Genomic DNA, 55,647 nt, shown 5'->3' with positions numbered 1-55,647 from the left:
AGAAGAGAGATTCTCAGACCCCGGCTCGACCGCGGTCTCGGGGACTACACCCAGTGGGTGCACTGTGTGTGCCCCCACTGGTCTGGATCCCACTCGGTTCAATCTTTTCCGCCGAGTGAAAGAACTATGAAGAGACATTCGACAAAGACCCCGCCGAATCAAACATCCGACGGCGGTCTTGGGGACTACCCCAGTGGGTGCACTTTGTGTGCCCCCACTGGTTCAGATATACACTCGACTCAACTTGGTCGACTCAAGTGGAAGAACTATTCAGCAAAAAGTTAAAACACCCAGTGAGTGAATGGATGTAAAGTGCAGACTGATGATAGATGCACGTAAAATGTTCCAAAACACTCATCCATGGACATCTTACGGATAATGAATCAGCAACTTACAACTACCATATTGTAGCAGGGCAAAAATCAAACTGAAAGATCAGTCGGAAATCAACTAACCTTGACATTAATTTGCAGAGTAGAGCTGCCATTATAGGCAGCCTTGCTAGCCTCGTGCACCACCTTCATCTGCTCCATCATAAAGCCTTCTTGGAGTATGGCTCCTTGGCAGCACCCACCGGGTCATCTGGGGTACGATGAGTAGCAAAGAGCAGCGTTGGTAGAGCAGTCAGAGAAATCACAGGATCTAAGGCATGGAGTTGCGCAGACGAAGCAGAGACTTGAGCAATCGACGCCTAAGGACAGTCAGTCGACACAGGATTGGCAAAAGAAACAGAGCCCCGAATCGGATCTCCGGATCGCTGGACCACTGTTTCCGGCGCTGATGTCGACTGAGGCACCTGGCTGACAGGCGTTCTCCTGCTTGAAGTCCTGCCCCTCCTTCCCGTATTCTTCTAAGGCACTTCTTTGTCGTCATCTGGAAGTTCAATGACGTCTTGTGGGGCTGCTCAAAATTCAACCATAAGAGCTCAGTCGACCGACAGTCCAACCGACAAAATAAGCACAAGATTGCAGAATCATACCCACTTTGGAAGTAGCCGCGTCTTCAGTTTCTTCATCATCCTGAGCCTTGTCAATGTCCATGGAGGTCCCAAAAGTTGCAGCACTAAAAGATTCAAAACTCACTCGGTCAAGCAGAAGTATGAGTCGATAGTAAAATACAGAAAGACAGAACACTTACGCAGAAGCGACGGGAGCGTCCATCTTGATCTTGGGCAAGGTCTTCCGAGGCTTTGAAGGGACAACCTTGGGCTGCTTGGCGACCTTTTCAGACGGCTCCGGAGTCGAAGTCCGAGTGCGTTTATGCACTTGTGTGCTTGGAGGAGCCGCCTTGTTGCGCCCACCTGCAGGATTGTGAGACCGTTTGGATCGGCGCTCTGTGCGGGGTCGTGAGTCGACCTCTTCTTCATGATCCGACTCATCACTCTCTTCCTCGCCGTCATCATCAGGGGATTGCTAGTCGGTACTCTCGTTCGCGCTCTCCGCTCCCTCCTGGGCTCGCTCCCCATTCGGCATCGAGTACATCTCAGTATAAATCTGCAAAGCAAGAAGTTAAACAAACATCAGTCGGATTCAAAGACGGTTGCAAGTCAGAATGAAAAGACACTCGGTATTAAGGATCGGACCTTGTCCGGCTGACTTTCGGCGTCAAATGGGACAACTCTTCTGGACCCCCTGGGGTTGTCTTTGTTTCCAGTAATGCCCTTCAGCCACTGGGCCACCGTCTCATCAGCGACCTCCTCTGGGTGGACCCGAGCGGTGTCATTGGAGCCCGAATACATCCACATTGGATGATCGCGAGCTTGGAGTGGCTGGATGCGTCGACTGAGAAACACTTCCAGTAAATCCATGCTAGTCACGCCCTCACGGACCAATTGGACTACCAACTCGACTAGCATGCTCACCTCTACTTTCTCCGCTGTAGACACGATCAATGAAGAAGGTTGCTGGACTCGATCTAGGTTGAAGGGAGGAAGACCCGTCGACTGACCGGGGGTCGGAATATCTTGGCAGTAGAACTAGGTCTACTATCATCCCCTAACCGACTCGGGAAGCGTCATAGGGGGAAAAGTACTCCTAATCCTCATTTGAATCCCTAAACCCCCGCACATTTGAATCCCGTGCGTCCTCTCGTCAGTCGGATTCGCCATCTTCATAGATTGGGAACGGCAAGTAAAGATATGTTTGAATAGACCCTAGTGCGGTCTACAACCCAAGAAGTTTTCGCATAGAGAAACATATGCAGCAAGGTATGTGATAGTGTTGGGAGAGAAATGGTGAAGTTGGGCACTGAAAATGTTCAGGAAATCCCGGAAGAAAGGATGCGGAGGCAGAGATAAACCACGGTCGACGTGGGTTGCGAGGAGGACGCACTCACCCTCCCATGGCTGAGGCTCGATCTCGTCCCCCGGCAGCCTCCAAGACCCGTCGGTGATCAAGCCCGCAGCGGCCAGATCCTCCAGATCTTCTTTCCGAAGCGTGGACCGAATCTAGTCCCCCTCGATCCAGCCAGGCGGCAATCCGGACCTCGAAGATGACCCCCGACTCGTCTTCTTGCCCTTCGCCGTCGCCGTCGCCTTCTTCGCGCGCTCCAGAGCCGCCGTCTTGTCCTTGACCATTGCGGCAGGCAGCGCATGGGCGGGGCGGTGGCGTCGAGAGTGGAGGAGGACGCGGTGGAGAAGCAGAGGAAGAGGAAGGGGAATGGGGCACACTGTGCAAATGCATCAGCCTCGACGCCTTTTATGAGCCTGCTTCCAAGTGGCTGATGCGTGGGCCCGAGCAATCCTGTCAAATCCCGCAACAGTCGCGCACCCGATATGTGGCGAAAAAGGTGGCGCGAGACTCGAGGCTCCCCTGTCTATCCGTCCTGTTTACTGCGGCGCGCTCCGTCTCACGCGCCTCCCCGAAGTTTCGAATCCCGTGAGACCCGGGAACCGCAGAAACCAACCGCGCCTAAGATTTTGCACCATATCAACACTCGAGGACTGCCAGTATAAGTTCACTCGATGACCTCTGAATCGATCAAGGCGACAGACATAAGGTCGACGTTTCAGCATGATTCTCGAACTCAGTAAGAATGCCTATGAAGCATAAGAGTCAGGACAGGATCAACTTCAACTCTCTTTTCACTCGGACCTCAATCCATTCGGGGGCTAATGACGATGCTATGGACCTAGGGTAGGGTCATAGGCCTGACCTATACGCCCTACCCAAGGTCACTACCCTAGAATCAAGGACATTCAAAGTATAGCAAGAGATACCGGCTGAAGTAACCATGAAGTGCAATCCACTCGACCAGTTACCCCACTCGGATACCCCCAATTTCACTCGACCAAGATGAAGTCATTCGACCATACAAGAAACCACTCGGAGTACAGAAGACCTAGAGTCACTCAGGATGGCAACGGTCAGGCGTTCACTCCGTAGTCTTAAAGATCATTAATAGCACTTTACAGCTGGCGTTACCAGTAACGCCCTGTCTTAACGTACATTGAACCCTGTAACGGGGGACGGCTGGGGTCCTGGCGCACTCTATATAAGCCACCCCCTCCTCTGGGACAAGGGTTCGCATGCCCTGTAACACACACCCATATTCCAGTCGACCGCCTCAGGGCACCGAGACGTAGGGCTTTTACCTCCTCCGAGAGGGGCCTGAACTCGTAAACTCGTGTGTACAACCTTGCCGTAGCTAGGGCCTTGCCTCCTCATACGTACCCCCTACTCTTACTGTCAGACTTAGTACCACGACAGTTATCTCGAAGGCCACAATCGAGCGGCTACGGACCTCAAGAGCCAACGGCTGTCGTATGTGGTAGGGCAATGTCGGCATACGACGAAGTGGTGGAAACGTTGGTCGGTAGAGCTTGGTTAGGGGAGATTGCGAACGGAGCCAATTCATGGCCGAGAAAGGTTTGACTATGCAAGCTAGTGGCATGGAAACATTGGCCGGGGACAGGAGCCCCGACGGACAGGGGTCACGACGGTGCAGGTCCATGGGGCAGAAATCCCCTATTTCCTTTTGAAACCAAAAATGTGGGGGCTTGAGTAGGGGCTTGCATATGCTCTAAGATACCCATTTGTGGGGATTTTCCTTGCGAAAAGTCAATAAGCATGGATAAATATTGACCATTATAGTTCATCAAGTGTAACACAAGATGTTTATTTTTTAGTAGCTTTTCAACTGGCTGATGTTTTCCTCTGCCTTACTGGACTCCATCATTGACCCATACACTAGTGAATTACACTCTTTCTTATGAATTTATTAGACACAAGAAAATTTAATGCTAATGGTATAATAAACTAAATAATTTGTGGCCCTATATGTTTTTCCTGGTAATGTTGTTAATAATTCCATGTCCAAAGAAACCTACATTTTAAAGATTACATCAGAAATGTCCTAGATCAACAACGCTTAGCTCGATGTGATGAGCTTTGAAATCGTAACAAGTGCCTTTTCAACAAGAAATTATGGGGAATGTGAAAGTGTCTTTGCGACATGTATTCTTTAGTTTACTTCGTGTCAGTTTTGTGAATATTGGTAAAATGTTGATCCGGGTTTCTTGAAAGTCCTACTAGTTTCGGTTAAATTTGGCTATTAATTATTTTGTAAGGAACACAAATGGTATTTTTTTTCATCTTGTTTCATGCTTGCTCTATCATTGGTCATTGGGTAGGCTTACAAAGGGACACAATGAAAGATGCTCTCATTGAAGCCTCCCGACAATTGTGAGTTACGAATGTGGCCTTCAACTGTGAGTATGATGTGGGCGCCCGCCATTATGTTTTCGAGGAATGTGTGAAATGTTCAAGGCATGAATCCTAGTTATGTTGAAGTCCATTTTTTTTTTCTCAAAAGGAGCCTCCCGTCCGGATTTCACTTTCATGAACCCAGAGGATCACAAATATAACACAAATTCTTAATTCTATCGGCACAACACGCCTAGAACTCAAACCACACACTCCTAAGCTACATAGACCAAGCAAACTATATCATGACTTAGCATAGAAAAGGAGGGGAATTTCACTGAACGAAAGCAGCAAGCACGGCATGATACATGGTGGTTTCTTTTTTCTTCGAATGCAGAGGTTAAATAGGAGGACTTCAACAATCCACACAATCAGCTCTACGGCAGCAACAACTAGATGAGGGCAGAGTTGGAAATCTTTGCTAAATAAAGGAAACTCATATAGTAAATAGAGTAACAAGAGAGAAGGTTATACACAAACTAATGTGAACCAGAGGGAGTAAGCCGTTAGTTGCTACACCCAAAACAAGGCCTTCGAGTTGTCCCTTTCTGTAGCAACACCCACATACATCTCTACTACTATTAAACAATCGAGTTGTGGCAGAAACATTACATCTCAGCCACACATCCGCCATCTCTCAATGGACCAGATTGCCTCAATGTTGTATCACATCATTTACCATATTCAATTAGCAATAATTATCATGATCTACGCCATCATAATTACGCAATAATTACCACGATCTCGCTCCAACCTGGGCCTATTTTAATCATATCAATTAGCAAGAATTACCATGATCTATGCCATCATTTTTTTAAACTCTGGCTTGGGTGCTGCGTACATAGAAGGACAATATCAATTAGCAATAATTATCATGATCTACGCCATCATATTTTTTTGAAACCCAGCCTTGTGTACTGCATACATAGTCTCTATCTCTACTACTATTAAACAATCGAGTTGTGGCAGAAACATTACATCTCAGCCACACATCCGCCATCTCTCAATGGACTAGATTGCCTCAATGTTGTATCACATCATTTACCATATTCAATTAGCAATAATTACCATGATCTACGCCATCATAATTACGCAATAATTACCTACTGAAGCAATGAGTGAAGAAAAGAGAGCCGAATACCTACTGAAGCAGCGACAGGCACGTCAAAGAAAACGAGACGCTGCTAACTCGGAAAACAATGACTCGGCCGCAGCGCTTGTAACACCTGGTATCACCCGCAACTCTATATTGTTGTATAGCTATAAATATATATAATTCTTCTTGTTCAAATTAAATGTATATTCAGCAAAATCGGTGGTGAGACCACATGTTGCCAACCAAAAATCTCAACCTATAGCATGCATCCAATGCACTTTATCAGATGTTACAAATGCAAGCTTGCAGCAGTCAGGTTTGACGCAAGGTGCACACATTACTATTCTTGTGTTATCAAACATGTACTAAAAATTGAATAATGCTAGAGATTTTGCCACTTGCAGATGTTAATGCAACATGTTTGAAAGATGTCACACTTCATTGTTCTCCGGTCATTCCTGACACTATATGTATCAATACCAACTCCACCCCGAGTGCAATTCAAAGTGATAATTTTGTACAAACCTTCCATACAGGCTTTGAAACTGGATGTGGCAGCGTAGGTAAAGACTTCTATGCGTGCTCATAACTATATTCTTCTTTTAGTCCATAATTTGTATTCTTATGTTCAATTTTCTGATCATATCAAAGATCATCCGGGAGCCTTTTAGTTCCATCGTCTCTCAAGCAAAGTGCAGCAGAAAAAAAAGGTTGTGTGAGAGAGTCCGATACAATTCAATGAGTCCCGAACAAATGTCTTCTCTCTTGCAGAAGAAACGTGACTACAGCAAAATGAGGAGCAAAGTTGTAGCATCAAACTTCAACTCTGATATGTCCCCAGGTACATGTCGCATAATATTATTTCACAGATTGTAACAATATAGTGATTAAAGAGCATCTATGTTGTACGTGTAGGGGAGCCTGCCCATGGATGTACCTCGCAGATAAATGTGAATATCAATACGAGCGAAGATTCTGATTGGCTGCACAGAAATGATATGTACGAGATGCAGCAAATTAAGAGACAAAAAAGACCTGTCAATATGTCCAGTGCTACCGATCCGCGTGAAGCTCTTGCGGGTAAATATTTTAGTATTTAATAGCTGGATGTTTTCCATAAAGTACTATCTTCAATAATGAATTCTTACCAAGTATTCGCCAGGAGACAAGCACCAGACTGAAGATCCCTACGGAATACTTGAGCCCCGCGGGGAAACATCCAACTTTCAGGGTATGTATATTGTTGCGTGTATTTTTTCATGCCCTTTGGCCAAACACGTAAAAGTGTGTAATTTACATTCTCTTGGTCATGGAATGACTATCTTTCCCACTAGAATGCTTGGAGGCCATACACCATGGAGAACACACACAAGATGAGCTTGACGATGAAGCAAGGATGTTCTCTGAACAATGTATGCATCTCTAAAACTATCTTGATTTACCAACAAAAGAGTCTACCATTTCAAACATGTAAATTAATTAAATGTCCATATCCAGATGCCCAATTTGAATCATACCAAGTAGCTGCTAATGGCATACCCCTTTATGTCGATGATAACCAAGCCTACCATAACCTGCCAAAGAAGCATCATGTTTTGAAGAAAGTTAAAGATTGCAGCTATTGCGGAGCAATGCGATTTCAATACGAGGGGCCGGCATTTTGTTGTAGAAAAGGAAAAGTTAGCATATCTATTCCAGATGTGCCTGCTGAGTTGAAACGATTGTTTACAAGTCAGGATGATGATGATGCTAAATATTTCAGAGATAACATAAGGTATTTCAACTCACACTTCTCATTCACGAGTCTTGGAGTGACACTCGACCAGCGAGTCAGCACTACAGCAGGCACTGGGATATATACATTCCGTGCACATGGACAACTGTACCACCGTTTGGATCATTTGGTTCATGGTGAACATGGTCCGCGACATTTGCAACAATATATTTATGATACGGATGACAACTTGGCGCACCGGGTCCTGAGGTCACCGGATCTTAATATTGATCTCATTCGAAAAATTCTATGTATACTACAACACAACCCTTACGTGCAGACTTTTCAGCATGTTGGTTCTTCAGCAAGCCTTGATGAATATAGAATTGAAATAAACACAAATATAACCCTGGATCAGCGATGGTACAATGCCTCGACAACTTCCCAGGTTGCAGCGATATGGGTTGAAGGGGGTGACACATAGAACTGCTTTGATCGACATGTTGTCGTGCATGGATCAGGAGAGCGTCCCTTGTATAGAGCATACTATGGTTGTTATGACCCTTTGGCGTATCCATTATTCTTTCCTGGTGGGGAGACTGGTTGGAATCGATGGTTGCCGTATGTTCCTACAGAAGAAGATGAAGGCCATGAGTCTAACACGGGTATGATTTTATAGTTTTAGATTTGCAACATGGTCAATTAAAACAACAACAAAAACTAATATTTTGAACTTCTTGTGTTTAAAAGGTCCAGCTGGTAGTTCGGAACAAGTTCAAGACCGGTCTACTGACTTGCCTACAAGTGTTAATTTAACAGAAATAGATGATGACACAATGCAGACTACATTTGATAATTCTGAACAATTTGATGAACACATGGCTGATTTGCCCGCAGGTAAGTTTCATCACTTGTACACGTCTATTTTAAGGGTCTCCAATTTGTTTAATGTTATGAATCTTCATTCAAACGATAACGAGGACAACCAGGATGAGGAGGACGAACCTGTTCAATCAAGAAAATATGTATCTGCAATGGAGTATTACTGCTTCAAGCTGATGATCAGGAAGAAGCTTTTTAACATCGTCCTGTTTGGGGGGCGCCTTTTCCAACAATGGTCCGTTGATATGTACATTAAGATCGAGACAATGAGGCTGGATTGGTACTCCAAGCCAGAAAATCAGAAGATTATACGCGCGGACCTCTACCAGGTACCATTCTTGGGGTTGTTTTTATATGACATTAGCGACCTCACTTTTAATATATAGTTCGGTATTCTTAATGCACGCATTATGTATCTTCTATGTAGGGTCTTGTAGACACGATCGCTGCTGGTGAGTCATGTGGTGATCGGATTGGTAAAAGGATTGTGCTCCCAAGGACATTTCCTGGTGGTGATAGAGATATGCAGAGAAGGCTCCTAGATGCAATTGCCATAGTGCAGCGATGGGGTAAACCAGATTACTTCATCACAATGACATGCAACCCATACTGGGAGGACATAACAACAGAGTTGATGCCCGGACAGCTACCACAGGATCGACCAGACCTGGTTGCAAGAGTGCACAAAGCAAAGCAGCGAGATTTGGTGGACTTACTCATCAAGAAGAAGCATTTTGGCGAGGTTGCGGCCTATGTTCATGTGACCGAGTTTCAGAAAAGAGGGCTCCCACACGAACATATCCTTCTAATCATGAAGGCAGGTAGCAAGTTAAAGACTCCAGATGACCATGACAGAGTCATATCAGCAGACATACCTGATAAAAATAAATACCCTGTCCTGCATGCTCTGGTCATAAAACACATGTTGCACGGGCCATGTGGTGTCCTCAATAAAAAATGTGCTTGCATGATTGAGGAGCAGTGTCGTTTTCACTATCCTCGGGAGTTTTGCCCCGCTACACAACAGGGAAAGGACTCATATCCCATATATAGGAGGCGGGATGACGGACGTCGAGTAAAAGTGAGAGGAGCAGAGTTGGACAATAGGTGGGTGGTGCCTCACAACCCTTTTCTTCTCATGAAGTACAACTGCCACATCAATGTAGAAGCTTGCTCGAGCATCAAGGCAGTGAAGTATTTGTTCAAGTACATTTACAAGGGACATGACCGAACATCATTTTCATTCGAGTAGGATATCATCAACAATGGGGGGGGGTCATTAATGAGATCCGCTAATACCGAGATGCACGATATGTATCACCTCCAGAGGCTATCAACAGGATTTTACGCTTTAAAATGTTTGGAATTAGTCCTTCAGTCTTGCAGTTGCAACTTCATTTGCCAGGCATGCACATGGTCGCATTTAAAGCCGATGATAATCTGAAAGATGTTGTTGATAAGCCATCTTCTTCGAGAACCATGCTTACTGACTACTTCGAAATGAATCGGAAGAATCATTATGCACGACAATGGCTGTACAGAGATTATCCGGAACACTTTAGATGGGATGCATCAAAGAAGAGATGGTATAAACGAAAACAAAGGCCACAAATTGGTAGAATTGTGTATGCACACCCTGCTGAGGAGGAGAGGTACTATTTGCGGGTGCTCTTGAATCATGTCCGAGGTGCGACATCATATGATGATTTGAAAAAGGTGCGAGGCATTGCGTGCTCTACTTTCAAAGAGGCGTGTGAACAATTAGGATTAATTGAGCACGACAAATCACTTGATCACTGCCTGACTGAAGCTGCCACATTTCAGATGCCTTGTGCTCTTAGACGCTTGTTTGCCACTATCTTAGTATTTTGTGAGGTTACAAAAATCCGAAAGTTGTGGGACAAACACCTAGAGTCGATGTCGGAGGATTACCAATGTTCCCAGCCCAACGAGGCAATACCTGAGCAGATGGTCCTTAGAGACATCAGGGATTTGTTGCATTCCATGGGGAAGGATATTAAAACCTATGGACTTCTGGAGCTGGTTGATACAAATGCTTTTCTAGGCGATGAGTGCATGGAGGTTAGAGAGGAGAGGGAGGTCGGTGTGGACCAAGAATATATTGATCTTATAAACTCTTTAAACAGTGAGCAACTAGCTGGGTTCAATGACATAATGGACCATATCATGAACAAAAGAAGCCAAGTCTTCTTTCTCGATGCTCCAGGAGGCACTGGGAAGACATACTTGTTCAAGGCGTTGCTTGCTAAGGTGCGTTCGATGGGTGAGATAGCCATTGCCACTGCTACATCAGGTATAGCAGCCTCGATATTACCTGGAGGGCGTACTGCACACTCTAGGTTCAAAATACCCATTAAACTCACCAACAACAGCGTGTGTGGTTTCACAAAGCAAAGTGGTACGGCGGAATTGTTGAAAGAGGCGGCCTTGATAATTTGGGATGAAGTTGCCATGACAAAGCGTCAAGCCGTGGAGGCGCTTGATAGGTCACTCCAAGACATAATGGGATGTGCTTTGCCATTTGGGGGGAAGATTGTCGTTTTTGGTGGAGATTTTAGGCTGGTCCTTCCAGTGGTTCCAAAAGGGACAAGTGCACAGATCACCGATGCTACAATATAGAGATCCTATATATGGCAGAAGATTCATAAGATACACCTTACACGTAACATCAGATCACAAGCTGACTCTTTGTTCTCTGAGTATCTCTTAAGGATTGGCAATGGAACCTAAGAAACGATAGGTGATGACTATGTGCGTCTCCCTGAGGACATTGTGATCGGTCATACTGATGATGAAACCGCAATCAATAGGCTAATCAAAGAAGTTTTCCCCTCTCTTAGTGACAATGCTAAATCGGGAGAGTACATGAGCTCGTGTGCTATTCTTTCCATGAAGAATGACTATGTTGATGAGCTGAATTCCAAGATGATTGACATGTTTCCTGGCCAAGAGAAGGTATACCATAGCTTCGACTCTATTGAGGATGAATACTCGAACAATTACCCGATTGACTTTGTGAATTCGCTCACCCCAAATGGATTGCCACCACATGTGTTGAAAGTGAAGGTCAATTGCCCCGTCATTCTTCTACGGAACCTCGATCCTCACAATGGCCTCTCCAATGGAACAAGGCTAACGATTAGAGCCTTCCAAGATAATGCAATTGATGCAGAGATTGTTGGTGGGCAACATGTTGGGAAGAGGGTCTTTATACCGAGGATCCCTTTGTCACCATCGGAGGACATCTCACTTTCCTTCAAGCTTAAGAGGAAACAATTCCCCATCCGCCTAAGTTTTGCGATGACCATTAACAAGGCGCAGGGCCAGACCATCCCAAATGTTGGCATTTATCTTCCCGAGCCAGTGTTTTCCCATGGTCAGTTGTATGTTGCCTTGTCAAGGGGTGTATCAAGGCGGACGACACGAATTTTGGCCAAGCCGAATAAACAGATTGATAAATCAGGAAAAAGCACCAAGAATATTGTCTATAGAGACGTTTTAGAGGGTTGATGCCGGTTCGTTCTTCTTTGATTGATATTTATTCAAGCTATTTTGTAGTCAACCATACTTTGTTAGCTTTTTTTATTTTTATTTGAGTCATCACTTTTTTAATCCATATATGGGCACGCCAACAAATTCTAAAATGTTTTTAGATGGTTTTTGATTTACGAAATGTGTTTACAAGTCTGAAATCGTTTCATGTTGTGAATTATGAAGTAGTTACCTATCGCTTATGGAGATATGACCTTCCTAACTACTGATTAGCCACATACATGACTTTCCTAACTTGCTACTGATATTAATCAATTTATATTCCAAAAATAATTTGTGGGCTCAGGTATGTCTTTCACTCCTAAATAATATCAATGTTTTCCTAAGAAATAAATTTGGATTCTATAGTTAATGGCTTGGTAGAACTCTTGCTAAATTACATATAAATACTGCAATCTGATCCAACTTTACACAATGCAGATATGAAAGGGAAAATCCAAATTGATGTGATATGGGATTCACACTGATGTTTCATGACCTTTGGTCGTTGTAATACTGGAAGCAATCCAATCGCTTGGTCAGGTGTCAAATAAGAAGATGTGCATGTTTCCAACACTTATCTTCAGGAGTGAAATTGTTTTGCCACTGAAAAGGAGCATGTGTCATTTGTCTTCCCTGTCATGTAAACAATATGTTTATTTCCCTTAAATTAGAGTGAAAAACAGGGTAGGTTGTTGGTTAATGTGATATTCTATTTTTGTCGGATGGCTTGAAATTTCTTTAACATTACTTTTAATGTTAATGTCATGTACCATCATATTTATTTCCAAACTGTGGCGTGAGGTTATATTGCCAGTTTATGTCATGTTCGGTTCACAAATATATATTGCCAGTCCGTGCCTTTGAGCTTTTTTGGTAGATTCAGTCATTTACAGTATATAAAATATATTTCTACTTTTAGTGTAAAATTGACTTGTACACACTTTGATATTTTAAGACATTGTGCTTGCTTTTTCGCTATATTTATTATAGATGGTGTTCTGACAGATTTTATAAAGTATGTCGATAGTTGGATCATGTATCCTTGATTTGATAGACAAGTTCAAAGATTTACATTCTTCAGAGTGCATAACTGACACGCTAGATCCTAACTTCGACTGCTTGCATAACCAACATTCACTTCAAGGAAGCTTCAGGTCTTACCTTGAAAATTTCTTTTACCTCTTCCATGCAGCACGGGCATGTTGTCCAATTATTGATTACTAATTTTACACAAAAAAAAGTTCCCAATAATCTTTTCCACAATAGTCCAACATAATCAAAGAAGTCACTAAAATTAGCTTGGAAATACCAAGAAAACCTGCAGGCATGGTCGCCGCAATAATCAATCCTCCTCCCTCGACACTTATGCCACCGCTCCCCTTCATGCGATCCAATTTTCTCTCTATTTCATAACTATATGATACGTGCGTTGCACGTGCATACTTACTAGTCAATGAAACGACAAACAAGGTAGGCAACACTAGCTGGATATCCACCAAGCGGCTAGCTTGATAAGCTACCAACAAAAACTTTCAAACACTAGCTGGATATCCAGAATGAACATATTGAAAAACAGTTTTATTGTGTTTGTAAATTGCAAAAAAAAAGATCTCCTATCATGATAAATTGCCTAGCTCGACCAGAAAATGTAACTGTCCATTTTTTTGGAACATACCTAACATTTTTTTTGATGTCTCCAGCATACCCAAAGCAACTCCAGCAATATTCCTAATATAATTAGCCAGTGGACACACAAAGAAAATGTGCCCCGTTGTTTCGTGATCGACAGAAAACTCACACAAATCTCCATACCATCTCTTTTTAATAAAGTGTGTCTAGTACTCCCTCTGTCCCAAAATTTTTGTCTTAGATTTGTCTAAATACAGATGTATATAGTTACGTTTTAGTGTTAGATATATCAGTATCTAGACAAATCTAAGACAAGAATTTTGGGATGGAGGGAGTATGTTTTTTCTGTGAGGAAAACTTCTTATCTATTCATCAACTGTCAAGGTAGTACAAAGAATACCAGAAGTAAAAAAATACATACAGGTATGTAGACCACCTAGCGACGATTACAAGCACTGGAGCGAGCCGAAGGCGCGCCGTCATCATTGCCCCTCCCTTATCGGAGCCGGGCAAACCTTGTTGTAATAGACAGTCAGGAAGATGTTGTGCTAAGGCTCCATAGGACCAGCGTACCAGAACAGCAATCGCCACCGATGAAGAGGAGCGTAGATCGGAATGATCCAACTTGTACACACATGGACACAGACAAACGAAGACCGGATCCACGTGGATCCACCAAAGACCAACGCCGACCGAATCCCGCAAGATTCACCGGAGACAAACCTCCACACGTCTAAATCCTATTATTCACTGAATGAGCGTAGATTAGTGGTAGTTTCAGCTTTTCAAAATAGTCTTTCATCCTGCTTTATAAATAATAAAGCCACTGCAATCTCAGCTTCTACAACTGCATATAATGAAAGTTAGTAACTCTCTTCGAATTCCAGAAGATGTTCTTAGTAAATACACCATGTTTACTTAAAATCCACTCCACTTTGTCAGGCGCATCTGATAGGACACAGATCTTGATTACGCTAATCTTAAGGGCTTTCATTGAATATAATGTTTTCTTGCGAGGGAATCTACTAAAGATTTGTCAGAGTCATGTGCTAATTATTTTATGGAAGTCATGTGTCAATTCCCCCCCAAAAATAGAAAAGAATCCCACAAAAGAAGAACATACAATAATATTAGCAATAAAGAATCACATACCCATTTCCACTTGTGATTTGGAGTATATGTATAACATCAATCGCGTTCTCTTGAAAAAGCAGAGAGGAGACATGAAAGCAGAAATGTTCCATCGACAACAATATATGCCCATTTCCACCAAAGCAATCCTTTCTTTTTCTGAAACAGAATACTTCAATATACTGTACAAATCCTAGTGCACCGGTATCACCATGCCATCATTATTTGATCCAGGCGCTATATAAAGGGCAGGAGGAGCCAGGGGCTGAGGCAGTGCAAGCAAGCAAGCAGCGCTCACCCAGTAAGCTAACGAACCCGACCACCCCCCGGTAGCTCGGCAGCCATGAACTGCGGAAGGGGTCCCGCTCCGGCGACGATGGTGCGCTGCAGGCAGTGCAGCGCCAGCGTCGCCGCGCCTGCCGGCGCCCGTGCCGTCCAGTGCGCGCAGTGCTGCTGCGTGACCCGCGTGAGCGGGGCTGGCCGACAGCTCAGTGTGATGCGCCCCATCCCGAACTTTGGCGGTGGCCGCGGCAAGAAGCGCGCCGTGCTCGTCGGTATCAAGTACACCAAGACGCGTGCCTGCGAGCTGAGGGGCCCCATCAACGACGTCAAGTGCATGAGGTACCTCCTCACCGAGCGCTTCGGCTTCGCCAACGACTGCGTCCTCATCCTCACCGGTACCAATCCAACATCTTTTCTTGTTTGAGGTGAGCAGATGATTTCTTTTGCTTAGACGTACGTGCTTGTTGGTGTAGATGAGGAGAGGGACCCGTGCAGGCAGCCGACCAAGGCCAACATCCGCATGGCCATGCACTGGCTGATGCAGGGGTGCAGCTCCGGCGACTCCCTCGTGTTCCAGTTCTCTGGCGCCGGCGCGCAGGTCCCTGACTGCGACGGCGACGAGCGGGACGGCATGGACGAGGCCATCTGTCCCGTGGACTCGTTCCAGCAGGGCCCCATCCTGGACGACGAGATCAACCAGGCCATCGTCCGCCCCCTCGTGCACGGCGCCAAGCTCCACGCCATCGTCGACGCTTGCCACAGTGCCACCGTCCTCGATCTCCCATACCGGTGCACCTTCTCCAAGCAGTGAGTAACTCACTAACTAAGGGCATCTCTAGCAGATCTCCTAAAATTCAAGTTTGAGAAGCAAAAGTGACTTTTGAGTAGAAAAAAAAAGAGCCAACTAGCAGATCCCCTAAACCCAAATTTTATTCAAATTTGAGCTAAAAAAATGACCAAATTTAGTAAAGTAGGATAGAGAGCATTTTTCGCACATTAAGTATAGATGCCCTAACCTCCATCCCTCCCATATATATCTCCATGCATCTACTTAGTTACACTGCACAGGTAGTCTGTCTACTTATACAAACTTAATAAACCATCCGCTAGTTGTTTCATGCCTTCATCAGGTTTTCAGTTTCAGTGAGATGTCAATGAAATCCACTGAATTTCAAAAAATTTAGTGGAAACCAAAATGTTTACCTCTTGATCAAAATATGTTTAGACTTTCAGTTGTACAAAAGAAATCAAACAAAATTTTAAAATATTTGGTTAAATTTGAAGTGAACATTTCAGTCCTTTGACCAACTCGTAGTGGCTGAAGTATTTCTGCAACGGAAATTCGAATTAATTCAGGTACGGGTGCTTGAGGTGGATGGACGAGCGCCCTCTGAATGGTGCCTGCAAAGGCACCAGCGGAGGCAAGGCCGTGCTCATCAGTGGCAGCAGCAACGGGAAGACCCAGATGAGCGTGGTCGGCATCCATGCATAATCCCTAGTTGCTTTTTTTTTCTTTTCAATATGCATATATTTATGTAGCTAATTCGTGCGTGCGAGCGTGCAGCTGCCTGAGCCCAATGCCACGATCGGTGCCCTGACGCACAGCTTCATCAAAGCACTCGAGTGCGAGCCCCGTACCACCTATGGCCACCTGCTCACCTCCATGAGGACCACTATGCGTGCCGGCGCCGGCAACTGCAGCCTGCAGGGCCCTGTTGGCTGCTCCATCCGGAAGGTCGCAAACTTCAGTGGCGTGGAGGTGAGTGAGCCCATCACATTTTCTTGCTCCACAACCAATAACGGCAAGTGTTTACTCACATATATACACGATTGGTTAACTCTGCAGGAGCCCCAGATGTCTTCTGCTTGCAAGTTTGACATCAACTGTGAGCCCTTCTACATGTAGAACCCGCGCGTGGGTTCATCGTCGCTTGTCGCTGCTGCAATCGACGACTACTATCTAGTAATCGGCTAATCATCGACCATATCGAGATAGTCGAACACTGATGGGTTAAATAACTATGATGATGCTTGCTACTATAATGTGTGTGATGTATCACCTCACCTATCGCCATGCCTTCAAGAATGAGCGTAGCTCCTATAATTAAGGCACTCCAAGAACTCGCTATCTACAGTACTGCATGTCTACGTACGTGCGTACCTCACTGTAATAAGGCGTTGTGGTGGTGTGTGTCGTCTCGTGCTCGATGTCCTCTTAATAAACATATGAAGTTCTATTCTGCTTCGTCTCCCAAAGTGATACGTAATTAAAAGCAGTCCAAATTATGAAAAACTATGTTATTAAGTGGTGTGAAGTGTGATGAAACTGAAATTCAAGGATTGTCTGTTGTTCAGAACCCCAAGCCTTCTCCTTTTTTTCCTGGAAAAAGCAATTGTGTTGTAGTATTTTATTGATAATGAAGAACACGTTACAAAGTTCAGAGTCAGCACTCAAACACACAACAGACACCACAAGAACAAGGGCAAGGAGGTCTTCGGCTTTCATCACCATATAACCAAAGCAATGCCGGCGCCTTTAGCTTGACTGTCCGGTTGTCACCCGACAACACCCTTTAAAGAGAGGGACTAGTGTCGTATGGGACCAACGTAATCCAAGAAGGATCACACTCGCCAACCTGGCTTCAAATGAAAAAGGCCAGGCCCGCCCCACCACATGATCGAGAACTCATATCTCGTTTGCCAAACACCATCCTACCACCGCTGGCCACTCCTAAACTGATGCCCCATTATATAGGTGTGACACATTGGTTGCGTCATTGTTCGACCCCCTAGAGGATCTGAGGCTCCCCCTCCCAAAGTGAAGAAGCTATCATGCCGCCGCAACGACGCCTTCAAGAAGGAAGTGAATGCCCACGAGAATCACCGTCGTATGCGCCTACCACTATATCATCGCCCTTATGCTGTACCAACCCCAGATCTGGCTGGCCCGAGCCCGAGACTAATCCAGAACCGCCGAGCACCCTCATGCGACCACCACCACCTTAAGACAACATGCCAAGCCTTTCCCTCCATGAAAACCGGCGCATGCTAGGACCAGAGTGGAAGAGGCACACCCTCACACGTGCCAGCACAACACGGTGAGTCCCTCGAGTGACAAACGCCTTGCCGCCGCCATCCTCAGAAGCACGACAAGCTTTCTAGCCATATTACTTGTCGCCCAAACAAATGTATCTAGCTCTAGAATACATTCAGATACATCCATTTGAGCAAAAAGTAATATGGATCGGAGTGGAGAATCAACTTGTGGTTGGATGGTTAAGAGGACAATGGTAACCCCGACCAACCAGGATTCAAATTCTACACTTGACATTGATGCTAGTAGCATATTTTTGGGGTGCCGTTATTTTCCTATAGTGCTCTATTCTTTTCATTGGACTAGGTTGGTAACTTCCCATCTAGCCACCTTCTAAAACTGAAACGCTCCTTCCCGCAAATAACAAGAAAAAAAAACAAGGAATGAAACGTGAAAAAAAAGGAATTAACCGTTACATATCCAGCACCTTGTGCATGAGCAACTGATATTTCCTCTTGAGTTGATTAATATTGCAGATCAAGTAAAGAACAGGGAAAATCATAAAAGAGTAAGATCCGGTGAATGCATGATTCGATTGTGGCTGACAAGTCTATCCGGTTAATGAGTGAGGTTGCGGCCACAAATGAATTGCACGGTCCACTTGAAATGATGAAGTCAACACGAAGGTGCTGATACTGCATATACACACATACTCCATGATTCCAGTTCCATGTGCGTTGGTAGCCTATAAAAAGAGCATCGTCCTGCTCTCATTTGGGCACCACCTACATTCTCACTTCCCTGTCGATCTTGCACCGTCTTCCTAGCTAAGCCATTCCTTGGCCCGAGGTATGACCAATGGCTGCATCCGCGCTTAAGATGGCAGCCGTCTGCACGGTGCTGGTGGTCATCCTCATGTCTGCCGTGGGGCAGCCGGCGATGGCCTACGTCGACGGGCAACCGCTAGCTTGCCCTAGTGCGGAGACGCCATGCCGTACAGCATGCATACCTGCGTGCAACGCCTTTGCGGAGAAGATGTGCATCGTGCTTTGCGCCCTCACTCCAGGGTTGGGCCAGACGTGCGTGAACCAGTTGTTCACCCCTTGCCAGGTCGGCTGCAAGAACTTGTGCGAGCCCCCTCCAGTTTAGACTCCCTGAACAGACCCTCGACGGACATTGCCGGCCACATTGGTGTTACTTCCCAGCTTATTTACCACCGTGTAATCCGCTCTTTAATGTTTTCCTTTTCCTTCCACAATAGTTTCTGTCACGCATCACTGGTCGTCTATCCTTGCATGAATCGACGATGGTGGTGTACTCTGTCATGTTACAATATGTTTTTACTGCTCCTTACATGTATTGTTCTTCTTAAATTGAGCTCAACATCCAATGCATGGGTCGGACTTTTACTAAGGCTAGTCATAATGGGGAATAAGTTAGACTAGTAACATGCATCCTATATTACTACCTCCATATGGTTGTGGTGTCATGCAAGCCTTCGTTTATTTTGACGTAGACTCATCTTGCCTCGGGGTACGTTATGTTACGGTACCCAAACCTCTCTTTCCTCATTAATTGATTGTCACATAAGCAAATTTGTCTTGGTATGCGTTATTTATTAGCTAAGGTACTGCCACTATGACTAGTGACATACCTTACTGCGCTAGCTATTAGTACTATTAGTTTCTTCCACGATAAAAGATGCGGTCATCTTTCTGCTCTGTAACTAATGCATAACTTATTTAATTTTCTGAGTAAATACTTTAAGGGAAATCCAGAAATTGGAACAAACAATAGAGTGACCATGCATGGCAATACAATCACCACCAAAAACAAGTTTGCGAGATCGTATTATGAAGAGTTGTTACCCCAAAACCACCACACTTGAGGCTTGGGTAACAACATGATACTAGATTTGAACTAGGGCACAAAAACCACTCAACTTGCGCCTAATGCATAACGCTGAGCACTGATGCTCGAATTTTGTCGCGAAAACAGCGAACACATGCGTCCATGAGACATCTCGGGCCGAAAGAGAAACACCACCACTTACTTGACTTGACGATGCTACCGATGACGAAGAACTGCATTTCTCCTGGAGGCACTAGGGTAGTGTTGCAAATCCTACACATTGCCAAAACTCGTACACCAACTCCTCCTTCGTCTTCACTTGATGGTAGACCATGGTCCACTGACGTCATCGCGTCCATCCCATGAGACGAGTGCATCAGCCACCTGGGTCGCCACATGACGTGTGTCGATCATCTGCATGGCGTCCCCTCCCCTCCTTCAATTAACACTACAAGAAATACGTCAACTTGTGACCATCACTATTGGTCATTGAATGGTCATTGTTTTCCATTTGCGACTTTTTTTGACCAAAAACAGATGGTCAAAAGCTGGCCGTCGTAAACTGAAATTAATGACCTTCTTCAGGATAAGGTCGTGGAAGGCAATTACCAAAACAAAAGGTCATGGATCCTATGACCTTCTGTTTTGGTCGTTGCTTGTCTGTCCAGGCCACGTCGGATCCGACGTGGCAAAATTGCGACCAATTGAAAAGGTCGTTGATAAGATTCAACCCGGTCCAATTTGGTGTTTTACATGGGCCGAGCCCAATAATTCAGCGTATTTTTTGTTTTTTCCTGTGAATTTTTGGTCGGCTTCATGGGCCAAGCCCAACATTTCAACAGTTGTTTATATATATATATATATATATATATATATATATATATATATATATATATATATATATATAATGGGTCCACTAGTCAGATGGGTCCCAGTTTAAAAATTGTGGTAAGTGGGTCCAAGTTGTCAGCTTCTAGTAAGTGGGTCCTGGCTGTCAGGGTCATGTTCTTCATGTTTCAATTCGGCAGTAAATAAATAAGCAGTATTTAAATTGGCACAAACAGAAAACACATATAATAATACTTCAAATAACAACCAGATTCAGTATGGAGCCCCTACTCTACAAATAACACATAATACAATGGCTGAATGTGGAGCTCCTGCTCTACAAATAACACGTAATACAATGGTGCTCCTGCACTACCAACTACCAACTGTAGTAACTAATACTATACTTTACAACCACTACACGATGGAGCCCTGCTCTACCAACTGTGCTATATTCTTCATGACGAAGCTCCTTTGATAGCATTACAAACTAGGCACTTGATTCTGTCATGAACAACATGCAATGAATCAGCAAAGAAGAATCAGAAAACTGGAGCCAATATATTATGAAGAGACCACTCAAAAAAAGACAAGTTATTTAGAATGATAACATAAATTCAACTAGTACAATGCTTTTATTATCCAGCTAGTCAAAACAAGATACTCATTCATACAAGACAGGTGACTCGTGAAAATAGAGCATTCTACTCATAGCTCGCAGAGTATCAATATTCTGTTCTTATAAGCTTATTCTTATGCCTGAAGCAAGTACGGAAATCTGACCAAATACGCAACACCTCCATAAACTAAAACATCATGACTGGCCTGGGGTTCTAATTCTGCTTTTTTCTTGTGGGCCATGATTATGATGATATAGCCTAACAAAATGTATGCCAAAATGTAAAGACGATAAATATGGTGATACAACAAAACCATGATTATCTTCTAATGTGAAACCCAGGAATTAAAGTGATCAAATTAGTATATGACATGAGTTGATAACAAATGTTAGAACAACCACCATTCTGATAAAATAGCCCTTAACAGAGCCAGCAAATGTGTATATTAGCTTTACTAGAAATCAGTCAGTAGATTAATGAACTATAAAAGAACCACTATAGGTTTGCATCACTCAGGGCAGTGCAAGCCTGATCAGCTATACTTTAGCCTTGTCTGGTTGGTACTTGGTATATCTAGTACCAGCACTTCCCGAGGAGCATAAATTTAATACTAGCAAGTACAAACAAAGGAACGATGTATGGTTTACTGCCCTTGGTATAACTTGAGTAAACCCATAATTGTAAGCACAGTCAAGTCGAGACATGCACTTCAGCACTCAAGGACTCTTACCACAAAGAGCAGCGGCATGGGCGGTCAACAGAGCAAAACTTGAAAAGATTAGCCAATAGATTCCTCAACAAGTGAAATCAACAGCATGAGACAACATATTAAGCCATAATCTTAAAATCCAAATTTCACATGAACTAACGGGAAGGACAACCACATGGCAACATCAATTTGAAAAGGGAATCAAGTACTGCTGAAATATAATACCAACTTACAAAGCATCAGAAATAAGCAACATGATAAGTGGTAGTTCTAAAGTATAGAAAGATGTCAAAGTGACGGATACATCATCTTGTTATTGGCAACACTCTGCCAGTGCCATGACGTGTGCACAGGAAAACAGTTTTTTCACCAAATAACCCAGCAATAAAGAAACTGAGGATGTACAATAAGTCAATCTAATTAAAAAATAAACCCAATTGATAGCCCCACAAGCCCGTAATTGCAGATGACTAGACAACACAATCCCTTGCATTTAGCAAGAACATGACGCACAACATTCACAACTGGAGAGAGCAACCAAAGAAAAAGCATAGTTCATGATGGAGGGAGTGGTGAATTACCTCAATATCGATGCCAGTCTTTCTCGAGGAAGTAGTGGTCGTCCACGGCCTGGCCTAGCAGAGGATCAAGTACAGTTCCTCTCTTGCATCCAACCAACATTTAGAGCTGGCCCTGGCATCCAACCAACATTGCACAATGGGGCAAAGAGATCCAAATGTCTGGCGTGGGAAGATCTTCACAGCCTTCTTTTGGCGACTTGTACATGAAAAAAATAAAATAAGATGATGTTTCTGTAAATGGTAAAGTTGCAAGTCAATAAGATCACAAACATACTATTGTGTTCACAGTTATTAGTAAAGCAGCAATCAAAACAACTGATAATGCACAAGCAACTTTTGCATATGTCTATACGATCAAACATTACAGAATTATAATTGTTATTCTCATCTCACTCACAAGTGGCTCTATGAACATGCCAGACACACAACACTGAACATGCGAGACAAAAATATAAAGAAGCTATTTTACAGATTTACAGTGACATATTTACCCTACTTGTTCATCGATAGAATAACTACCTATTTTATGCAATAGCTACTAAACCTTAACAAACAATGGAGCGTACACGTAAATTTGCTAACTGATCTTGACTTAATAATAGTATGCATTTGGACAGAAAGCAGCTTATCAAGAAATATTTTTCAATGAATGAACTCGTCAAAGAGGACATGACACAACAAACACCAGCTACAAATCCCACGCGATATCTACTAGCATAGTTAACCAGATCAATTACAAACAGCAGAGGAAACCATGAATGTGTAAATGCATGAATGGTTCTTTGGGTCTGAATTTGCTGAATTATCAAACGGTCTAGCGTTGAAGGATCTTAGTTTTTCTGAACGGTCTAATAATTATTCAGTTTACTAAACTACTGAGCTGCTTCTTTGGATCTGAATTTGTTGAATTATCGAACGGCCTAAGAATTTTTCAGTTTAGTAAACTGCTATGTAGTTTCTTGGCTGTAGATAGATGGAGTAATGGATAGTGTTAGTGACAGGATCATGCCTTCCCTGGTAACAAGCATGAGATGTGGTCTAGTTAAGTCACCATCTCAACTCGAATATGCATCTGCAATGACCCTCAATCAGTTGCAATGGCCCAGGTAATTAGCTTAGGAAGCACTCTGTTATTATGTCAGGTGCTCACAAAAGGCCAGACACCTACAGGGTTGCCACGTCCACCGTACTTCTCCCTTAGCCCACAAGCTAGTGTACTAATTAAGATATACGTACTACTCACAGGAAAAGCAAAGCAATGAAACCTAGCTCACACATAGGATTCCTGTTACATACTTACATCCTAATTAATCGAACATGCCCATATGAAATGCATAATCTAGTCCCATGTAAGTAATGGGTGTCCCAACACTAATCATGCGTCCCCACATGCATTTAGTCTTAAGTTAGGGTCAGTAACTTAATATAAAACTTCATTCTTAAGCTTTGTACTAGACCAACGACACTTAATATGGAACGGTTGCATTGTCCATCTGATTCATCATTAGGGTGTGACAACAGTGGCACCCAGCTAAATTCATTCAAGGAATGAAGTAGATTCAGACCTCCATAGGCTGCAAAAGCCTGAATAATGTGGACAGCCACGACACAGAGCAGAAAGCAAGCAAATTGAGCAGCAAGCACATGAGGGCTACGAAATCAAAACTGGATGCATCTGGTATGCTGGTAATATGCGTAGAGGGAGGCGTGGAGAAGGGACCTTGAGCAGCTGCCGCTCAAAATCTATAGCGGGGCCTCGTCCTCTTCTGCCTGCACTGCATGCATCGTGTGAGTTGGTGATGCTGCAGCTGCTCCATCTCCATGGTGATGTTGTCGTCCGTGGAGGGCGCCAGATGGAATCTTACCAAGAGAAAAGAGAGAGAGAGAGAGAGAGAGAGAGAGAGAGAGAGAGAGAGGATTTGGATCGAGGGGAGGCAGAACCTACCGTGCCACTGTGGTCGTTGCAAGTTGGAGGAAGTGACCCTCGCTGCTGCACCGCAGATCCGTCGAGGTCGTGGCGGTTGTGGCGGATCACGGCCAAGAAGAGTCGCCGGCGACGCGCAGGCCAAAACCCTAGCGACGGGGAGGGCTGCGGGTGGGTCGCGGCTGGAGTCCGCCTGGCAGCCCTCCGGTGCCTATCTTCTGCTATATGAAGTCTTTTACCCTGAAAAAAATCATAAGCAAGCTTACGGGACGAAACTCCACCGCCATGAGGCGGAACCTTGGCGGAACCAATCTAGGGCTCCGGCGGAGCTGTTCTGCCGGGAAAACTTCCCTCCGGGAGGGGGAAATCATCACCATTGTCATCACCAACGATCCTCTCACCGGGAGGGGGTCAATCTCCATCAACATCTTCACCAGCACCATCTCCTCTCAAATCCTAGTTCATCTCTTGTATCCAATCTTTGTACCCAAACCTCAGATTGGTACCTGTGGGTTGCGAGTAGTGTTGATTACTCCTTGTAGTTGATGCTAGTTGGTTTATCCGGTGGAAGATCAATTGTTCAGATCCTTAATGCATATTAATACTCCTCTGATTATGAAGATGAATATGCTTTGTGAGTAGTTACTTTGTTCTTGAGGACATGGGTGAAGTCTTGCTATTAGTAGTCATGTGAATTTGGTATTCGTTCGATATTTTGATGAGATGCATGTTGTCTCTCCTCTAGTGGTGTTATGTGAACGTCGACTACATGACACTTCACCATTATTTGGGCCTAGAGGAAGGCATTGGGAAGTAATAAGTAGAGGATGGGTTGCTAGAGTGACGGAAGCTTAAACCCTAGTTTATAAGTTGCTTCTTAAGGGGCTGATTTGGATCCTCTTGTTTCATGCTGTGGTTAGTTTTACCTTAATACTTCTTTTGTAATTGCGGATGCTTGCAATAGAGATTAATCATAAGTGGGATGCTTGTCCAAGAAAGGGCAGTACCCAAGCACCGGTCCACCCACATATCAAATTATCAAAGTAACGAACGCGAATCATATGAGTGTGATGAAAACTAGCTTGACGATAATTCCCATGTGTCCTCGGGAGCGCTTTTCTCATTATAAGAACTTGTCCAAGCTTGTCCTTTGCTACAAAAAGGATTGGGCCACCTTGCTGCACCTTATTTACTTTCATTGCTTGTTACCCGTTACAAATTATCTTATCACAAAACTATTTGTTACCTACAATTTCAGTGCTTGCAGAGAATACCTTACTGAAAACCGCTTGTCATTTCCTTATGCTCCTCGTTGGGTTCGACACTCTTACTTATCGAAAGGACTACGATAGACCCCCTATACTTGTGTGTCATCAGTGGGGCTCGCGGGAGGGCGACCTGCTCCGTCGCGGACGCGGCGGATCTCCTGTTGTCTGATGAGGAGAGGGGAGGAGGAGAGGGTGGGGGCATGGCCGACGGCGAGGTGGGTGGCGGCGGTGGCTTGAGGAGGGAGGATCCCGCCATGGCCGCGTCGGCGAAGAAGGGCTGGGGCGTACGAGGGTGGCGGGACAGTGCGGGACGTCGTGTCCGGCGCTGTAGGCGGCGGCGGCGAGTAGATGGGGACGATGAGATGGTGGCGGAGAGGAGATCTGAGTTAGGGTTGTGGGCGGAGGAGGTGTTCGACGGGGTTGCAGGAGGGGGGTGCGATGGGAGAGTGAGGCCGGCGGCGGGTGGGTGGGTGGATTGGACGAGGGGTGAGAGGGTGAGTGGGTGTGGGCCGTTGGATCTGGGAGTATCCGATGGTCTCTGATGCTTGATCCGCGTGACATGCCGATGACCAATCAGAACGAAGTATAGACTTTGATGATCTTATGACCACTAATGCTACCAGTCAGCCAGATGATTTTGCCTAGAAATCATCCGCCTAGCTAGCTGCCCGATCTGTCCATTAGTGGTCGTTCGATCACATCAATATGTCACGACAGCACCGAGCGTGAAAAAGTTTCAACGCAGCACCGATGACATCCCCATCAAGCTACATTGCATCTCTCGACGATGCTCCAAGAGTTCCAACGCAGCACCACGGCGCCCGACGAAGCTCCATTGTAGCGTCGGGGAGATCCAATGCAGCACCACGACAACCAGCGGTAAGTTTCTTTCTCTTTTTTTGACAATGTTTGTTAAGGTTCCTCATAAGTAGTAGTATTATTCCCTCGAATAACAAAAAATACATTTTCCATTTTTCGAGTGCCCAAAATGAGTTTTTTTTGTGAAGGACCTACCATATATTTGTTGCAAATTTGAACCAAATCAATTTTCTAAAATACTAGGCCATATTTAATGCACCATTGACCAAATGGTTGGGTGTCAAAAGTTTGTATCAACCTGTGGTGAAAAAGACTAATTTCCGTCGATTTAGTGGGAAGCGGGTCAAATTTGAACTGCAGCTGCCTCATAGTTTGCTCTTTATTTTTTCTAAAATCATTTCTAGGTACATAAGTATACATTTAATCAGAGAAACACCCAAAAAATTCCAAGATTCAACCACTAGCTAGGAACGGTCACGCCCGTCGTTTTTACCGCATTTTGAAACGGGCATAAAAAATTCAAAAACAAAAACAAAAAATTGGAAAGCCTTCGCATTGTGTCATTATATGTGACCAAGTTACCCTAAAAAATAATAAACTTGTAATACGGTAATCCTTTTAAAAAAGTGTTCTCATAAATGAGCTATCATCTATGAAGATTCATGGCTTTCAAGTCAAATGATCAATCTGATGGCCACATTCATGGTATAGTTTGTTCAAATGATCTCATGTTGTTCACAAGGGTGCATCTTGGAGTGGCAAAGAATGTTTCCTAAGGGAGTTTTCATTTTCTTTGGACGAAAAATCAATTTTCCATTTTTCGAGTGCCCAAAATGAGTTTTTTTTGTGAAGGACCTACCATATATTTGTTGCAAATTTGAACCAAAATCAATTTTTTAAAATACTAGGCCATATTTAATGCACAATTGACCAAATGGTTGGGTGTTAAAAGTTTTTATCCAGCTCTGGTGAAAAAGACAAATTTCCGCCGATTCAGCGGGAAGCGGGTCAAATTTGAACTGCAGCTGCCTCATAGTTTGCTCTTTATTTTTTTTCCAAAAATCATTTCTTGGTACATAAGTATCTATTTAATCAGAGAAACACCAAAAAAATTCCAAGATTCAACCACTAGCTAGGAACGGTCATTCCCGCCGTTTTGACCACATTTTGAAACGGCCATAAAAAATTAGAAAATAGATCAAAAAATTGGAAAATCTTCGCATTATGTCATTATATGTCACCAAGTTACTAGAAAAATAATAAAATTGTAATAAGACAATTCTCTTTAAAAAATGTTCTCATAAATGAGCTATCATCTGTAAAGATTTATGGCTTTCAAGCCAACTGATCAATATTATGGCCACATTAATGGCATAGTTTTTTAAAATGATCTCATAATTCTCAAAAGGTGCATATTGGAATTTCAAACTATGTTGCCTAAGGAAGTTTTCATTTTCTTTGGACGAAAAATCAATTTTCCATTTTCCGAGTGCCCAAAATAAGTATTTTTTGTAAAGGACCTACCATATATTTGTTGCAAAATTGGCCCAAATCAATTTCTAAAATACTAGGCCATATTTAATGCACAATTGACTAAATGGTTGGCTGTCAAAAGTTTTGACCCACCTCTGGTGAAAAAGTCAAATTTCTACCGATTCAGTAGGAAGCGGGTTAAATTTGAACTGCAGCTGCCTCATAGTTTGCTCTTTATTTTTTCAAAAAATCATTTCTAGATACATAAGTATCTATTTAATCAGATAAACACCAAAAAAATTCAAGATTCAACCACTAGCTAGGAACGGTCATTCCCGCCGTTTTGACCGCATTTTGAAACGGGCATAAAAAATTCAAAAAACAAATCAAAAAATTGGAAAACCTCTTAGCTATGTTATTGTGTAAGGTGAGGAGGCAGAATATCCCTTGCATCTCTGGTCCACCTCTTAACTATGTGCTTCTGTGGAATTTCTTTTATTCTGATGAAATCGAGCACCTGAATGCAACCAAAAAAGAAGATGTTCAACATATTTAGATTATATGATACCTCACATCGATTCAGTGATAGCACATTCAGACTATCTTCAGGACATGGCTACATAACAATCCCATGTGAGCAAACTGACCACACTCACATTCATACTCATCACCTCCAGGACCTTGTGTTCTCAACACCTGCTTTACCCTGCAACATGTTTATCAATTACTCCCTCCATTTTTATTTACTCAGCATATTAGCTTTGGCCAAAGTCAAGCTTTGCAAACTTTGACAAAGTTTATAGAGAAAAATATTAACGTATACAATAACAAATCAATACCATTAAATTCATTGTTGAATGTACTTCCATGTCGTATAGATTTGTTATGGTAATATTTATATTCTTTTCTATAAATTTGTCAAACTTTACAAAGTTTGACTTCAATCAACTATAATATGCAGAGTAAATAAAATCGGAGGGAGTAACAACATTAGAAGTAGTCCCGAACAAAACTGAACTATTGATCAGACACCACCTGAAGCAAATTTTACTACTCACCGAGCACCCACACACTATCTCCTGCATGCACTTTGTCCTCTCGACATTTAGCCGGCTCTTCCCATACTAGATGCCAACCCCCTTCACCCATGAGTACATATTGTAGAAGTAGTACACCTCTCCCTAAGAGTTGAAAGTAGTACCAAGAACCGGTGTGATCACGTTTTCAGCTAAGCACTTGGCTGCCTTCTCGAACGCACTGATACGATTTGGGCACAGTGTTCTGCTAGGAGAGGCGGCACGAATCCTATGCCCGCTAAACAGCCACATGTATCATCAATTTTACGAATGCAGAGAGCAGTAAACCTGCAAACACACGCACATATAGCATGAATTTTCTAAATGCAAAAAAAATCAGCCTGCAAACATGAATTTTCTGAATGCACAGAGCAATCAGCCTGCAAACACAAGCACATACAACATGAATTTCCTGAATGCAGTGAGCAAAACACTTTCTCTAACTGTACAATTTCTTCAGTCATGCTAGGTTTGTTTCCTAAATCCCTGAACATCTGATGGGATGCAGCTTGTTCTTCACTAACCTCGTTTTCCACCCCGGCGCTTGGGGATTCATCTTCATCGTTAACAGTAATGACGTCCGCTGCAAGCTATCCCTTTTACCAGCTGCCGCCTCCTTCGCCGAGAAGATATGTGTTTTGCCGCCGTTCGCCATCCAATGTTGCGCCGCCTTGCGCTTCGCCTGCTGTGCCACCTCAAAATCCGTCACCGCAGGGCCATTCACAACCACAGGGACAGACAGCAAAGTCTCCCTTACCTCAAGCAGAGTGGACCTGAAACTTGGAAAAAAGCTATCCTCTGCATCAGCTAAGCTAGAGGCATAAAAATGGACATGGCATCGCCAGAAAATCAAAGACCCAAGTACCTGCTGAACAGCTTCATCAGAAACACTATGGTCCACGGCCGCCGGCGCTCTTGACAGGGCCTGTCCTGAGACTTCGGGGGCCCGGGGCGAAACTAGAACCGGGGGCCCTTAATAGTTAATATATTACATACAAAAATAATAATCAACATATTTGTATATATTAATATACCAGCGCAAAGCTACAAAGCCACAACACACTAGAACAACTTAATATAACAACCTTACTGATTATCATGGCATACTCACAAATCAATAATTTTCTAGTATTCTCTATCCCTAAATAATGTAGGATCATTTGATTATCACTTGTCATATTGTAACAAAAAACTAAACGTGTGTCTGAAAATTGATGACAACAAATATTGGGAAAAAGAAAACCTATGATTGAAGTGGTGACACAAGAAAAGTAAAGGTAAATGATGCTGAAGAAACATTATGAACATTTGGCCGTATGTTACTCAGGACATGCGTACAATTCAGATGTTCTTATGGGAAATCTGAGTCAACCATGACAGGTTACTACTGCTAGTACAATGTTCACTTCCGTTGGTTAATAGTAAATGGTAAACAATAGACACCGAATATAATAATACCGTAGATATTTGAAGAGAAAAGAGATCATTTAAAAAAATGATATTTGTAGAGAAATTGTAGTCTTACCTTCCGTCAGTCCTTATTTTGTCTTGATTGGCAACCATGAATAGAAGCACGCAGCGGTAGCAGCGACTCCTGGTTGAAGTTTTTGCTTGATCGGCAATGTAACTCTCCAGATAACAACATCAAAACCATGGCAATTTCACAATCCTGCTGCCAGACCGACCCCCGACGGATGGAAAGCAGCACAAGGAACAGAAGAACAAGAGCGGAGCAACGACCTACGTGCGGCGGCGGCCATCGTGGCTAGTCAAATCGGAAGGAGGAGTCGAGGGGAGAATAGACCCTAAAATTATTCGCGATCTAATTTTCAGCTCGGCCTCTTAAAGACATAAAGACATGGGTCATTAATACTTCGGGCCAAGCCCTTTTTTTACATCACTTCGGGCCAAGCCTACTACAGATTACATCCTGGGGGGCCCCCTCAGCCTCGGGGGCACGGGGCGGCCGCCCCCCCCCCCCTATCCTGCGGTCCTCGGCTTCCTTAGACCATGAGATTGTGCAACTCCCGGATACTGTAGGAATGCTTTGGGTGTAACAAACGTCACAACGTAACTGGGTGGCTATAAAGGTGCACTACAGGTATCTCCGAAAGTGCCTGTTGGGTTGGCACGAATCGAGACTGGGATTTGTCACTCCGTATGACGTAGAGGTATCTCTCGGCCTACTCGGTAATGCATCATCATAATGAGCTCAGTGCGACTAATGAGTTAGCCACGGGATCATGCGTTACGGAACGAGTAAAAAGACTTGCCGGTAACAAGATTGAACGAGGTATGGGGATACCGACGATCAAATCTCGGGCAAGTAACATACCGATAGACAAAGGGAATTGAATACGGGATTGATTGAATCCCCGACATCGTGGTTCATCCGATGAGATCATCGTGGAACATGTGGGAGCCAATATGGGTATCGAGATCCCTCTATTGGTTATTGGCCGGAGAGGTGTCTCGGTCATGTCTGCATGGTTCCCGAACCCGTAGGGTCTACACACTTAAGGTTCGGTGACACTAGAGTTGTTATGGGAAATAGTATGTGGTTACCGAAGGTTGTTCGGAGTCCCGGGTGAGATCCCGGACATGACAAGGAGCTCCGGAATGGTCCGGAGGTGAAGATCGGTATATTGGACGAAGGGTATTGGAGTCCGGAATTGTTCCGGGGGTAACAGGCTATGGCCAGCATGTCCGAAAGGGGTTTCGGAGGCCCCGACAAGTGTTGGGGGGCCTTATGGGCCAAGGGGAAGGGGAAAACCAGCCCACTAAGGGGCTGTGCGCCCCTCCCAACCCCTCTCACGTAACGTGGAGAGGTGGGGGCGCCTCCCCTAGGGCAGCCACCCCTCCCGGCTTGGGGGCATCTTTCCCAGGGGTGGGGGCGCCCAAACCCATCTAGGGTTTCCCCTGTGGCCGCCGCCCCTCCCCTAGGGAACCCTGGGTGCCTCCTCCACCCCCTTCCCCCTATTGATAGTGAGGGAGAGAGAGGGCAGCCGCACCCCTTGCCTGGCGCAGCCCTCTCCTCCTCCAACTCCTCCTCCTCCTCCGTAGTGCTTAGCGAAGCTCTGCCGGAGAACCACGAGCTCCATTGCCACCACGCCGTCGTGCTGCTGGAGTTCTCCCTCAACTTCTCCTCTCCCCTTGCTGGATCAAGAAGGAGGAGACGTCCCCGGGCTGTACGTGTGTTGAACGCGGAGGCGCCGTCCGTTCGGCGCTAGATTGGATCTTCCGCGATTTGAATCGCCGCGAGTACGACTCCATCAACCGCGTTCTTGTAACGCTTCCGCTTAGCGATCTTCAAGGGTATGAAGATGCACTCCCTCTCTCTCGTTGCTAGCATCTCCTAGATTGATCTTGGTGACACGTAGGAAAATTTTGAATTATTGCTACGTTCCCCAACAGTGGTATCACAGCTAGGTCTATGCGTAGATTCTATGCACGAGTAGAACACAAAGTAGTTGTGGGCGATGATTTGTTCAATTTGGTTGCCATTACTAGTCTTATCTTGATTCGACGGTATTGTGGGATGAAGCGGCCCGACCGACCTTACACGTACACTTACGTGAGACAGGTTCCACCGACTAACATGCACTTGATGCATAAGGTGGCTAGCGGGTGTCTGTCTCTCCCACTTTAGTCGGATCGGATTCGATGAAGAGGGTCCTTATGAAGGGGGTGGAGCACCTAGGTGCTTCTATGCAATTACTCCCTCCGTCCGGTGAAGAGTGAACATCTAGAGATTTTAGGACAAATTATGGAGTCAAGTAAAAAATGCATTGGAAAAGGGCAAGCCACCATCTCTCTCCTCTTTAATTAACCAACACCCAATGAGCTAAGTGCATGTAGAAATTAAAAAGACCATGTGTAGATGGTTATTGGTCTTGATTACGGTGTGATGAGAGAGAAGTATTTTTTTCTACTTTAAAGTGCATTGGGAAGATAGAAGTACACTCTTTTGTGGACAAATTTTGAAGCCAAACGCACACTCTTTACCGGACGGAGGGAGTACCATGGTATCACCTGCTATTTTTCCTCCCCTACATTATTCATTTCCCGGCGCGCCGCAACCGCGCATATAAATAAATGGCTCAGATCCAGAAGCACTATCCGACGACCTCGATATCGAGCTCATCTGAGCTCGCAACCAGTTACTTTGTGTCCCATTTCCCTTTATGTAATACTCTAAAGCAACTACTAGAGATACAAAGACCCGGATACAACACGTCACCATCACACATAATACACACACCTAATGCAAGATACAAGGGTGCCGATCCACCGCAACACTACCCAATCGACCACCAAGCACACTATAGATGAGCCTAAATGAACCGCTTCGAGCCAAAATGAACTACTACCCACCATGAAGAAGTGAAGCTAGAAAACGACGGAGCCTGGATTTCAAGGTGGTTCCTTCAAGAAGGGCACGACATCAGAGTGACGCCACCGCCCAATCCTGACGATCAAATTTTCACCTGGAGCGTCACTAAGAGTAGGAAGCAACCGCGGCGGTGCATTCATGAAGGAAATGACACCCGCGGCCGCCGCCACCGCCGGCCTAGAAAAGCCAAGCAAGTATGCACCCCAGTGCTATCACCCCTCTGCCAAATCAGGGTACCATCAAGGGATAGAGCCCTAGCTGCACCACCGTCACTGTACGCCAAACAACAACAAACATGCACCCGCATTTCCATGTCCGCCCGTCCACACTCGAGACACGTGCTCTGCCCCACGAACACGGTGTCTCCTGCACACCAGGGCTGCCGCCTTGCATCCAGGCGACACCGTGACCGACCAAAGGCCTTGGCTTTGGCCTGACCGGCAGCCTCCAACAACCGGAGCTGCTAGTACTTGCCCAGCCTCAAACATCGCCAGAACTTCACCAGCAAGCACACGACCGAGGGAAAGGGGAGGATTAGGAGTGAACACATCCACGACCGGCGCACCCCTGCACCGGTGACGGGTGGCCCGACTACGTCGGAGTTTCCCATCCTCCCCACCAGACACACCTCAGTGTCGCCTCACCGTTGTAGGCAAGGAAGCTTCATGTGAGTCCGCTAGCGACCGCCCGCTCATCGTCAAGGGGAACCCAATCAACCTTCACCTGCAGCCAAGAGAGCTCATCGAAGCGGCCACCCACGTCGCCGTCGTCGTCCATGCGCCGGACTAGGGAGGTCTCGGCTAGATCTCGTCTAGCATGCACTGCTAGATCTCGATCTTGGGCAGCCGCTGCGCCGCCAAGCAAAGTCCAAGTCACCGCCGTGCCACTAAGCGAAATCTGACAGGCGTCCCTAAGTGTTGTCTAGTTGACGATTGGTCTTCCTATGCCAGGTTCCAAAACTCGGCAAAGGGCAGACCCTTTGTCTACTATATGGGGAACTGGTGCTGGCCCACGCCATACGCAAGATCCCTTGCCCGCCCTGTCCGTCTCCCTATCTTTCATCATGCACCGCCGTTGTGCCACCTCCTCCCCTTCTCCCTGGCGCGCCTTCCCTCTCTATCTCGCTGCCATCGCCACATGGATCCCGCCATAGCAGCCACTGCATGGACGGACTCCGTTGTTGTCGCGTCCACGACACCCGGGGCCTTCAAGGATGGATTTTTTTAGAGAAAAGGCATACGCCCGACTTTATAAATAAAGCCAACAGGCAGAGTCACATCACAACCATCCAAACATCACAAAAGCAGAGCAACAGTTAAGAAGTACGAGTACGTGGCAACCCAGCCAATCATGGCACGTAGTCCAGCCTCGAAACCAAAAGAGCAGGAGATTAAGCCATCCTCCTAAATCACCGCAGCAGGGAAGAAGCCGTAGACCGCATCTTAGATAACATGTCGTCGAACGCCACTAGGTCCACCTCCTTAGTCAATAATCTCCACTGCTGCAATAAGACATTGGCTTTAAATAAGCAACTCACAGGGTTAGCCGGAAAGGTGTGCTCAATAGTGAACTTGTTCTTAGTAGTCCACAGCGACCAACAGATCGCTGCCCAACCAACCCAAAATAACCTCTTAGTCCGACCGGATAGAGCAGTAACACAGCGCCGCAGGTCCTCGAAGGAAGAGGGATTCCAATTAACATGAAGCCAATGTCTAATACAACTCCAGAGAAATTTGGCCAACGAGCAATGAAAAAAAATGTGCTTGGTGTTTTCAAATGCCCCACATAATGCGCATCTATCAGAGCCCGGACCATTCCTCTTTCTAATTTGATCAGCCGCGGGTAGTTTACGACGGAAAGCTTGCCACATGAAAATTTTGATCTTAGGAGGAATACGGGCCAACCAAATATCCTTGAATTTCACTGTATGGGCGCCTGAGATAAGTTTGGTGTACGCAGACTTAACTGAAAAATGACCAGAAGAAGAGTGAGGCCAGACAACCGAGTCGTCTTCCTCCGAGAGCAAGGGGAAGCAGGCAGTAAGACGTTGCCAATCATCCAACTCCGCAGGAGAAAGGGATCGCCGGAAGTCAAGGTCCCAGTTGTTAACCGAGAGCTCAAAGATAGAGCTCTCGGGATCAGAGCAGTACGAAAACAAGGTCGGGAAGGCCACCACGAGAGTGGTGTCTCCTACCCACCAATCTAACCAAAAGCGAGTGGACTTACCATTCCTGACTACAAACTTAACGAGGGACTGAAAGACCGGGCGAACTTTAACAAGCTGACGCCAAAACTGAGAGCCACCCGAGGGAGAAGCAAACAAGGGGCTCGAGGACGGGAAATATTTAGCTTTGAGAAGAGATAGCCAGAGGGGCGCTCCTCGAGGGACATTATTTTCCACCACCATTTTATCATGAGGCATTTGTTCATAACCGCCGTATTAATGATACCTAAGCCCCCCATGTTCTTAGGCCTACAGATGAGATCCCACTTAACCATCCTATATTTGCGCTTATTGTCAGAGGAATTCCAGTAAAAAGCACCCATGTGCTTGTCAAAGCCCGCGTGAATCCCTCCAGTCAGGAGATAAAAGCCTATTAGAAACATAGGGAGGGAAGACAGGCAGGCATTAGTAAGGGCAACCTTGCCCGCCTGGGAATTATATCGACCTCTCCACGGCAAAACCCTGTTCCCTACTTTGGTCACTGTCAGGGAAAATTCTTTAGCCAATAACTTAAGAGGGGAGATTGGGAGGCCCAGGTATTTGAAAGGGAATGAACCAAGAGAGCAGTTCAGAAGATGCGCCACTCTCTGAGCTTCAGAGGCAGTCACCCCAGTCACAAAAACTTCACTCTTCAAAAAGTTGATTTTAAGACCCGACATCGCTTCAAAGCATAGAAGAAGGAATTTCGGATGTGTGAGACTAGCCTCATTAAGTTCCACCATAATAATGGTGTCGTCCGCGTATTGAAGATGAGTGATGCCATTGGGAATTAGGTGAGAACTGACAGGCGTAATGTGTCCAGCAAGAGCTGCCCGAGATAGGATGTGAGAGAGAGCATCCGCTACAAAATTAAAGAGAAGGGGAGAAGCCGGGTCTCCTTGCCTAAGGCCCCTGCCATTGGCAAAGAAATTAATTATTTGCCCATTGACTGACACAGCCGTATGACCTCCCGAGACCAGCTGCATAAGACGATGAACCACCGCACACTCGAAACCTTTAGCAAGAAGGACTTGGCGAAGGAAATTCTAGCTCACCGAATCGTAAGCCTTCTCGAAGTCGAATTTGAGAACCACTGCCTTAGTTCCCTTGGTTCGCAAGTCATGGACAATCTCATGCAAGCATAGAACACCATCCAGAATAAATCTACCCTTTATAAACGCAGATTGGAAAGGACTAATGACACGATGGGCGATCGGAGAGAGTCTAGTAGCCAGACCCTTAGCCGGGAGCTTCGCAAAATTATTGATTAAGGCAATGGGCCTAAATTGGGAAATCAGGTCAGTCCCTTTGACTTTAGGAATGAGAGTGAGCACCGCGTAATTCAATCTAGAGATGTCAACAGTTCCCAGCCAAAAACCTTGGATAATCGCCTGTATGAGGCCCTTTAACTGAGGCCAGTACTGCCTAAAGAAAGGAATGGAGAAGCCATCAGGCCCAGAAGCCGCATTAGAGTTGGCAGAGCGGATCGTTTCAAAGATCTCATCTTCAGAGAGGGGGATCATCAGTCCCTCGTTCTCATCGCTCGAAATCTGCTCGTGGGGGGACCAAAAGGTAGAAGCTAGCCAAAAACCCACCTCAGGTTTAGCGGATAGGAGAGGGAGAAGAAGTGGACCACATGTTTCATAATCGCAGATTGATCAGAAACCCTGACACCATTGATAAGGAGGCTATCAATCAGCAATGCCGACGCCTACCATTCGCAATAGCAAAGAAATAGGACGTGGGCGAGTCACCCTTTAAAGTCCAATTAATAGTGCCTCTTTGCTTCCAATAAACTTCCTCCTGATGATGGATAGCCAGAAGGGCCTCTTCTAAGCCGTACCGAATCTGCCACTCGGCGGGGGAGAGGCCCATGCCGTCCACGCGAGCATCAAGCGTGCCTATTTGAGCAGCCAGCCTAGCTTTGTCACACCTTGACTCAGCAGAGTGATTTTTAGACCAACCACGAAGGAATCTACGTAGAAAGTAGGAGCACTGATGCCAATCGTCCATCGGGCCAAATGATCGACGGTTAAAAGATAGGAAAGTCGAAATCTTTTGCGCAATCAAGTTAGTAAAGCCCTCAACCAAGAGCCAGGAAGCATCGAACTGAAACCTCGGAAAGGAAACCGAACGAGTACCATCATCAAGAATCAGAGGGGAATGTTCAGAGCCCACTATGGCCAGGGCTCTGAGAATAGCACGGGGGAACAATGCGTCCCATCTAGTACAAAAGAAAACCCGATCGAGGACAGATCGAATGGGAGAGGTTTGGCGATTCGTCCAGGTGTACCAGGCCCCAACCCTAAGGATTTCACGTATCGCCGTGTCTCTAATGAAAGCATTAAACGTGTCGGCCAGCGGCCATGAGAAGTTAGAAGAACTCTTATCCGAAGGATAGCGCATCAGGTTAAAGTCTCCCCCAATAAGTAGCGGCAGCTCACAGGATTCTATTTTATTTCGAAGTTCATCCAGAAAAATATAAGACATAGAATGGTCAGCCGGACTATATACCACCATCATTTCTAGTAAAGAATTAAGGGTACGGTGAGACACCACCGTGCTAGCCCAGAAAATCCCATGATCAAAAGCAACAAAATCAAACAAGTCTCTCTTTGTGCCAAGGAGGATACCACCCGAATGTCCAACAGAAGCCACAAAATTCCAATCAAATCTATCGATCCTAGAGACGCCGGAGAGCTCATTTAGGGAGAAGGAAGGTTTGAGAGTCTCAACAAGGCCAATGATATCAATATTTTCAGAACGGACCAAGTCTTTGAGCTGGTCCCTGTGCCCCCTAGCGCAGAAACCCCTAATATTCCAGAATATGGCCTTCATCTAAAAGAAAGGTTCTTAATGGGAAGGCTCGACCTGCTAGGAGCCATGCAGGATTTAGCTCGTTTACCAGTCCCACGCTTAGACACAGCCGAGGGAACCTGACTCCTATCAGTTCCCTCCTATCCCCCACCGGCCACAACCAGCGGGGCAGTAGATCCCAGCCCAGCCTCCTTGGCTTTAGTGATGTCAGCCTGAGCTATTTCGTTTGCCCTAATAATGCCAAGCAAGGAGGAAGGAGTATCCAAACTATCATCATAAGAAATACCAACATCTTCTAAAATACGAAGCAAATGATCATCGGATTGAGACTGAAGCACTAAACGAACTGGAGAATGAACAGAGGGGTTGGGAGAGGGGGAGCGTGGACGCGAACCTGAAGGAGGCAGATCCCTAGCCGCAGCGCGCCGAGCGGCCCGATCAGCAACATGCTCGCCACTGTTGGAGACGCGACCGCTCTTGCGGGCGGTGGAAGCCGGTGAGCGCAACGACGCAGGGCGAGCATGGTAGGGAGATGCCGCAGCAGAAGACGGGCCCGAGGCCGTACCCAAATCAGCATCCAGTCTACGCAGAGCCCAGCCACAGACTGCCTTGAGTCACCTGACGCCCTGCTGCGAGCGGAGTACTTCTTGACTGACGACTTCTTCTTCTTCTTCGAGGCCAAGGGACCGGCCGGGGGCAAATCTTCGATGCCCGAGAGGGAAGGAGAGGCAGGGCGAGCTGGTAGGTTAGAGCACACCGCCGAGAATGGTGTTCCCTTCACCCCACCAGAAGCCGAGGCCCCTCCAACAGAGTCCGGCAGCGAATCTTTGCCCCCCCCACCAGCCGGAGCATTCTCCTTCAGCATATCCTGATCTTCTGGAGAGAGCCCATCCCAGTCCGACTTGGTAAAGCGATGATCATTTCTTTGCATAGAGTCCTCCGGTAAGCCGTCATCGTCCTTGCTCTTGTCATCGTTGCCGGAAGCAGGAGGCGGGGGAGGAGGCGGAGGCGACATCGGACCTGAGTCTCCCTCCACCCGGACCCTGAGCCAGAAGCCTCCAGCCGCGGGGAAGACGTCGATGGAGCCACGGATACAAAGAGGATCCACACACCACACCCGCAGACGGACCGGCCCGAGAATAGACAACGAATCTTGATCAACCTCAATGGGTTTGCTGATAAGCACCCCGAAAGCCATCAGAAAAGCCGTGGAACGCAGAACAGGAGGGACTTCATCAACTAAAACCCAAACTTCATACAAGGAGGAGATCGCTTTGGACCCATTAGACGCTGCCTTGACCGAAACTACCAGTTGGTTGAGAGGTAGCGTCAAGCTAGTGCAGGAGGATATCATCCGAAGGCTTTCCTTGGAGGGGAATGTCACAGCAAACTCAAAATCCGAAAGTTGACGGATTTGCCAATCCCACCCCCCTCATCCCATAGCCAGAGCTCATCGAGAAGGATCTGAGGGGTGATGCGCTTGGACTGGACAGAAATAATACCGGAGTTGGAGAGCGCTGGGATAGGAGCAACAGCAGGGACCTCCCGATCTAAGGCAAAAAAGGAGCAGCCAGGGAGACCAAGACCATATTGGACAAAGGCAGGTGGTTTGGATCGGTTCTGATAGTCGACAGTGAGGTGACCATCTTCTCTACAGATGAGGTAGAAGGGGGGATTTTGGCAGCGAGACTGGAAGTGACCAGGACGGTGACACGCGAAGCAGGTGAGAGTAGGGTTGGCGACCTGGGACTGAGGACGAGCGCGAACAGATCCAAGAGGGGGAGGGGGAAGAATGCCATCACCAGCCGATCCGAACCCAGATCCGGGGCCGCGCCCAGCAGCAGCCCAACCGGGACGGCAGACCGGCGCCCCCGAAGCACCCCGTGGGACAAAGCGCGACGGGCCCCCACCAGCAGTAGCCGGAGCCCGCAGCGGACCACCTCCCTGGGGCGCAGCACCACGCGGAGGAGGCGGCGGAGCCGGGCCAGAAGAGCCAGCCCGGCTGCCCGCAGCCGCCAGCTCCCAAGGATCAGCAGAGGCCGGAGCAAATCCAGGCAAAGGCATCGAGGGATCCGCCGGCCCGGAACCAGAAGCACGCGAGGGGGAGCCGGCCGCCGCCGCCGCCGACCCCGCCACCGGAGCGCGCGACGCCTAGAGCTTGGAGCGCAGCGCGGCCTCATACTCCAGATCCGCCGCCGCCTCGCCCGAGCCGTCACGCCCCCGCTTCTGGCCGGAGACGGCCTCGCTAGAGTGTTGGAAATATGCCCTAGAGGCAATAATAAAATGGTTATTATTATATTTCCTTGTTCATGATAATTGTCTATTGTTCATGCTATATTTGTATTAACTGGAAACCGTAATACATGTGTGAATACATAAACCACAACATGTCCCTAGTAAGCCTCTAGTTGACTAGCTCGTTGATCAATAGATGGTTATGGTTTCCTGACCATGGACGTTGGATGTCATTGATAACGGGATCACATCATTAGGAGAATGATGTGATGGACAAGACCCAATCGTAAGCATAGCACAACATCGTGTAGTTCGTTTGCTAAGAGCTTTTCTAATGTCAAGTATCGTTTCCTTAGACCATGAGATTGTGCAACTCCCGGATACTGTAGGAATGCTTTGGGTGTACCAATCGTCACAACGTAACTGGGTGGCTATAAAGGTGCATTACAGGTATCTCCGAAAGTGTCTGTTGGGTTGGCACGAATCGAGACTGGGATTTGTCACTCCGTATGACAGAGAGGTATCTCTGGGCCCACTCGGTAATGCATCATCATAATGAGCTCAATGTGACTAATGAGTTAGCCACGGGATCATGCGTTACGGAACGGGTAAAGAGACTTGCCGGCAACAAGATTGAACGAGTTATGGGGATACCGATGATCGAATCTCGGGCAAGTAACATACCGATAGACAAAGGGAATTGAATACGGGATTGATTGAAACCCCGACATCATGGTTCATCCGATGAGATCATCGTGGAACATGTTGGAGCCAATATGGGTATCCAGATCCCGCTATTGGTTATTGGCCGGAGAGGTGTCTCGGTCATGTGTGCATGGTTCCCGAACCCGTAGGGTCTACACACTTAAGGTTCGGTGACGCTAGAGTTGTTATGGGAAATAGTATGTGGTTATCGAAGGTTGTTCGGAGTCCCGGATGAGATCCTGGACATGACGAGGAGCTCCGGAATGGTCCGGAGGTGAATATCGGTATATTGGACGAAGGGTATTGGAGTCCGGAATTGTTCCGGGGGTACCAGGCTATGGCTAGCATGTCCGAAAGGGGTTTCGGAGGCCCCGGCAAGCGTTGGGGGGCCTTATGGGCCAAGGGGAAGGGGCAAACCAGCCCACTAAGGGGCTGTGCGCCCCTCCCAACCCCTCTCACGTAACGTGGAGAGGTGGGGGCGCCTCCCCTAGGGCAGCCACCCCTCCCGGCTTGGGGGGCAAGTTTCCCAGGGGTGGGGGCGCCCAAACCCATCTAGGGTTTCCCCTGTGGCCGCCGCCCCTCCCCTAGGGAACCCTAGGGGGCCTCCTCCACACCCCTTCCCCTATATTTAGTGAGGGAGAGAGAGGGCAGCCGCACCCCTTGCCTGGCACAGCCCTCCCCTCCTCCAACTCCTCCTCCTCCTCCGTAGTGCTTAGCGAAGCTCTGCCGGAGAACCACGAGCTCCATTGCCACCACGCCGTCGTGCTGCTGGAGTTCTCCCTCAACTTGTCCTCTCCCCTTGCTAGATCAAAAAGGAGGAGACGTCCCCGGGCTGTACGTGTGTTGAACGCGGAGGCGCCGTCCGTTCGGCACTAGATCGGATCTTCCGCGATTTGAATCGCCGCGAGTACGACTCCATCAACCGCGTTCTTGTAACGCTTCCGCTTAGCGATCTTCAAGGGTATGAAGATGCACTCCCTCTCTCTCGTTGCTAGCATCTCCTAGATTGATCTTGGTGACACGTAGGAAAATTTTGAATTATTGCTACGTTCCCCAACATAGAGGACCCGCGTGAGCGATCCATCGAGACCACCGCTGCAAACGAATGGGAGAGGGGAGGGGGAGGAGTAGATCTGGAGAAGAAGCGGATGGGGAAGCGGCGACGGCGCAGGTCAGAAGAGGAGGCAGGGAACCCTACAATTGGGGGAGTCGAACCCTTCCGGATACATATATATCCGGACCGAGCCAGGCCCGGGCCGACAGGGAGGGCCGAAGAGGGAGGGGGGATGGGCCTGGGCCAACCGCGGCCCAGAAACCAAGAGAGGGAGGGGAGGGAAAATGGACACGCAGCTCAGAGAGGGCACCGACCCAGGCCCACAAGGCCCATCAAGCGTCACAAGGGCCCGCAGCCCAGACACGGAACCTTCCACAGAACCCAACGCCAGATCTACGTCAGACGGCATCGCCGCCGCCGCCGGCGGGGCCGGAGCCGGCCTCCCAGACGATGCACAGGCAGGGAAGGGCACCGGAGGGGAGGGAGGAGAGGACGGGGCTGACACCGCCCCACATCATGGTTCATCCGATGAGATCATCGTGGAACATGCTGGAGCCAATATGGGTATCCAGATGCCGCTATTGGTTATTGGCCGGAGAGGTGTCTCGGTCATGTCTGCATGGTTCCCGAACCCGTAGGGTCTACACACTTAAGGTTCGGTGACGCTAGAGTTGTTATGGGAAATAGTATGTGGTTACCGAAGGTTGTTCGGAGTCCCGGATGAGATCCCGGACATGACGATAGCTCCGGAATTGTCCGGAGGTGAAGATCGGTATATTGGACGAAGGGTATTGGAGTCCGGAATTGTTCCGGGGGTACCAGGCTATGGCCAGCATATCCGAAAGGGGTTTCGGAGGCCCCGGCAAGCGTTGGGGGGCCTTATGGGCCAAGCGGAACGGGCAAACCAGCCCACTAAGGGGCTGTGCGCCCCTCCCAACCCCTCTCACGTAACGTGGAGAGGTGGGGGCGCCTCCCCTAGGGCAGCCACCCCTCCCGGCTTGGGGGGCAAGTTTCCCAGGGGTGGGGGCGCCCAACCCATCTAGGGTTTCCCCTGTGGCCGCCGCCCCTCCCCTAGGGAACCCTAGGGCGCCTCCTCCACCCCCCTTCCCCCTATATATAGTGAGGGAGAGAGAGGGCAGCCGCACCCCTTGCCTGGCGCAACCCTCTCCTCCTCCAACTCCTCCTCCTCCTCCGTAGTGCTTAGCGAAGCTCTGCCGGAGAACCATGAGCTCCATTGCCACCACGCTGTCGTGCTGCTGGAGTTCTCCCTCAACTTCTCCTCTCCCCTTTCTGGATCAAGAAGGAGGAGACGTCCCCGGGCTGTACGTGTGTTGAACGCGGAGGCGCCGTCCGTTCGGCGCTAGATCAGATCTTCTGCGATTTGAATCGCCGCGAGTACGACTCCATCAACCGCGTTCTTGTAACGCTTCCGCTTAGCGATCTTCAAGGGTATGAAGATGCACTCCCTCTCTCTCGTTGCTAGCATCTCCTAGATTGATCTTGGTGACACGTAGGAAAATTTTGAATTATTGCTACGTTCCCCAACATAGAGGACCCGCGTGAGCGATCCATCGAGACCACCGCTGCAAACGAATGGGAGAGGGGAGGGGGAGGAGTAGATCTGGAGAAGAAGCGGATGGGGAAGCGGCGACGGCGCAGGTCAGAAGAGGAGGCAGGGAACCCTACAATTGGGGGAGCCGAACCCTTCCGGATACATATATATCCGGACTGAGCCAGGCCCGGGCCGACGGGGAGGGCCGAAGAGGGAGGGGGGATGGGCCTGGGCCAACCGCGGCCCAGAAACCAGGAGAGGGAGGGGAGGGAAAACGGACACGCAGCTCAGGGAGGGCACCGACCCAGGCCCACCAGGCCCATCAAGCGTCACAAGGGCCCGCAGCCTAGACACAGAACCTTCCACAGAACCCAACGCCAGATCTACGTCAGACGGCGTCGCCGCCGCCGCCGACGGGGCCGGAGCCGGCTTCCTAGACGATGCACAGGCAGGGAAGGGCACCGGAGGGGAGGGAGGAGAGGACGGGGCTGACACCGCCCCACCGTCCCCACCAGAGCCTAGGATCCCCCGATCCGGAGACAAGGCCGGAGCACGGCGACGCCCACGGGAAACGCGGCGCCAGCCGTCCACCTCCACCGCGACGCCGGGGAGCCGCCCGCGCCCTCCAGGCGCAAACTTCCGACGGCGGCCCGGGGCCGAAACGACGGGGAGGCCGCCCACAGGCACCAGATGAGGAGGGGAAGGGGAGGCATCGGAGTCCGACCCCGAGTCCTCCGAATCGAGCACCCAAAACCTGTTGGACCGAGAAGGAACGGGAAGGGCGGTGCGAGGCGAGGGCGACGGGGCGGGAGAAGGAGAGGGGAGCGCCGCCAGGGGGGAATGAGAAGGAGTCGGCGGGGAAGAGGGGGGGGAGGGCGAACATGGCGACGGCGCCGCCTGAGGGGGAGAGGGGGAGGGGGGCGCCGCCAGGGGAGGGGAAGGAGAGGAGAGAGCCATCCGTAGCCGCTACCGGGGCCAAGTTTTCAGGATTTGAAGTGCATCCCAAGGATGGATTAGCCTTCATCCACGATGACTTTGATGTCTCCCTGACGATTGAATGATCCGGCGAACACATGCGTCCATGAGACATCTCGTTAGCAGAAAGACAAACACCATTTACTTGACTTGACGATGCTACCGATGACGAAGAATGACATTGCTCCCAGACATAGCAGACTGGTGTTGGGAAGCCAACATCCTCCCAAAACTCCTACGCCAACTCCTGCTTCGTCTTCCTCCTTGATTTGATGGTAGAGCATGGTCCGCCGACATAATGTCTTCCATCCCCGAAGAGGACTGCAGCATCCACGTGGGTCGCCACATGACGTGCATCGATCATCTCCATGGCGTCCTACCCCTCAACTGCGAAAACCCTGAAACGTGATATGGACAACAGAGAAAGATCCTAGGGTGCCAACGTGAGCCGCCACCGATTCGGGCAGAGGTGGGCGCCGATCGGGGCGACGCAGTCCGTGACCACCATCGACGATTCATATATAGCTGGTCTAGCCGATGATAGCCGTGACCCATTTACGAAGTCCGTTGCCTCCCTCTTCTTTTTTTCCACCAAACCCAGCTGCCGTTCCCCATTCCACACCCCGTCGCAGCACTCTAAATTTCGACTGGCGATTAGTAGGCTCCTGTAGTCGGATCCAAGAGTTCATCGCCTTGGGAGTGGCCGGATCGAAGTTTTCTTCACTCAGGTAAGAGAATCGGACTTCGAGTTTGCACTAGGCACGAGAATCCAATTGCCCCACACTCCAGAATTTTACCAAACCCTTTTTTCTCTAGGGTTCCTCGCCTACAGAATTTGACCAAACCCCTTTTCCTTAGGGTTCCTCAAGTACAGATCCATGGAAGATGCTGAATCGTAAAGGCATGGCGGAGGTGGGCGGTGGTTTTCGCGTGATGGAGCTCCGATCCGGGCGTCGAGTCCGGCGCTCGCTGGTCCCTCCGGAGGAGCTGATGACCGCCTCAGCACCCTTCCTGACGACATGCTCCTCCTGGTCCTCGCGCGCCTGCGCTGCGCTCGCAGCGCGGCGCGCACCGGCATCCTCTCGCGCCGCTGGCGAGGCCTCTGGACATGCCTCCCCGATCTCACCTTCCGGGACGTCGCGCCTGTCAAGATCGAGGCCGTGCTCGCCTGGTTTGCTTCATCACCTACGGTGCCCGCCACCCTCGACATCGCCATCCCTACGACCGACTGTGCCGATGAAGCTCGCTTGGCCTGCCTCCTAGAGGCCGCCGCGAGGTTCTCGCCGCGGGAGCTTCGCTTCAGTTACCAACGTGACAGGTACATGGAAGCGGCGGACCTGCACCTGCCCTGCTTCCCGCGCGCTACGTCAATCCAGATCTTCTGGCACAGCAATATCTGCTTCACACAGCTGCGGTCTGGCGAGTTCTCGGCGCTCGAGAGGCTGTCCCTCGTGGGCGCCAGCGTCATTGGCATTGACACCCTTATCACCCGCTGCCCGTGCCTGCGCGCGCTCGTTGTCATGATGCCTACATCTGACATCAAGGTCCACTCGGTGTCGCTGCAGATGCTTGATGTCTTCACCGATCACGTATGCATGATCAGTAGCATCGACATCGTGACGCCCAAGCTTAAGCAGTTGAAATTGATATTCAGCGCCGACACGAACCTCAGCGTGTCCATCTCGGCGCCAATGCTGGAGAAGGTCGTGTGTACCCGCTGGTTTACAGAGACAACTCATCTGTTTGGTTTTTGGCATCTCAGGAGAATGATCTTAAGGCCAGTAAACCGCTCTGGTGATGACTACTGCCTCCCTTCTGTTCACGTCCTCTGTTTGGAGATAATGGCCAGTGTATGTCTCTTTTCTGTTTTACCCAACCTACTGAATTTATACCCCTTAATGGTTTTATTCGTTTTATATGCATCATATCCTGCGAAATTCTTTCGCTTTGCAGAATGAATTGGATGATGAGCTGGACATGGCACACAAGGTGGAGTTTGCACAGGAGATGGAGAAGCTTCCAGTAATCAACTTCTCTGTGTTGAACCTATATATTGTAACACTTGGGCATGTTTTCGGAGCACTCGTGTGGCGTCTCCTTGGATTGCATCGAAGTTTTGCCGCTACGAAAAGGCTAATAGTCCACATAGCATCTTGGCACCCGGTAACTCTCCTCCCCAGCTTCTACATCGTGGGAGGAGCTGATGACCCCCTCAGTGCCCTCCCCGACGACATGCTCCTCATGGTCCTCGCGCGCCTACGCTGCGCCCGCAGCGCCGCGCACACCAGCATCCTCTTGCGCCGCTGGCGAGGCCTCTGGACCTACCTCCCCGATCTCACCTTCCGTGGCGTCGTGCCTGTCAAGATCGAGGCCGTGCTCGCCCGGTTGGCTTCTTCGCCTTGGGTGCCCGCCACGCTCGACATCGACATCCCTCCGATCCACCGTACTGATGATAGTTGCTTGGGCCAACTCCTCGACGCCGTGGCTAGGATCTCGCCGCGGGAGCTCCTCTTCAGTTACCAACATGACAGGTTCAAGAAAACGGAGCTGCACCTGCCCTGCTTCCCGCGCGCCATGTCAATCAAGATCAAGTCGGACAACAATATCTGCTTCACACAGCTGCCGGCTGGCGAGTTCTCCGCGCTCGAGAGGCTGTCCCTCAGGGACGCCATCGTCGACATTGATACCCTGCTCACCCACTGCCCGCGTCTACGAGTGCTCAGCGTGGTCGTACCTACATCCGACATCAAGGTCCACTCGGTGTCACTGCAGACAATTGATGTCAGTAGCCACCTCGTACGGATCAGTAGCATCGATATCGTGACGCCCAACCTTAAGCAGTTGGAATTGAGAATTGACGGCCACACAGACCTCAGAGTGTCCATCTCGGCGCCAATGGTGGAGAAGGTCGTGTGGAGGCGCTATTTTTCAGAGACAAGTCTTCTGTTTGGTTTTTGGCGTCTCGGGAGCATGGAATTAGGACCGGCAGACAGCTTTACAGACGTACAGACGTCCCTTCTGTTGATCATGTCCTCTCTTTGGATATATGTGCCATTGTACGTGTCTCTTTTCTGTCTTAATTACCCAATGTACTGAATTTATATCCCTTCATGCTTTTATTTATTCGTTTTATATGCATCAATCATATCCTGCCACATTCTTTTGTTTTGCAGGATCAATTGTATGATTACATGGACTTTGCACAAGAGGTGCAGTTTTCACAAGAGATAGAGAACCTTCCAGTTTCCAACTTGTCTGTGTTGGAGCTATATATTGGTACGGGTGGGCATGTTTTCGGAGCGCTTGTGTGGCGTCTCTTTGGGTTGCATCACATTTGTGCCGCTACGACAAGGCTAGTAATCGACATAGCACCTTGCTACTCGGTAATTCTCCTCCCCTGCTTCTACATCTTGCAAACATGGTATGCACATGGTGTTTTCTTGTTGGAGACATACACATTATATGGTACTCTCTGCGTCCCAAATTACTTGTCTTAGATTTGTATAGACATATCTAAGACATGTAATTTGGGACAGAGGCTGTACATGTCTATTTGTCTCTCTCTCTCGTGGGAGGCACAAACATTATACAGTACATGTTCTTTCTTTTCTTGTAGGAGGTGTACACATTATGCAATATACTTGTTTTTCTTTTTCTTTCGGGAGGTGTACACATTACACCCTAGATGTTTTTTTGTTTTATCAGAGGCATACACATTACAAATTACATGGTCTTTCTTCTTTTTCTTGGGATATGCCTAGACATTACGTTGCAAGTTCTTTTTTCCTTTTTGACGGAGGCATACATAGTATATATAGTTTTTTTTGCATCGATACAGTTTTAGTTTTAGATACATCCATATTGAAACAAATCCAAGACAAGTAATTTGGGAGGGACGAAAACACATACAGAAAATCCAAGACAAGGTAGCCTTGAGACAATGTCTCAACTCTGGAGCATAAAGAAAATGCATGTTAATACTCTTCATTTTCTTCAGGAGAAACAAACATGCCCAGAAAATTGTCCTTGTGACGAGCCAAAGAATTGGAGATGCCAAAGTATCTCGTTGACCCGTCTTGAAGAAGCACACATCGACGGCTTCAGTGGAGAAGATCATGAACATGATTTCTTAGAACTGATACTCAGATCTTCACCAATGCTTAACAGAGTGGCTGTGAAATTGGTGCCTGAGTTTGGAGGTTGCACCAAGAAAATCTACAACACTGTCCTGGCGTATCCTGCTGTGAAGGGCTATGTTTATTTCAGCTCCGCTGAACTGGTTCCGCCACCATCTGATTAGCTAGCATGCTCCATAATGCAACAAGATTGTTTGAGTGACGGGGATACAAGACTATATTTTGTTATCTAATCTCATATTTTGTATTTATTAAGTGAAAAATATGCAACTATGTAATCTTTATCCTTGACTGGGCACTGTCAGAACCAAAACTGATGCAATGACTTGATATATGTTACCTACAAAAGCTGAGAATTATATAGTTCTGTTCAGCTCCTTTTATTCTTAGTTAGAAGAAAGTATCCCTTTCCATTTTTGCATTTGTTGGCATGCTCTTGAGCGACCTGCTGTATACACCTAAAAGGATGCATCGCAATCTAGCAGTGTACACCATATCGCAAGAGATATATATTGTTCAGGGTGGCGATCGTGTCAGAGTGCAACAGGTTGTCCTCATAGTCACATATAACTAGCATGTTCAGATTCTTGCTTAGATCATGGACATGCTCTCCTCACTGAAACCACGCCCTTGAAAGCGATCGCTCAAGGTAGGTAGGTGCCAGACGTTCGCCACACTCTTTTTAACATTAGCCAACAACAATTGTTCTATCCATTTACCACTATTTAAGCTTTTCACCGACACGTGTGTGAAGGTGAATATACCACAACACTTTGGATTGAGACCCAGGGAGCATGGCGCACCCAATGGTTCCGAAGGATGATTATGTAAGAAATTATGGAGGAAGAAGAGGAAATTGATCTTTTGCTGGGTGGATTAATAATGTATGAACTAAAACTAGAAATACAGATTCTATCTATTGTATTGTTAAAAATATTGAATATAAGTAAGATAATGTAATGGAAAACATTTTTCATGTTGTGATATTTACTTAATGAGGTGAAATGTGTGCATTTTTTTTAACACGGTATAGACGTAGACGCTCATACAAACACACATATACCCATCCCTATGAACGTACACATGCACACCCTATCTCTATGAGCAACTTCAAGAAACTAAGCCCGAACATAATCTTGAGATTGACGAAGTCGGACGGACGCATTCGGAGTCGACGGGAATGTCTCCTCCCATTGAACGCGCATCGCTGGAAGTCTGAAATAAATTCAGGAAAATGCGAGCACCAATGCACTAGTAGAAAACAGGGCATAGGTCACAGGGCAGTTTTCACACTAGCCCCGGTTCAGTCACGAACCGGGACCCATGCGGGCATTCGTCCCGGTTCGTGAGCCCGGGGGGCCGGCCGGGGCCTCGTGGGCATTGGTCCCGGTTCGTATGGAACCATTTGTCCCGGTTCGAGCCACGAACCGGGACTAATGGTCCTCGCTCCTGGCCCACAACCATTTGTCCCGGTTCTTGGCATGAACCGGGACAGAAGGCCCGGATTTAGTACCGGTTCATGCCACGAACCGGGACCAATGAGGTGCCTATATATACCCCTCGCCCGCGAGCAGAGCACTCCAGTGCTCTGTTTTTCTCTGGCCGGCGAGGGGAGGGCTTTGTAGTGCTCTAGCTCACCTCCTATGCACATGAGGTGTTCGATGAAATGCCCGAGCCACACTAGTTAAGCTTTGTCCTCTCGAAGCTCGACCTCAAAGCTCCATTTTCCTCGAGATTTGTCTAGGTTTAGCGGCCCGTCACGTCCCATTCCCGTCTTCACCGCTGTCGACCGCCCGCGCCGATCTCGTCGCCGGCAACACCGTGGTGAGCCTCTTGTTCTTATCTTCTTTTTGAAAGAAAAAAATTCTTACTTTAGATAGATACTTGTCTAATTTTCTTACTATTTTATTCCTTCTTATTACATAGTGCGATGGTTTTGGTATCCGCCCCCGTCGGCCCTCGTCCTGTCTATGATTCGGATGTGGTATATATTATCTTTTTATAACTATTTGATTCATTTGTTGTTTATGACAAATATACCGACCAGCGTGACATAGATTTTATTTATCTAGGAGGTGGTTGAACCGGAAATTCTAACCGACCCTATTGTCGAGAGGTTAAATTTAGTTGAAGAAGAAAACAATTACTTGAAGGAAAAAATAAAAAAATTGAGGAGGAGAAGATGATATTGGAGTTGCATGTTGCGGATGTCGTCGATGATCACAAGATCAAGATGGATGCAATGCGCTTGACGATTAGAAAATATGCCATTCATACCGAGGCTTGGTATCATTATGCCGTTGGATCAATTGTTACCTTGGTTGCGATTATGATCGCATTTGTTTTCGCATTGAAATGTTTTACATAGTTTCAATGTATGGTTTAATTAATTAGATGCTCTGGAGAGCTATATATATGTTGCTAGATGAGAACTATGTATGTACTTTGGTTCTAATGTGATGATGAACTTCTATTAATTTGGTCACTTAATTATCTATTCATGATGTTCTGTAATGGTTTTTGACACACTTAATTATATATAATGCACGCAGATGAACCGGCAATGGATGTACGGTGACAGACACACCTCCGAGTACATTAAGGGCGTGCATGATTTTCTCGAAGTGGCTGAGGCAAACAAGTAGAATGGTTTTATGTGTTGTCCATGCCCTACATGTGGGAATACGAAGTCTTACTCTGACCGGAAAACCCTTCATGCCCACCTGCTTTACAAGGGTTTCATGCCACAGTGAGGACCGTAAGAAAGACGGGAAGTTGAGAGCACCCGCTGACGGGTCGCAGTGGAGAAAAATCGAGAGAAAGTACTGGGCTGAGTTTGCAGCTGACCCAAGGAACGTATGGTTTGGTTTAAGCGCGGATGGCATTAATCCTTTCGGGGAGCAGAGCAGCAATCACAGCACCTGGCCCGTGACTCTATGCATGTATAACCTTCCTCCTTGGATGTGCATGGAGCGGAAGTTCATTATGATGCCAGTTCTCATCCAAGGCCCTAAGCAACCCGGCAACGACATTGTGTACCTAAGGCCATTACTTGAAGAACTTTTACAGCTGTGGAATGGAAACGGTGTACGTACGTGGGATGAGCACAAACAGGAGGAATTTAACCTGCACGCGTTGCTGTTTGTAATCATCAACGATTGGCCCGCTCTCAGTACCTTTCAGGACAGACAAACAAGGGATACCACGCATGCACGCACTGTTTAGATGACACTGAAAGTATATACCTGGACAAAAGCAGGAAGAATGTGTACCTGGGCCATCGTCGATTTCTTCCGACCAACCATCAATGTCGAAAGAAAGGCAAGCATTTCAAAGGCGAGGCAGATCACCGGAAGAAGCCCGCCATGCGTACCAGTGATCACGTACTTATTATGGTCAATGATTTACACAAAATCTTTGGAAAGGGTCCCAGCGGACTAGCTGTTCCGAATGACGTTGAGGGACACGCACCCATGTGGAAGAAGAAATCTATATTTTGGGACCTACCCTACTGGAAAGAGCTAGAGGTCCGCTCTTCAATCGAGGTGATGCACGTGACGAAGAACCTTTGCGTGAACCTGCTAGGCTTCTTGGGCGTGTATGGGAAGACAAAAGATACACCTGAGGCACGGGAGGACCTGCAACGTTTGCACGAAAAAGACGGCATGCCTCCGAAGCAGTACGAAGGTCCTGCCAGCTACGCTCTTACGAAAGAAGAGAAAGAAATCTTCTTTAAATGTCTGCTCAGTATGAAGGTCCCGACTGGCTTCTCGTCGAATATAAAGGGAATAATAAATATGCCAGAGAAAAAGTTCCAGAACCTAAAGTCTCATGACTGCCACGTGATTATGACGCAACTGCTTCCGGTTGCATTGAGGGGGCTTCTACCGGAAAACGTCCGATTAGCCATTGTGAAGCTATGTGCATTCCTCAATGCAATCTCTCAGAAGGTGATCGATCCAGAAATCATACCAAGGCTAAGGAGTGATGTGGCGCAATGTCTTGTCAGTTTCGAGCTGGTGTTCCCACCATCCTTCTTCAATATCATGACGCACGTCCTAGTTCATCTAGTCGACGAGATTGTCATTCTGGGGCCCGTATTTCTACACAATATGTTCCCCTTTGAGAGGTTCATGGGAGTCCTAAAGAAATATGTCCGTAACCGCGCTAGGCCAGAAGGAAGCATCTCCATGGGCCATCAAACAGAGGATGTCATTGGGTTTTGTGTTGACTTCATTCCTGGCCTTAAGAAGATAGGTCTCCCTAAATCGCGGTATGAGGGGAGACTGACTGGAAAAGGCACGCTTGGAGGGGGAACTCAATAATATGCAGGGACGGATATTCTTGGTCTGAAGCACACTACACAGTTCTACAGAACTCTACCTTGGTGACCCCGTATGTCGATGAACACAAGAACAGTCTGCGCTCCAAACACCCGGAGCAGTGTGACGACTGGATTACATGTGAACACATCAGGACTTTCAGCAGTTGGTTGGAAACACGTCTCAGAGGTGACACCACTGTTTGTGATGAGTTGTACTCGTTGTCCAGGGGACCATCTTCGACTGTATTGACTTACAAAGGATACGAGATAAATGGGAATACATTTTACACGATCGCCCAAGATCAAAAGAGCACCAACCAAAACAGCGGTGTCCGCTTTGATGCAGCAACCGAGAGGGGAAAGGACACATATTATGGTTACATAATGGACATATGGGAACTTGACTACGGACATCATTTTAAGGTCCCTTTGTTTAAGTGCAAATGGGTCAATCTGTCAGGAGGCGGGGTACAGGTAGACCCACAGTACGGAATGACAACAGTGGATCTGAACAATCTTGGGTACACTGACGAACCATTCGTCCTAGCCAATGATGTGGCACAGGTTATCTATGTGAAGGACATGTCTACCAGACCGAGGAAAAGAAAAGATAAGGAAGCGAATACATCATACGATGAGCCAAAACGGCACATAGTTCTTTGAGGAAAAAGGGACATTGTGGGAGTGGAGGGCAAGACACACATGTCTGAAGATTATGAAAAGTTTCATGAAATTCCTCCCTTCAAAGTCAAGGCTGACTCAAGCATCCTGATAAACGATGAAGATTATCCATGGTTACGGCGCAATAAGCAAATGACACAAGCGAAGAAAAAGTGAAGACTTTCTCCCGTAACTATTATGATGATAGCATGCCAACTTTGTAATAGACGAGTATGATACCATTGTCCGTTTTGTACAAGTGCATCTAGTTTTTGCCGTAACCCTCTCAACTTTCTTGCACATGCTATGTGGATGAAATGATGATACCATGCCAACTTTCAACCTTTTCAGAGTTCATTTGAAATGCTTTATAAGCCCTGAGTGCAGAGAGGTTAGGCCCGTAAGCCTGCTTTAGAGAGGAGCTCGACAGCTCAGGCGCACCGCACCTTATAAACAGGTGCGGCTCTCTCTTAGCTAGCGAGGTGGGACTAAACTCACCACCACGCCGCTGTGCAAGGCCATTGGTCCCGGTTGGTGGCACGAACCGGGACCAATTCCACCCTTTGGTCCCTGTTGGTGCCACGAACCGGTACTAATGAGGCTGTGGCCCCACGAGCACCTTTAGTACCTGTTCGTGGCACGAACCGGTACTAGAGTTTCTTACTAGCTAAGCAGTTTTTTAGTCCCACCTCGCTAGCTGAGAGGCACTAGGAGCGGTTTATAAGCCCTGAGTGCAGAGACGATGAAGAAGAGGCGCAATGCTCACGTTGCTTAGCTTCAAGTCTTGAGGAATAAGGTAGACTGCATCGAGCTATGTGCAGTGCAGTCTACACTATTCCGAAAGGCTTGAAGCAAATCAACGCGCATTGCGCCTCTTTTTTATTTTTAATCATTAAAAGCAAAAAGAATTTTCATAAAGAACTTTTTTTGATAGAAACTTTAATAGCAGAAAGAATTATCATAAAGTAAAATAAATAAGTAATTAGAAACAAAATAAAATAAAATAAATAAGTTTTTTGTTGTAAGTAGAAATAAAACAAAATAAATATAGCAAAAAAGACAATAAAAAAACTAAATACAACAAAAAAATTTCATAAATAACTAATGGCACTAATAGAAAGTTTATATGTTTTCTAAACTAATGGCACTAACAGACAGTTTATAATTTTGCTGAGCTAAAAGCAAAACGAATTAAAAAAATAAAGCAAAAAACAAAAGAAAATAAATAATGCAAAAAATTTAAAAAACTGCCACCTATTGTGCCACCACGGCCTGAATACGACTAGAAACCCAACCTGGGCCAGGATTCAGGCCCGCAGAAGGCCCAATAGGCCAACAGACAGCATAGTGTGACATTAGGCCCGTAAGCCTGCATTTGAGAGGAGCTCGAGAGGGCAGCCGCAGTGGAGCTTATAAAC

At 47.1% G+C, this 55,647-nt stretch overlaps 1 protein-coding gene and 1 pseudogene across 1 annotated transcript; both read left to right on the top strand.

Moving 5' to 3' along the window:
* The first annotated feature begins 14,972 nt into the window (after window positions 1–14,972).
* Window positions 14,973–17,232, top strand: LOC123099201 (metacaspase-1). The gene is made up of 5 exons (XM_044521375.1): window positions 14,973–15,387; window positions 15,466–15,799; window positions 16,349–16,466; window positions 16,557–16,751; window positions 16,839–17,232. Exons 1-5 carry the CDS (start codon window positions 15,054–15,056, stop codon window positions 16,896–16,898), a joined length of 1,041 nt encoding a protein of 346 aa, XP_044377310.1. The 5' UTR covers window positions 14,973–15,053; the 3' UTR covers window positions 16,899–17,232.
* Window positions 17,233–18,884: 1,652 nt separating this feature from the next.
* LOC123097215 (uncharacterized) lies at window positions 18,885–49,484 on the top strand (annotated as a pseudogene).
* Window positions 49,485–55,647: the final 6,163 nt, after the last annotated feature.

This window comes from Triticum aestivum, chromosome 4D (genome assembly GCF_018294505.1).
Source record: "Triticum aestivum cultivar Chinese Spring chromosome 4D, IWGSC CS RefSeq v2.1, whole genome shotgun sequence".
NCBI lineage: Eukaryota > Viridiplantae > Streptophyta > Magnoliopsida > Poales > Poaceae > Triticum > Triticum aestivum.
The sequence above is the reverse complement of the archived record's forward strand: the minus strand, read 5'-3'. Positions and strand labels throughout refer to the sequence as shown.

What these genes read in the sequence shown, in the direction of transcription:
- LOC123099201 (XM_044521375.1), top strand. Translation starts at nt 15,054, where the DNA reads ATGAACTGCGGAAGGGGTCCCGCTCCGGCGACGATGGTGCGCTGCAGG. An exon ending in CTGCGTCCTCATCCTCACCG is followed by an intron (nt 15,388 to 15,465) that starts GTACCAATCCAA and finishes TTGTTGGTGTAG; the next exon opens with ATGAGGAGAGGGACCCGTGC. An exon ending in CGGTGCACCTTCTCCAAGCA is followed by an intron (nt 15,800 to 16,348) that starts GTGAGTAACTCA and finishes GAATTAATTCAG; the next exon opens with GTACGGGTGCTTGAGGTGGA.